General features: G+C 38.1%; 1 protein-coding gene across 1 annotated transcript; it reads left to right on the forward strand.

Annotated features, from left to right (window-relative positions):
- The first annotated feature begins 7,285 nt into the window (after positions 1 to 7,285).
- Positions 7,286 to 50,233, forward strand: LOC141572785 (uncharacterized). Its single transcript, XM_088792647.1, has 4 exons — positions 7,286 to 7,361; positions 36,354 to 36,644; positions 36,692 to 37,079; positions 49,523 to 50,233. The coding sequence occupies exons 1-4, from the start codon at positions 7,286 to 7,288 to the stop codon at positions 49,614 to 49,616; spliced, it is 849 nt and encodes a 282-aa protein (XP_088648773.1). The 3' UTR covers positions 49,617 to 50,233.
- The last annotated feature ends 21,856 nt before the right edge of the window (positions 50,234 to 72,089 follow it).

The following is a 72,089-nucleotide window of genomic DNA, read 5'->3' on the forward strand; positions in this document are numbered from 1 at the left end:
AGTGTTTGTTCAAGATGTTTTTTTATTTTTCTATTGGATTGTCTATTTTTTTAATATAGTCTTGTTGGTTTGTAAGTATTGTTTATAGATTTAGAGTACAAGTCTTCTGTCAGATTTTTCAAACTGTGGATTGCCATTTCACCCTGTTATTGGTGCCTTTGAATAAACAAAAGCTATTAATTTTTATATACTATTATAACTTATTTTCTTTTGGGTTTATGTTTTTGTGGCCTTTATAAGAAATATTGACTTAGTTCAACATAATGAAAATGTTATTCTATTTCTCCTACAAACCTAAAGTTATATTGTTTTAAACCGTTACTCAGATGTGTAATTAATCATATATATATGATTAATCCATATATATGATTAATCCATATATATATATATGTATATATATATATATATATATATATATATATATGATTAATCCATTCATTTACATATACATGAATGAATGGATTCCAATATGCTTTTCAAATAGATTATCTAATTTATCCAACGTGGTTTATTTTTAACAATAACAATGAACAGGTGAACAAACATATGCTTTGGATTGTGTGACTATATTTAATTCATAGATTAATTTGGAAAGGAAAAGTGACTTTTATATCACTGACTCTTTCGCCCTACGAACATGGTCTAAACTTCCATTTAGGACTTTATATACGTCAATTAAATTTTGTAGCTTTCAGTTCAGTGGTCTTGTATATCTATCTTTAAATTTACTCTTTAGTCACTTGCTCATTTTTGATGTTATAGTTAGTGATATTTTCTTAATTGCACCTTCTGTTTATTTTAGTGTAACATAGAAATTCAATTTTTTATATATTAATCTTATAGCCAACAAACTTGTTAAGTGCATATTAATTCTATGTTTCTGTAATTGTTTTATGTTTTTGGTTCACAAGTCATCTATGAATACTAACAGCTTTATTTTTTCCTTTACCTTCTAGATACTTTTGTTATTATTTTTTTCTTACCTTCTTTTAATGACTTGGCTGTCTATTAGACATTTTTAAATAATTTTCCTTCATTTCATAATACTTGGTAACCTAGAAGGGCAACTAATGAGAAAAATTTCACTATTTTCAAACCCAGTTATTCCTGTATTCTTTACATTTCCAGTAATTTTCTTGAAAACTGAGGTTTTACTTTTCTATTTATGTTTGTTTTATTTGTTTGTTTTATTTTTTAGGTCATCTCTCTCTGTCCATACCTCATTAGAAGAAGCTCAAAGACCCCAGTTGGCACTTTTGAAATCTGGCCTAGAATTTCCTTGTTTAGATCCAAGAGTGATTAGATAGATAACCTATTTTCCATGCTACTGCAGATGATAGTTTTGCTAAACATTCTGAACTATGAGAAGGAGCCTAGTGGCTCCTAGAAGCAAGGCCCTGCCTCTTTAGTTAAGAAAGGTTGAGCTTTCCTAACTTAACCAGCAGCTCAGCTTTCCTGCTTCCATACAGCCCTTTTCTTTCCCCTAAGGTAAAGCCCTTCTTAACTTCACTAAGGTTTGCACACTGAATCCACCTGGAGTTTGTGGGCTCAATCTGCAGAACACTGTGTGTGTCTAAGTTTGCAGAGCCCTGTGAGTGTCTGAATCACAAAGACTGAGCTTCCAGGCAGCCGCACACTGGTGCAGAGACGTCACCACTGCCTGCCAGATGGTTCTGCATGCTCAACCTCACGGATGCCTCCAAGAGTGGAGCAGTCCTTCATATGCATGAAGTGACCTGGAAACATGAAGCATGGATGAGGCTCTTCTCACTGATGCCACACTTTTCAAATTTAATGATTGAGGGGGAAAAAAAGAATAGCTGATTACGTTATCCTTTCTTTGCACTTTGATGATCAGAACTCATTTTTTATTAAAGCTCTCTCTAGAGCGCCAAGCCATGTACATGAACACAATTAAGTGGTAAGTCATCCTGTTTTTCAGTCTTACAACAGTCTCCTTGTTGGCAGCGTGTAACTTAACCACGCCATTTCCTAGTATTTGAGCCTTATAGGAGCAGGAATCAATCATGCAAGGTGCTGATCGTCGCAGTATGAGGCTGCCAGGAATTGGAATCCAGTTAAAGCAAAGAGTGTACAAGCTTCAAGGGGCACAGCAGACAGGATAAACTTTGAGTAGTGGGTGTGACTGGGAGAAATTTGTGAGTAATCTTTTATTTGTAGCCTATTTGCCAATTGCATTTTGAAGTTAGTCAGGTTTTTGTTGTTGTTGTTGTTGTTGTTGCTTTTGTACACAAGGTTTAAAGATTTGAATCATTGTATATTTGCACAGATAATTTAGTCTATCCTGTATACCAAAAACCACAACCACACTTCCTTTCAGATATGCCTTCCTAGATTATATGCATGCCAGGCTTCTGTAAGATTATATCTTCAATATTTCTAAAACCTAGTTGGATACATTTGTCCAGCTAAAGGAACATAGAAGACGCCACCTTAATATTTTCAGAGATATGAGCAAGAGTATGACAGCCACATTATTGATTGTGTCGTTGCCCTGATTCTTGGTCTTTACAGCAGTGACCTGGATTTTTTTTCTCTTTTTTAGCAGCTTAAAAAAAAATCACACAATTATTATGCTACGCTTTCTGGATGCCAGGAGTCTGGGCATGGCTTAGCTGGATCCTGTGCTTCAGAGTCTGTTACAAAGCTACAGTGTAGTTGTTTGCCAAGGCTGAGGTCTCATCTGAAAGCCTAACTGGGGACAAATCTGCTTCAAAACTTGTTGAGCTGTTGGCAGAATATAGTACCTTGAGTATTGTTGGACTAAGGAACTCAGTTCCCAGCTGACTACTGACTGGATACTTCCTTAAATCCCTTGTCTTTTTTAAAAAAAAAAATATGATTACAATGTATGGGGATGAGAGTGGCCAATAAAACTACACAGGTTTCCAGTGTACAATTCTGTAATACATCATCTAGATATTGCATTACGTGTTCACCATCCCGAGTCAGTTCTTCTATCACCATACATTTGATCCTCTTTACGTTCTTCTACATCCCCTTCTCCCCTTACCCCCTTACCCTCTGGTAACCACTAAACTGTTGTTCCTGTCTATGAGTTTTTGTTTCTTTTTAAATCCCTTGTCTTGTGGATTTCTGCAACATAGAAGCTCATCTCATCAAAGTAAATGAGCTTAGAGAGATTCTGCTAGCACAACAGGAGTCACAAGGTTACATAGGCTAATCATGGAAGCGACATCACCTTTACAATATTCTCTGCTTACAGGCATGTTACTAGACTACATTGGAGGGGGGGGGGGAATTATACAAGAACATAAATACCAGGAAATTGGGATAATTGAGGTGGAACATCCTAGAGTCTGCCTGACACAACCATTATGCACTTTTTATTTTAGTTGTGCAGTTCAATTAATGTTGTAAACTACTGATTTAAAAGTATGAAAAGAGAGTTGTTGGCATAAAAATTATTTTATGCTTTGTAAAAACATGATAAAGACAAGTTGCTAAAGACAAAGGTTTTGAATTATGTATGAGCCAGACAATTGAAAACACCAATAATAACCTATGATTACACCTGCAGATTTTTTCACAAGTGCCTAATTTCTTATTGTACTTTAAAGAAATGGGAATTAGAAATATAAATGATCCATTATGGCTATGACTTATGCAATAAAGATAATGTAGACATTCTATCAGCCATACTCGAAAAGGTTATGTAACTGCATCAAAAACATGGACAACACCAAATGATTTAAACAAATTGACATGTTGGGTAAAAATTATAGGATCTACATATTGAATGCTAACTAGGAGAGATTACCTACTGAGACAAATGCTCCCCATCGACTTAAAAGAGTTAAAGACATTTGTCAGAAGACAAAATTGGATTAAAGAACAACTTTAAGAAAATATCAGAGTTGAGTCTAAATGAATATATTATTTACTTACAAAAACATAATGGCATAAAATCAGAACAAGTAGCATCCATGTTCAGAAATCCAAATAAGAAATCACATGGATTTGTTTTGGGTCTTAAAGTCCATAACATTTAAATGTTCACAGTTTTTAAATATTTGGAAACAAAATTTTCATTTTATAACACTGTAATTCTCATATTTCCAGGTTCTATTTGTGTTTTATTCTGTTTGTAAACCAGAGATACTTTTCTGGGCTCATCTCTTCCTTGGTGAAATTGAGCAAATTCAGCAACGAACAGCTTACCTTTTCAATATTCTGCCTTGAAACTCCCTTGTATGATACTTTATGTTCCTAAAGTACACTTTCTCTCTTCACATTGTTGCAAATGTGTTGCTGTCTTTGTACCTCCTGTAACACTTTTCTTATTATCTATTGTTTTTCTCAGTGTAGTGCAATGTATGTTAGGTTTCCTTAGGGCATCACACAACTTTCAGTACTGATTTCTGTATTGGGCAATTATTATGATGATACTATTATCTAACAATCTACCTCAAAATTTAAAAACAACACTATTCTTATGCTCAACACTATTCTTATGCTTAGTCAGTTGACTAGAGTTCAGCTGATCTAGATCAGCCTCAGCTGCTTGCTGTTGCTGCAATTCACATCTACTCCCAGTGTGTTGGTTCAGAACTCCAGCGGAAAATACAATAGCTATGGAACATGTTCTTCTCATGGGGGGGTCATTAACTCACAAGAGAAGAAGCCCACAGATGCAAACACATTTCAATCCTCTGCCTGTGTCATAACTGCTGGTATTCCATTAGCTATGCCACGTCACCTGGCAAAGTCCAAACTCAGCTGGGGGAAAAAGGAAGTGCTTATTCTGCCAACCCTGTGGCCATAGCAATGGGGTGGACGTGTGAATATGTTACTGGTAGTAATAAAATAAAGACTAAATAATTAGTTTACCACTGTATTAGACCCAAACTGGGTCAATCAGAGTCCTTACCTTGGTAATGGAGACTAGGAAAACTGCCCTTGTCAATACAATCTATACATCTGTGGTGCAACCCATTCTACAGTAAGATTTGGACAAAGAGTTAATCTGAAGAAGGAGAAAAGATCAAGGCTGCTTTTGTCTCTTGGAAACACTTGCATCTTTATCATGCTATAATTTCTTTTCAATGTTAGACTGCCTCAAGTGATTCAGTATAACCTGAAACCAAATGTGCCAACTAATGTAGAGCGACAGGCATTACTAAGGCCAAAGTCTTGGATCAGATCCCTTAGAGACCATCATTCCAGCCCCAGGCTATCAGAATCCAGACTGCATGGTCTCTTTAGTCTCCTTTACTGCTAAAACTCTATGGAGGGAATCTCTGAGTGACCCCACTATTATGGGGAATTGGTGTCTTCCACACAGTAGCAAGTGAAGACCACCCAAGAGTGAATTAATAATTAAAGATGCCACCAGGTCATTATTAGAAAAACAATTCAAAGTGCACAGTCCACAGTCAACACAAGTGAGTAGTTAAGCATTCACTGAGTATATTCCTTCTGGGTCCAGTTCCAGCACACTGACTTCAGGGTTATTGAATTTTTCTTGTTTATATGTGTGAGAAAAAAGAAGAGTAAGCCATAGAATAAACAGGAAGCAAAACTAACTTACTTTATAGATTTAAACGGGCTTTCCACATAGCAATGACTGTATCTATAAAAACACTGCAGCCTGAGGTTGGGGCTGACTGAATCCTTTTATGATATAGATCTTGACTTGAAATCTTCTGCAGTTCTGTGCTAGGTGAGTTAGGGAGTCACTCACTGGGCATTCATCACATTACACCCAACAACTTAATGCAATATATACAGTGATGGTGGTTCTATTTCATCCTGGATTGGGCAGAGCACATTTTGCACTTTCTGAACACACTCAGCCCCTGTGCCAAAGCCATGATGTCAGTGCCAGCTTAAAGGTACTTACTAATGAATCTGAATCTGCCGTGTGTGTATATGAGTGTATGACGGGGAAAAGTGCCCATTTGGTCTTGGCATTGTAGTTTGGGGTATATGGTTACAGCTACTGCTGAACTTCCAACATAGGACATCTAGAAAAGTTGCAACTCTAAGTTGCTGTTCTTATATGTCCCTTTCTGGGTGTCCTAATGTCTGTCCTAGAACCTCTTCCTCAACTCAACGTGAGCATGATGATAACAACTACGTTCCCACTTACATACTTTCTAAGCCATCTGGTCTTCCTCTTGGAGACCTAATCACTCTCTGTGCACTCCCTCTTCACGTTTTAATACACTTTCCCCTAATAATGGAACATTATCTGAAACAGTCATGTTTCCCCCAAAAAATTCTAGCATTGCTTATTGGTACATGAGCCACTGGAATTTCTATTTATCTTTTCCTGTTTTTCATACCTTAGAATGAAACAGCTTCTGAATAATACGTGATTTTTACCTATCTATGATTTACCAGAGAATTTATTCACCCTTGTAATGTATTTCTCAACTTGGATTTAAATATCATAATTTTACCTACTACATGAGATAAAAGTCCTCTGAGAACCTCTTAAATTTCCCGAGATATATGCTGCGGTTGTTATCCTTAAGTAGTATTGTAAGCATTGTTTAACAATGCACTAACAGCCATGAGGGGGGAAGTATATTCTTTTCTCAACAGGTTTACAGTTTAAACCAGGAAAAACATGTCTGTGTGTGTGTGTGTGTATGTGTGTGTGTGTGTGTGTGTATGACCTGAGAAAAGCACAGAATGTAAATAGAAGGAATGACAGAATGTTGAGGAGAAGTGAAATGACATAGGGTTGTTTGATCTGTGTGGAGGGAAGTGTGTGTTTGCCCTTTGGAGCAGTGCTTTGGTGATTCAAGCAAGAACAACCTAGTAGGGAAAGGCTTTGTTTACTCATTTTAAAACAGGTAGTTGTTAATAGCTCTAGTTAATTATTCCCAGATGTGCACACCTTGCCATAAGTAGGCATATTTTTATTATAAGCTGTAATCCACACAGTTATTTATTCAGCAGAATCATGCAGGGGTCCACAATGCAGTGGGCGCTGAGCAGGCACTAGGTGTGAGATAATGAATGGAAGAGACAAGATCTAGGTCCTCCTGGAGCTTACAGTTCAATGAGGGGCATATTTATACATTGTCTACTGTAAATATGTTTTTAATTATGCCTACTTTGGAGGAAAAGTGCTGGGTGGGGACTTATAACAAAATAAATGACCCAGTCTGAGTGTGAAAATTCAGGAAGGTTTTCTTAAGAATGTGACAATTAAGCAATGCTCCCAAAAACTAAGTAGGAGAGAAAGAGGATAAAGAGAAGCAGTCAGTAAAATCCAAGAGAACTGTAGCATATGGAGATCCCTGAGGCCATGCAAAGGAGTGACACATTTGAAGAGGTCCATACTGGCCAGTGTGGCCAGAAAGCAGGTAAGATCAGCTAGAGGGGAGAGTGGAGAGACAGACAAGAGCCAGATCATTCAGTGTCCCGTTCATTATATTGGAATTTTTCAGTTTTGTCCCAAAAACGATGTGATCCATTAGATTTGTATTTTCTGGGATCTGGAAACTTTAGAGGTATACAAAATATAATGAGACTTAACTTGGAATCAAAGCATGACTAATTTTGGCTGATATGGATAAAATAATACTGTGAATATCTCTCCTTTTTAGATATTTCCCAAAAGCACCCTAAGAATTTTATCTGACACATGTATCTTTTAACATTTATCAGGAGAAACTGTCCTTGACTACCTAAACAGGCAGGATAGGGGAGAATCTGGTTCCAGAAGGGCTATTTCATGTTCTGTATGCCTGCTGTTATGTCATTACTTTCTCAAACCCACAGCTTTGAGAACTCATGGTTCAAAGAAGATAGTCAGGGAAATGTGACGAGACAGTGAATTGAGTGGGAATGTGTGAGAAACTAATGTTTTTATTAAAACCTAGAGGAGAGTTAAGTTGTTTTACCTGCTCCCACTTCAAGGACCCCCATAGTTGATATTTCCCATGTTATATATAAACAGGCCTATACATATTAACTTGACGTTAACCTGAGAATTCAAGAAACCCCTAGATGTTTCTAAAAACAGTGATTTGAGGATCATTTCCACTCAGAGAGCGTCAGGAATTCGGGAGAGAATTTTCCGTTGATTCCATTGATGGTCCTACTTTCCAAGGTTCATTTAGAGGAGCTCTTTTTCTCTTCAGCCCATCTTTGCCTGATGTAGTCTGGCTCTGCCCACATCCTTTGTTCCCTGGTGTGTGCTTTGTCAGTACGGCTCCCTACACTTCCATGCTGCCGTGCCCTCACCCCATCCACCTGCCAAATGCTTCCTTTTCTGTTTTTGTTTCCCATTGATTTCTTAAAAAAGGTGAAATTTTCTCAAGAATTGAGCCCAGAGGTATTATATCAAGAATAACTTTCTAACATTTAGTTCTATGATATGACAGAATGCATTCCCGGGGGCAAGAGACCAATCCCTAGAGTTATTTAAAAATCAACTGGACAAAGTCATGGAGGAGGTGCTGACAGGAATTCCCTAATTCCAGCCACAAGAGAATTAAAAAGACAAAAACATCATAAAAAGATTTTTTTTTCTCTTCAGCTCAGTTTTTCCCTAGGCTGAACTCTGTAATTTTTGCTGAAATCAGCAATAACAATAGACAGCGGGAGTCTCTGCTTTTCTGATGCCAAATTAACCAAGAGCTGGGACCAAAGAAGGACGGGAGTACTAAGGAAGATCAATAACTATAAAAAAGTGGCCTGATATGAACAAAATTCTGAACTTGGTTTCTAATTCTACTTCTCCTTCTGATTCTGTGATCAAAGGGGAAAAAATTGTGCGGGAACAGGTAGTATGTTCTGGTAATATCTTTGATAAACTTTTATGATGATATTTCACTTCCTAAAGTTTCTATGTATCAGTTTGGTCAACAAAAAAGTATAATTAGCTTTAAATTAGTATCTGTTTTGCCATTTAAAGGTTAAGACGATTTCTGTCCTATCCACTTACTACAAGTGCTACTACTACGACAGTGATGATGACAACAGCTGTGATTATGATTATGGTACATACCAGCCTTAAAGAACTTTCCAGAAAATTCCCCTAACCCAAAATATGTAAAATATGTGCATTGCCATTTTAGGACAACTATGTTCCTATTGTCATGGCTTTTCACTACATCATCAGAACAAAAATATATTCTTAAAATTCCCTGAACCTTTAACAAAAATCCCACTTTGGTTCCATAAGTCAGTAGCCCCACATAAATGCAATTCACAAATTACAAAGTACATTCATAATCATCTGCTCATTTAAACCTCAAGACATCCCTGTGTGGTGTGTATTATTATTAATTTTATTTGATACATGACAAAAAACAATGTTCAGAAAGAGAAGTGGTTTGCTCAGAGTAAAAGTAAGTCCAAACTCAAATCAAGCTTAGATTGAGAAGCTCTGCACTTTTCTCTTCTATATGCCTGCCCTTCTCAAGTATTTCGGGGACCTCATACTCTAAAAATATTCAGACGACTAATTGTATATACTAGTTACACTTTCCTCCCTCCACTTCCTCCTCTCTACATTCTGTCCCAATATCACACACAAAAATATATACAGTATTTTAAGGAATGACTCAGAAAAAAAATAGAGACTTACTTATTTGCAAGTATTTTTGTTTTTCATTCATAGGGAAACAATCATGTAAATTCCTTTGAACTGTATGCCTCTTGGTTAAAGTAATTAACCCTTTACCTCATCACTCCCCAAACTGGGTCTATTCGGTCTGCTAACTCTGCAGGATCCTCTGACCTCTAGTCTTCTTAACCAATTCCATCCACCTACCATGTCGGAGACTATAGCATGTTTCTCTGTGATTTGAGAAAAGAGTCTGAGTTCTCGTGAGACCACAAATAATTTTTGGTTAGTTTTAACAAGTAGGCAATGTGCATCTTCACTAAGTTGTTAGCAAGGGATACTTAAAACTAGTCAATGTATTTTATATATTAGGAGAGAGAGGGTAGATCATGAAAGGCCTTATTATTTATGATAGTACTGTATCCTAAAGGAAATGTAAAGCACCAGTATATATCAAACAACTAAGTAATTAAATTTGCATTATAGAAAGACCACTTATTGGATCTCTGGAGGATTGATTGGAAGAGTAGAGAAGCCGGAGTCAGGTACCTAACTCCAGAGGCTACTTAAATAGGCCAAATGAGAAGTAATGAGAGCAGAGAAAGCTAGAGAGGAAGCACTATTAAGGTGATTGAATCAATAATACCTAATGAATACTTGGCTGTGGGAAATGATAGTAAAATATAAGATCAGGGATATTTTAAAGTAATTTGTGGTAATCTTAACTGAGATAATTTAAGCTAGATGATTCAATAACTTATTAAATTTAAGGGTGAGCAAATTGTCTACCTCCTGTAATTTCTGGGAAATGTGCAAATGAGTATATGAGTGTGATTCACCAGGGAGCTGTCTTAGTTGGCGAGGTAAGTTGATGAGTCATTATTATAAACAAATTCTAAGGCATCGTCATATTAAAGGTTGTCCAGGGATACTGTGTTTAGTCAGAGGAAGAGGGCTAGGAATGAGAATTTAAAATATATAAAAATAAAAGATTGAGAAAGAAATAGAAAGTAGGAAGTGAAACAAAAAGGAACAATTAGAAAATCAGAAGAAGATCCAGATGGCCACAGAAGTCAAGGAAGGAGATCGCTTCTCGGCCCTTTGGCTAAGATCACGTGTAGAAGTCAAGGAAGGAGAGCATGTCAAAGATAAATGGCCAATGATTATCAAATCTACAAAGTTCCAGTATTATACAGATTTTACATTTTCTAGTGAATTCAGAGTAGGAGTGTCTATTGATGATGCCTGCAAGTGAAGATAAGGGAAACTGTTAATGTAGGTAATGATGGTGAAACTGATTGTAATGAACCATGGGGGAATGTGGAAGTGAGACAGAGAAATTGTGGAAGGTAAAAAAAGTTAAGGTTAAAAACTAGATTCATGAGGTGTTCAATTAATACTATTTTTATAATATTAGAGACTTGTGGAACTGTACTTGAGCCCTAAGTGTAGTTGAAAGAACAACAAAATTAAAAGAGAAGCTAAAACAAAATTAAAAGAGAAGCTAATGCCTTGTTGGAATAATTAGCTTTAGACAGAAGTGTAAATTTCTATGCCTTTGACATTGTAGACATAGATGGATTATAAGCAGGGACCGAAGAAGCAGGACATTCTGAATTGTTCCAAAAGCAGGATGTGAGGGAGTAAGTCTATGGCACAGAACGAGTAGAAAGGTTTAGAATAGATAATGAGCAGAATGAAGAGGGTTTATAAATGTGCTCTCCCACTGTTCGTTCTTTTGAATATTCTAATACCTGGCTTGAAATATTGAAGCATGGTGGTAGATAACCATTCAGATTTAAAAGGTAATTGTAACATCATGAGAATAAAACACCACAATCCTCTCAAATTAAAAAAAAAAACAACACTAAAACAAACGAACAAAGAAACATACCAGCTGTTCACTGACCCTAATTCCAAGTAACAGAACAACTGGTTATAAACCAGCCCCTCTTAATCAATGGCACCCCTACTTCAGTACCCACGCTTCAGATAGGGCAGGATGATGGTGAGGCAAGTGAGGCACCCACGTCAAACACAAAATTTAAGGAGGCACCAAGTAACTCAATAATCAAGATAATATTATAAAGCAATATCTTAAAAAATCAAAAGTAATGCAACAACAACAAAAAATGATGTACTGAACAAAATAAAATTTTAATGAAAGATAGGTGCCAGCCCTACAGCACATGACACCACTGTCTCCTTCTCTTCATCCTAATTTCCACCCTGCTTCTAAAAGTCAAGCCAATCTTTAAACCACCCATCCACAACGGTGCTTCTAAACGTCAGCCAATCCCTGAACCCAGGCTTCCTGAAAATACTATATAAAATTGGCCCACTGCTTTTTCCTAAATGACAGTCCTGCAACCAAAGTTGTCCTTTGCTTAGCAAGCAATAAATAGAGCTTTGTTTCAGATAGATTTGATTGCTGATCTTTTTTCTCAATCCAAGAATAATAGCAGGACATCTATATTTTCTGTGCTGGAGAAGGGTTCCTAACCAAATCTTACCATTAGTATACTCTGAGACTTTGCTGAAAATTGTCCTCTCCAGGTATCTTTTACTTGCATTATGCAGGCACTTAAGATATACATACATATATATATATATATATATATATATATATATATATATATATACACACACACACACACACATACATATGTATATATATGCATATATGTATATATGTATATATATATATGTATATACATGTATAAGTATATATGTATATATATGCATATATATATCTTAATATATATATTTTATTCTTTTGGATATTTTTATGGAGAGGGTTATTACAAGAACTCACAGAAATAAACTTGAGGTTGCTTTGGTCACTGCCTTTAACCATGAGGGATACAGCAAGCCTTGGAGAAAGCCCAAAGAAATAATCCTGCTTCTTTCATGACAGCCAAAGTACTGGTGACTTTCTTTCCTTTATCTTTTAATATCAAAGATAGGAAAATTTAATGTGAAGAATTTCCCTGATAATTCTCTCTCAAAAAAGTGTAAGTTAACCTTTGAGGACTTATCTCTAAATATGACACATACTCAGTTACTTTATTTTAAACAAAACAAAACTAACCAACATTTTGGGAATGATGCATTATTGTGAATTTATGTCAATCATTGTTGGGATGTTTTACTAGCTTGGGATGTTAGTAAAAAAGGAATTCATCAAGTGCCAATAATGCTCAATGTTGTGATCTTTATTGAGATTTTCTTTTAATCATTATATTAATTCTGTGAGGCAGATACTATTACTATTCCATTTCACAGATGAGAAAACTGAGAAGAGAATGGTGCAAGTTTGAACAGCTATGATATAGAAAAGCCAAGATTTCAACACAGCACATCTCTCTCTCTCTGGAACCCTTAGCACACATTCCTTAGCACCATAGTATCTTGATTATAAAGTTAATCACATCAAATCATATTTTTTTTAAATTAAATGAAACAGAGAGCAACAAATTTTAAACAAATTTAGTAGTTGGTCATAGCAATATGGCTCCACAATGGCAAATCATGAATGTTATTGTAAATAAGTCTTTTGATGATGGTACTACGAAAAAACACAGTAAATTATTACTGTGAATTTAATAAATTAGCGATCATGAATATACATCTCAAGGATGATTAAAAATATCACTTTAATATTATGTAAATAAGTACTTGTGGCTTAAGATGAAATCTTTAGTATTCATATTGTATACTGATGTAAAAAGTGATTTGTCTCAAACAACTTCACTTTAGAAAACTCCACTCTTTTTGTGTGTGCAGTATGTGACTTAAAAAGTCTCGAAGACTGAAGATGGCTGTGAAGAGTTTGAATGTCCACCTATACTTGCTATTCATTTGTTGTGGTCAGCTGGTTTATAGTAGCAGCTGCTTTGTTGTGCTGGTTCTTGTCTTAAAAGTCTTTATTATATATTTTCTCATTGTGAAATGAGAAAGTATTTGAACATATTTTTTTATACTTCCCACAAAGAAAATGTGCTTGTGTCACATTGCTACTCAGATAAGGAGCATCCTTCTTTAAGAAAGATTGAGGCAACATCATCTGAGAGACAATTGGCCTTGCTCTGCTCTGATGTGCATGTTTTGCCCTGACACCATCATCTGTGGCCATGTTAAAGGGCTTGGTTTCCCTTTGGATGCACTGAAACATGAGGCTGTGGGCAAGACAATCACCTGGGACTTCATGGACACCTCCGCAGTCTGATCGCAAATCCCCACATAGACTAAACACAGGTACTATCATCTATTCAATTCCTTTTCCATAGAGGATATAACAGAGTTTTTCATTTCTTTCACTCAACTATTAGCATTAGAAAATACCGTGGGAAGGGTGGTACTTAGAGTAATACCTGAATATGTTATATTTTCTACCCTAGAAAGCCTTAGAACAGACCAGTTCTATGAATGTGAGGTGCTTATCACAACAGTCAGCAACCCCACCATGATTTTTGCTTGCTCTAAATGTTGTCAGACCCTAGTCTCACACTCATGATGTATTCTACTCTTTATTGATGTGCTTCATGAATAAGGGAAAAGGGAAGCCAGCAATTGGATCATCCAGTATCCAATACTAATGATATTTCCCATATCCTCCAAAACTCCAGGCTCTAGCTACATGAATCTTACATCCCTGATAATCTTTCCCAGACTTAAGTAATGGAAGTCAGAAAACGCCACTCAGATCTACTTGTCTTTCTCTCATAGTCTCTGTATTCTGTAACTGACTGGTTAATAGGGGAATTGTGGAACAGCAGCAAGAGAACCAGTACTGTAAAGAGTCATCTTGAGGTCTAATCTTCCCTCTTGCTTTGTAACTTTGGGTAAGGTAATTCACCTCACAGATATTATTTTTCTCTTCTGTAAAAGGAAGAGGTTGAATCACAAAACCTCAAAGTTACCTTCAAGGTAAAAAATATCTAAGTCTATGATTACATAAATATTGGTAAATTTAATTTTTCTCACAAGTTTTGCTAAAGGAAGGTTGGCACCTTAAATATGGCTGGGACATCAGTGCTCTGACTATTTCAGTGTCACTACTACTGACATGACAGACAGCTGCTTAACATCCCTATTAATGTCTCATTGATTTATTTGTGTGCATAAAGTCAGCAAATCTCAGGCACCTGGGATTAAAAGAAGAGGATGACTTTATGTGTCAGAAAATCAAGGGATCAAATCTAGGCTGTGTCACAGATCGGGTACTTAAGTCCCTTCACCTAGCTATGCCTCAGTTTTCACATCCATAAAGTCAGGATAGTTATAACTACTCCCAAGGTTGTCATGAGGATTACATGAGGTAATATGCGTAAAGAATGGAGTACAGTGCCTGGACCACATTGAGTACCCATAACAACCTAATTTTCTTTGTACCCTTCCTTCATACTGAAATTGGCCAAGTCTACAATATCAATAACTTATCTAGTTCTCAAATAAAAGTCTTGTCAAAAATCTAGGCTGAACGAACATCTCTTCTTCCTGACTTCTCTGTCTCAGGATGCAGAGACATAAAATCATGGAAAAACACTAACAATGTCCCTTCCCCAACATGCATAGACAGTAAAATAAATGACTTTTAATGTTTTCCATGAAATACTATACATTAATTACCTTTGCTTTGGTGGATAATATTGTCCTCTCAACTCCTGTTTCTTTACCTGTGCACTGACTTTCTCGTTAAATAGACCTGAGGTTCAGTTTCCTTTGAATATGTTACTATTAAGAATAGTCATTAAATGTAGGGAATAGCATAAGGAATATAGTCAATAATATTATACTAACTATGGTGTCAGATGGGTGCTAGGTTTATTGAGGTGATAGATAGGAAGTGGTTGGGGGGATGGGTGAAAAAGGTGAAGGGATTAAGAAATACAAATTTGTAGTTATAAAATAGTCATGGGGATGTAAAGTAAAGCATAGTCAATAATGTGGCAATAACTATGGATAGTACCAGATGGATACTAGACTAGTCAGGGGGATCACTTTGTAAATTATATAAGTGTCTAAGAACTACGCTGTACACCTGAAATTAATATAAAATAATATTGAATGTCAACTATAATTGAAAAAATAAAAAGAGGGGAAAAGGTGAAGGGGAATAAGAGCTTCAAAGTTCCAGGTATAAAACTGATAAGTGTTGGAGCTGCAATGTACAGCATAGGAAACATAGTCAATAACACTGTGATAGCGTGGTATGGTGTCAGATGGTTGCTGGACTTATCGTGGTGATCACCTCTTTAGCGTAGGGAATATAATCAATAATATGGTAATAACTATGTATAGTGCCAGATGGGTACTGTGGAATAACTATGATGTACACCTGAAACTAATATAATATTTTATGCAAGCTATATTTTAATAAAAATATTTTTTAAAAAGGATATTCATTGAGTCATTTTTATTGCATCGGATGTTTCTTAGTTACCCATTATGTGGTAGCCTCTGTGCTAGATGATGGGAGTTTCATGGACCTTATTATGTTCTCTAGACCAGCAGGAGAGAACAATGAGTACCAATATATTGCACTGACATGTATTATACGTTTCTCCCACCCTATCCTCCTCCCAGCAGGAGTATTAATGGCAAGGGAAAAATGACCCAGCCACTTTAGTTGCAGGACATTGTACCTCTCCTCAAGCTTACCAAAGAAAGTCATTACCTGTTTCCATATTTTCTCCCTGTCCATAAAATATATCTGCAATAAATTCAGAATGGAAGCTGTAGAAATAAGTTGTATTTGCAAACATTTGGTTATTAAAGTTATCACAATCTTCAGGCAAATCTTGGGAGAACAATCAGTGATGCTAAGACAAAGATTCAGATAACTTTGTGTTTCTTGTTTTGTCTTGTTCTCCCTTGTTCTCATGTATCCCCTTGTATCTTGGTAGTTTGTTCTCTCCTCTCGCCTCCCAGCTGTGTCCATATGGGCACAGATGGTTATGAAGGCCACCAAAAGCCTAGGTAACCATCCTGATCAGCATTAACAGAAGGTGACCCAGTGCTGTCTTGACCATAGTTTGCAAATATTTTAAATTTGGGTTTTGGTTCTAAGTGTATCTCCATTCTTTTGCTTTAGAATATAGTGTTTGTTTGTTCCTGTATGAGCAGCTTGAGGTTGTGCATTAGGTTTTTCACAATACCTATATTCTTATTCTGTTGACAAGCAATTATATGATTTCTCTCAAAGAGTCTCTTTGGGAGATTATAATATTTCTGACATATGCATAATTTGCTAAAATTATTATTCATATTTTATTATTCATAATTTCCCTGATCCAATATTCTGTGAGACGGAGAGAATAGTCAACATTATCTTGTGGTATTGAGGAAGATCATTATTCAACCATTATTTATTAAATATCTACTAGCAAATTCATGATGGGTGATATGGATCGTATAGAATCAACGTTAAGCAAGGCATACTTTCTATTTTTAAGACACTTACATCTGATAGGGCCAGCAGGCATGTAGACAAAAAAAAAAAAAAAAAAATCACAAGAATGTGATTAATGAATGAAACTTATTACCACCATAATGAGTTGTCATTATTATTATTGAAGACATTTTATAGTCAGCTCTAACTAAAAGAGCCAGTAAAGGTCTAATGGGGGATTGCTTGAGCAAAGACTTGAAGGAAGAGAAAGAATGTACTAAGTGGACCTTAGGGAAAAGGGAGAAATGATTTTCCTGCAAAGTGAACAGCTTGTTCAGAGGTATGGCAGCATTAAGTAGTTTGTAGCATAATGTCTTTAATGGAACACTATGGTGGGGGTAATAAGACTTCTCGAGGGTCATGTGATTTTTAATGACATGGCTTAGGGTCAAGTTAAGTGCTTTTTCCATAGCATCTTTCTCCCTAGTTCTAAGTATCTGGGCTCTGCCTAATACACTGAACTTCCTGAAAGGAATGTTGCCCAACAGCTGGGTACTCAGAAAAAATAATCTTTGATATTCTTGATTTCAAGCCACATTTCCGTGGGTGAATTTCTTTCTACATAGTGGCAAAATGAAACAATTTTTATCAGAGTAATAACATTGTAAGAACAATCAAATGCAATTAAAATGAAAATGCACGATTTTAACCTGGGTTTCTGCTCTTAAATTGTATGTTTAAGTTAAATGACTTTTTGATAACCTGGAATCTATGAAGTTTGAATATGGTTAAGTTTAGCAATTCATCTTATCCCTACCCCCAAATTCAAAAGGAAGGAAACCAGCCCTCTTTTTAAAAATCAGATCACATGCCCACTAAGCTTGGGTTAAAGTAATGAAGGACAGGCAATTTATAAATAAGTATATTTAAGATATTACTCAGCCATAAGAAAAGAATAAATACTGCCATTTGCAACAGCATGGATGGATCTTGAGATTATCATGCTAAGCAAAGTAAGTCAGAAAAAGTCAAGAACAGTGTGATTTCACTCATATGTGGGATATAAAACTGAAAGCAACAAATGAAGAAGACAAACAAACACGCAAAGACTCATAGACACAGACAACAATTTACTGGTTACCAGAGGGTAAGGGAGTGGTGGTGAGATGGGGAGGTAGGAGAGGATAGAGGGAGTCAAATATATGGCGACAGAAGATTTGATTTTGGTTGGTGAAAACACAATGCAATACATAGATGATGTACACACTTGAAATCTATATAGTTTTACTAACCAATGTCACCACAATAAATTTAATAAAAAATGATAAAATAAAATATTATCACTGATGGGCCAAAACTGGACTTGTAAAAGAATGTGTAAACAACCTTTTTTTAACAAGGATTTCACAATTTAGTTTTTTTCTCACTTTTCTGAAACAGAGTAAATAGAATACTCTCTTTCCTGTTGTTCATGTTCCCGTTCCAGCTGCTTTGACAATTCACATAATTTTTTTATGAGGGACAACATCTGCTAGACTCGTGAATAGGGCCACAACAATTGTTCTGAAGGTTCATTTGAATATCTGATACTGGTTTTGTTTTTGATGTTTAAAGATTGTATGTTTACATGGAATGGTTTGGGAGGTAGCTAATGGAGCCCAGAGTCGTACAAGCACAAGTTTCATCATATCACTGACAGCAACAACCCTGGTTGGATCCCAGGTTTCCTTCTATCCATGGTAAATGCAGTGAGCATTCCTGGTGGTTGATGGCTTACTGTAATTGAGCAGCTATGTACACATTCTGTGCAGAACCAAATGAGAGACAACAGTAAGGCTTTTTGACAATGTACGCCATCAAACTGGGATCCAGTGTCTCCTTCCTGACTTCACACTCTTCATGTGTCTGTGGAAAACAAACAGAACTTTGCTCCCCAAACTGGAAGACTGATGGAATGACTGATACCTAATAAACTATTTTTTCCCAATGAAGAGGCCTGAGACTACAATATTGATAATACTGAAAACTAAAGTCATCTATTGAACTATGGGTCTACACTGTGTACATGCACTGAGGTGACCTTAACTATGGTAATTTAAGACTCATAAGCTTGCTGGCCAATGACATGTTCTGTGATGTGACCCAACAATCTCTGAGGGAGAAAAGGAAAGCCACTCCTAGAAATATTTCTCTGGATTTTTGATGTAAATAACAAAGTGAATTCATTGGAGTTCAAGTCATACATGGCCTATACGCTCTTATTCTAACTGAGCTTCGGACAAAATGACTGTCTGATAACAGAAACGACATAGGCATTAGGGATTGAATGTTAAGAATTGTATTCTTCTAACAGCTTCCTATAAAACAAATATCTACTATGATCTATTTTAACCTATTAAGATAAACACTGAAACCATATTTAAAAAGAGATGGAAGCCAATAATAATAATTTTTCTTAACATTGATACTACACCCACAATTACACAGAGCACCTCATGGATATCATCTTATTTAATTCTCATAACAACTCTAAACTCTTTTTCTTTTTCTTCTTCTTCTTTTTTTTAAAGAGACCACATTCTTTAGAGTAGTTTTAGGTTTAGAGCAAAATAGAGAGTACAGAGACTTCCTGTGTATCCTCTCCTCTCCCCCTCTTGACAGGGTCTTTTGAGAGTAGAAACTTGTAATTTTATTGAAGTCCAGCTTATCAATTACTTCTTTCATGAATCATGCTTTGGTATCATATCTAAAAATTCATCACCAAACCCAAACAACAACTTTTTAAGATAGTTTTTGCTGCCAATGATTTACAGAGGAGAAAACTTAGAAACTTACAGATCAATAATAATCTGCCCAAGAACTGGTAGAGTCAGAACTTGGACCCAGATGCACCTGACCACAAAGCCTCTGCTCTTAGTCACAGGCTAACCTACTTTCACAGAGGGTGTGTTCCATATAGTTTCAGTTTGTAATTTGAAGTTGTTTTATTTCAAATAAATCCAGCATTGTGTGGCATAGCAAGTCATTGGATTGACAATTTCATGGATGGGAAGTTTTCTCTTCATCTCCCAGCTGTTTGCTAAGATCCTGGGACACAGTTCACAGGCCTCTCCCCTCCTGTCTCAGCAACAATGAGGTCATTTCTGGATCTGAAATAATTCTGAGCTTCTTAATTAGAGAATTTCAAGACTGGAAGGAAGAAAAGCGCTTTTCTTTTCTTTTCTCTTTTTTTTTTTTTTTCCTTCTGACGTGGTCAGACTAAATTTGTATTGATGGTTTGGACTCCAGTATCCTAAGTCTCATCAGAAGATAGAAATCTGAAACTAAGGATTCTGAAACCACCAGGCTGATTTTAAATTCAAATAAGAAAACGCTTCTTAGACAAAAATGGGACATGTTGGTACAGCCATCAGGAGAAATGAAGACTGACAGTTTAATTTCTCTAAATACAGTAAGCAAAAGGATGTCAGCTTCATTGATCGGTGGGGTTGCCTGGGTTGAGTGTAATAGACTATGGTGGAAAAATATAATATTAAAATATGTCTTTATAAGATTTTACATGGGGAAACAGGAGGGACTCTTCTGGGTAAGTGTTTTGCAGGCTATATTTTGCTTCTTACCCTGGTCCCAATTTTTACAGCAGGCTAAAAAGGGTCGATTTATTTATTAATAGCTAAAACTCTAAAATGATGCTTTCTGTTTGTCAAAGTGGTCCTTGCATCTCCTGTACATCAGCCATTTAGGTACCTGTCACTCGTTGAGACAATCTTCCTTAAGGACTATATTACTGAAATGAATTTCTAGGCCCACGATGGGGCCACTCTCCTGCCTGGGTCATGTCAGCAAACAGAAACTTAGAGAACTTTCATGTCCTATAAATTCTTCACTCTGAGCCTCACGTATATAAAAGCTATTCAATGAAGCAATCGGCCCTGTTTCTTCAGTTTCTCTTTCTCTCTCTCCACCCTTACTCCTGTCTCTCCCACCCTGCTTCTCTCCTTTCTTCCTTTCTTTCATTCTCTTCCTCTTTATCAGTGTCTTAATTTGGACCATTAGTCTCTTCACAGAAAGACAAATTTTCTCTAATCACTCCAAATGAAGAAGCTGGAAGAGTTAGGGGAAAAAAAACGAACAAACAAACAAACAAACAAAGAAAACCTTCCAAAGGGATAAATTGCATGCCAGGTTATATGAGTAATGGTTAAGGTAATGTTTCAGAGGGGCTGTTTTCTGCCTGCGCTAAAGTGGGAGAAATTATAAAGAGTTGCTTCAACCCTTTATTCTGTAAATGGATGCCATTTATTCACTGTGTCTACTAATCTTGCTGTGGCTGAAAGCGGGACTTCACGATAACATCTGCAACCACAAATCTGAATCTGTAGCTAACTGAGTCAGAGACTTTTCTGAGGTGAAGGGATGTTTTAACAAGTCTGGACATCTCAGAAAATGGGGACACTCTTTGCCCTACTAATATCTTTCTCACAACACGGAATTCTTGCCTTTGTTTCTAACTTGGAAAGAAAAGGAGAGGAGATTAGTGGAAAGGAAGAGTTAAAATATGAAGGAATTATTTTCCTTCTTGTGTTAACCTTACCTTCTTTGAAGCCCGAATGTAGTAAATTCTAGTTATCTTCTTTTGTAACCTGAATCGACTTGATGGTGCTGTTTTGAGAAGTTCGGGGAATTATTTCTTTTTTAACAGATGAATTAGTTCCTAATGAAAATCTCTTCTGATTTGCATTGGAGTGGAGTGATCATGTTTGACTCGCGTCCCCTAATACCTACTATGCTGCTTAGTCTGTAGTAGTTTCCCAATAAATGTTTATTAAATTGCTAAATGAATGTATTGGCTACTTATTTAATGGTTTGTTAGCATTCTGTAGCTGGCTAACAAATTATCACAAACTAAGTTATTTCAACAATACTCATTTATTGTCTTACATTTTCTTTGGATTAGGAGTCTAGGTGCAGATTAGCTGGGTATTCTGCTCAAGGTATCTCCAGGCTGAAATCAAGATGTTGGCCCTGGATTCGATTCTCATCTGAGGCTCAGGATCCTTTTCCAAACTCACAGATTGCTGGCAAAATTCATTGTCTTATATTACTGAGACCCTGTTTTCTTGCTAGCTGTCCGTCATGGCTCGCTAGCTCTCAGCTTCTAGAAGCTGACCTCAATTGCTTGCCTCACGGCTCCATAGGCAGTTCACAAGAAGGCTATTTGCTTTCTTCCAGTCAGCAGGATTGCATGTCTCTGGCTTCTTAATTCCTCTCCAGTTGGCTACAAGGAGGTCTTATATAATATAAAATAATCATGGGAATGACTTTCCCATTGCTGTTTGCACAACCGAATCAACATAATCAAGAAAGTAACTGTCCCATTGGATTCACAGGTTCTGCCTCCAAAAGGGCTGGGAAACGGGGAGCCATCTAAGAAGTCTGCCAACCACAAGTGGAGGGAGCTATCCACCCTCTCTCATGACGAGGAATACTTATGTTTGCTTTATATATAAAATTCATATGTCTTATTTAAGACATGGCCAGGTTTGAATTAGGCATCATGCTAAGTCTATTTCCTATATATTTTAACAGCTCTCCTTGTTATTAGTATGGAAGGTAAAAATGATCACCTCACCCTAGAACAGGCAGGCTGAACTTACCCAAATATGCACAGAAATCTTTTCCATAAAGAGCTCTATGTTTATGCACAGTCAGTACTAATTATTATATATTAAAAAGTAGAAAAGGCAGTGTTTACCAAATGGTGAAGTAGATTAAACCATTCACAACCTCACTACACCTGTGAGTGGATCACAGAATTGGACACCTGAATAAAGCTAGGTCAGTATGAGTCTCTTTCTCCCAAAATTTGAATTATGTGAGTCTACATTGGAACTTGAACTTAAAGGACATGTATACTTTAGAGAGTCCAGGCCACGTCAGATTTATGATGTTCCACAGGAAAACACATGTGTAAGGAAAGAATAAAGATAAGGAACAAAGGGAGGAAAAGAGAAAGAAAGAGAAAGGAAGAAGCAGCTTAGATTCTTGAAGCCTCTCTGATCTTGGTTTAAATCCTTCATAAAATTCACAAATCCTTGGATTACAGAAGATATCCTTTTGTTTTTCTAATTCTTTCCTCTTACTTGTTTAATCAGATTTGACTAGTCAGTTAGTTTGAACAAAAGAGGATTTCCCAAACAGAGGCACTAATCTTTATGGTTCCAACCATACTTAGAATAGGAATTCTGAGAACAGAATTAGGCTAGAAGAGTCAAGGTAGGACTTAAGTTGGTCCTGAAATAATGAGGGATATTTGAGAGGCAGAGGAGGACAAGTGGCATTGCAATTGGTGTGAACAGTGTGACCAAAGGCAAAGAGACAGTGACGTACATGTTGTGTGTGGAGACCAAGGCACCAACCTGGTTTACGTAGAGGCTTCATATCTTATGTTTGTGACACATTCAGGCCCAGATAGCAGAAATGCTCCTTTTGTGGATGATCAGAAGGATCTTTTCTTATTAACTTCAAACTGTCAGGTTTGCAACAATGAGAGTCCTCATTTCTAACTGATAGTCTCCCATGCATTTAATCGAACTTGTTTTGTAAAATGTTATAACAAAAATGAGGAAATCTTGTATGGTCAAAAATCACACGTACTTTGGAGGGCAGTTAGACCACAGCTCAACACTAGACCCCATCCCTTGCCAGCTGTATAATTCTGAGCAAGTAACTCAGTCTCTCTGCGTTTCAAGTTTCTCATCTATAAACTACAGAAATAATGCCTAATTCACACGGCTAATATGAGAATGAGATAAAACTATTCACATACAATGATGACAGAGTCACTTAAGATTCATGATGGATGTGGTTTCCTTCCCTACTCCATCTATTGTATCTGCAGTATTGCCACGTCAGCAGTAAGCCAAGATGATGATGAGTTATTGTCATAACTAATGGAGACAAACTATGATCCAAGAGCTTTGCTAAATGCCTTATCTCATTTAATTCTCACAACAACCTCAAGAAAAGAAAAAAAAAATACAGTACAGGGTTATCTCTATAAAGATTTCCTATTGTGCTTACCTCTGGAATTACTTCCAGCTTGCTATCGATTCTGGATAAGTGAGTGTGTCTCTGAACTCTGAAATGGAGTTCGATTCTGTCATGAAAACAAATGCTGTCCCTCAAACCTAGGCTGGCTTAATGAAAATCAAGCATCACTTTCAGAACGTGTGTTTATTCTCAGGGGAAGTGTTCTGTGTATGTGGGGAGCAGGGGCCGGAGGCAGGGGCGTTCATAAAGCATGACTGACAATGCTTGTACTCCAGAATCTGAGAAGAAAGAAAGGGTTGGGCTCCAGGTATAGCTTTACCCCAATTAGATTATTTCTGTGACTCTTGGGCAGGTCACTTGGCCTTTCTGACTTAGACTTTCTTCATTTCTCATAGATAATGAATTTCATGATATGCAACATAATGAAGTTCAATGTTGTTAAATCATGGTTCAGTGTCCAGGCCCCATCTCAGACCAATTAAATCAGGCTTTCTAGAGGGTGAATCCCAGAGAGTTGTTTTTAAAAAGTGTGCAAGTGATTTAAATGTGCAACCAGGTATGAGATCACTGAAATAGATGATTTTTAATACCCAGCCCCTTTCTAAGATTCTAGGTCCCAAATACCAGTTACCAGAAAGAATGAGTAGGGACACTATTGTTGGAACTGAAAGGGGTTAATGAAAATGGTGTGTTCCAAATAAAAGTCATAGTAGCCTAGTTAGGTTGGGGAACTATTTGTAGCACTGAGTCCAACTTAGTGAAAATAATTTTGAGATAAAAGATGATATTGATAATAAATTTAAAGGTGGTTCAGGTGACAGATGAGTTTAAGTCATCTATTCAATAAATGTTTTTGACCATCTACTATGTGCAAACCCCTATTGGGCCTCCCAGTAAGAATAGAGATAAATTAGACATGGATCCTACCCATGAAGCATTTGACATTTGTTGGTGATTTGTTATGAGCTTAAGAGAGGTGCTAACATTTCTTTATGTGGGTGTCTGAAAGTGCTTCATGGAGAGAGAAAGATTTGAGTTGAACCTATAAGAATAGATGGAGACATGCGCCTACTACGTGGAACACAGGGTTGGGGAGATGGTTAGAAGCATCTAACTATACTTTTCACTTTTTACTTAGGAGTACGGAATTTTGCAGGTCGCCTAATGCTGTTTTATAACGCTGTTATTAATTAAGCTGTCCGGCCCCATTCCTATGCCCTTTGCCTCTTTTCTATCTTCGAGAGTGAGCTGAGGCTTCCTCCTCCAGGCAACCTGACTGTAATACCGTGTTTCCCCGAAAATAAGACCTAGCGGGACAATCAGCTCTAATGCGTTTTTTGGAGCACAACTTAATATATAACATTACATAACATAATACTGGGTCTTATATTAATTTTTGCTCCAAAAGACACATTAGAGTTGATTGTCTGGGTAGGTCTTGTTTTCGGGGAAACACAGTAGCTGCTCTGGTCTGTGTCTACCATAAGTCGCTGTGCCTACCTCCACCATGATATTTACAAAGTAACATCCTAACCAGGTTTTTTGTGTGTGGTTTTTTTTTTGGTGTTGTTGTTTAGTTTTGTTTTATTATCTAACCAGGTTTTGATGTCTTCAAAGTAGGAACCTTGTTCCAAACTTTCATTTACAAGGTTGTGCCTGCCTATTATATGATCTGGTTTAAACTAGGCCATAAATCACTGTCAGAATGAACTGTAAAACTTAAGTGATTGTTTTTAATATAAGTTGTAACGATCCAATCCCTAGTTGATTTTTCAAAAATTATTATTTTTTTTTTGGGGGGGGTTACACTTAAAATAAAACCCACCACCAAATTTTAAGTTCTTTGCAGGTAGAATTTGTTGTGTTCTTGCCTTAGCCTACAAAGACCGATGTGATTTGTCTTCTGAACGTTTTTCTACTATTGTCTCACACCCTTCTTCCTGTTTTTCCTCTGTACCATCCACACTGTTCTCCTTTCTTCTCTAAGATGTGAAGCTTGTTTCCTTCTTCGGATCCTTGTACTTGCTTGAAGAGTGTTCTGAAACACTCTTCTCTGTCACATAGCTTGCTCTACCTCTTGTTCTTTATTATTATTATTATTATTTATGAATGCTTTCCAGTGTGACTGACAAATAGACTTTGCATATATTTAGGTTGCACAATGTGACTTTTTAAAGATGCACAATGTGATAATATAATATGCATATACATTGTGAAATGATTACCATAATCGTTAGTTAACATATTCACCACCTCACAGTTACTACTACTTTTGTGTGTGGGAAGAACACCTAAGATCTAATCTCTTAGCAAATTTTGAGTCTACAGTACAGTATTATTAACTATAACCATCATGCTGTGTATTATATCCCCAGAACTTACTCATCTTCTAACTGAAACTTTGTACCCTTGACCAACAACTTGTCATTTCCCCCTCATTGCAGCCCCTGGCAACCATCATTCTACTCTCTTGTTGTTCTGAATTTGGAGTTTTTAAATTTCACACATACATATAAGCTACGTCATACAACACTTGCCTTTCTTTTTTCTGGCTTATTTCACTTAGCATTGTTCCTATCTAAGCTTAAATGACATCTCCTCATAGAAGCCTTCCCTGGCCACCACGCCTCCTTTCACCTATCCAAGCCTTTTCTTTGATCAAATGTATTACAAGTTTAATCACCAGTTTACTCATTTACTCTTTGACACCTCCTGACTAGAATGTAAGCTATGTGACAGCAGAAATATTATCTTTTTTATTTACTCATGTATCCCTAGTCCTAGAATGGGGCATGACATATAGTTGAGTCTTGATATTTATTCTATTCTAATACTTGAAAATAACTGCATGGGAAAGAATAATTTGCCTAATTTGCCAACTTATCTGGTTTGGAAAGGGCAACAAATGAAGGCTGGGCTATGAAGTTTGACTCATAACAATAATGCCCAATTATAAATGCCAAATATCTACATTTGTCACAGGTTCTTGTTTTTGTTGGCAAAAGTAATAGTCTAACATAAAAAGCGGCAGGGATTCCTAGAAAGATAGGTGCAAATGGGCCCATTTTCCAAAAGGCTGTATTTCACAAAAAAGGCCAGTCTTGCTTTCAACTCCTTATTTTGTTCTTGATGGGAGAAATGAAGTCATAGTGGCCATGCATTTAGCTGCCCAAATCCCACATGCAAAATCAAACTGGGTGACATTTAAACAATGGTGATATTTACACCGTACACTCAGAATCTTTCTTCAAAAGGAGGAAATGTATTTGTAACTTAAGTAGTAAGTATAATCTTTACTTGGCATTAAATCAGTACAGAAATTAAGAACAATGCTACCAAAAAAGTAGGTCTTAGAATATATCTTCCATTTTGATTACTATTGTTAGTTCATTATTATTTCCATTGCAACATTTTTTCTTCTTCAGTAGCCAAAAGCCCTAAGGTCCCTGGAGTAGAAGGCATAGCAAGATGTAGAAAAGATATGGTTTTTGCTTTGTTTTTATGTCACTGATAGCAATCTCTTACTTGATAAACTTCAGCCCTGTTATATGCTAAATACAGCCTTTGATTTATTTCAATTAAATATGACACAGACAGGAATACAAATAAGAAAGTTTTAAATTATATTAACTAGCCAGCTGCATTGGGAAACCCTAATTTACCTCCTTCCCCTGGAGAACTGAATTCAGGAACAGTTGAAAAAAAAAAAAAGACTTTAGACATAAATTTAAGTTCAACCATTTCAATGAATGACTAAGAGGTACATTTTTTTTTCCCTAGTAAGGATAGAAGGCAAAGGACTTGATTGTTCCTAAATATGCAGGCTAGTCGTGATATGGTAACAAGGGCTCGAGCCCAAGAATCAGGCTGAATTTTACTCCTGGTTGTGCCCCTAAAACATATGAGCTGGGCCAAGTCATTTAGCCTTTCTTTCTAAGCAATGATGTTCTCATCCCTGAATGACAGCTTTGTATTAAGTGATCTCAAATCCTTTCTGGATTGAAAATTCAAGGACAAGCTACATGCCTACACCAGAAATCCTCAATATCTTTGAAACACATTATACCACTCATCTTGACTTCCACAAATTTGAAAGAAATAAAGAGACCCATACCCCCAATTTTATTATACCTCAATGTTACTTCCCATACCTCCAAGTTTAACTTTGCAGTTGAACAAATGGAGGTTTAATTAAGCTCAAAGACATATGCTTGCTAAGCAAATAATAGCTCTTTTCTAGGATCCTGCTCACTTTTCTTCTAAATTATGGGTGTGGTAAGTACATTGGTCTTTAGGAAGCACTCCTAGCAGAAAATCTTTGAGGAAGACCCTTAGGAGTGATCTAAACCAAACTATGCCTCTGTAGTTAAATCTCTTCTATTATATTTACTTACTGACAGATGGCTCTTCTACCTATTTCCTCCCAATCCTTAGGATGAGGTGTTCCTTGCTTACTGACCCAGCCTTTTACCGTCTGTGGCCATCTCTGTTCTATAGGTTGGTGCAAAAGTAATTATGGTTTTTGCAAGTTTTTAACCTTTTAAACTGCAATTACTTTTGCACCAAACTATTTAAAATGTGAAAAGTGTTTAAAAATGTGAAAGATGATATATAGAATTCAAAGAGATGACAGTAGTCATATCCAGTCAGACTGGGCAATATACCAAATCTTCCTTTAGTGATGATGTATATCTAATGTCTTTTTAGGTAAAAATCATAGAATGATGAAGTATTATAGAAAATATAGACCTCAAAGCAATGCACTTGGGAAGAATATAGTCACTTGTCTTTTTACAAGTGTAGACCAAAAGTTAATAGGAATTATTCCCACATGGAAAATGATGGAGGTATTAGATGACCCTTGAAAGCCATGTAGAGCAGTTTTACATTGCAATGATTATCACTACTATTGATGGTTTCCATATCACTCATCCCTTTACTTTAGGGTTACTAATGATTCTCTATTACTAGAGTAAGAGGACAGCTGGATTGTCATTAGTTGAAGTAAAGCAATGTCAAATTGGAACATCTGCACATTTTCATTTTGGCCCTTGTAAGGAAAGGAAGAGACAATTAAATAAATATGTATATTTATGGAAAATGAGGTAATCAATAAATTGAGGGTCCTATTGCCTCAGGTATTTTGTGTGCTTTGATTTTTTTATGGCAGGTTGGCTAGTCCAGAATCACTATCTCCATCGGGTCAGAAGTAGAACTACTCCATGTTTTCTTGTCACACTGTCTTTGTCCACACTCCTTCCTAAACAGCTAATTACTAAATGGCTTTACACAATATACTGGGGGTGCCAAAAAAATGTATACACATTTTTAGAGATGTTATCTATGCTCAAGCAGCAGTTCGCCATAATCAGACGTGTCTGGATGCTGATGGTAACCACTTTGAGCGCCTCTTGTAATTGCAGAAGTCAAACTTGTATTTGTACTCATCTTTTATCAGTATATATTATAACAATTTTAATACAGTTTTTTTCCTTTCTTAAAATGTGTATACATGTTTTTGGCACCCTCTGTATGTTGAATGCTGACTGTTAATTTATGTGCTATTATTTGAGGCCACTACATAATGGATTTCTATTTTCTAATACCCAAATTTGTAGAACGGCTGAGAAATTTCTACTTTATTTTATCATATTTTCTTCTGGGGAGGATGAATAATCAAGGAATCTTTATAATACAGAACTCCTTCTATCACTGGGAGGGTTTTTGCTTGGTCCTAATGTATGAGTGAAAGAATTAATGGTATGTTATACTTTAAAACATGTAATAGGAGATCCAAGGTGGCAGAGTAGATAAACACTGTGCTTTCTTCTTTCTGTGAAAACATTGAAATTACAACTACATTATAGAACAATCAACCTGGAGAACCATCTGAAGTCTAGCCGAACAGAAGTCCTATAACTGAAAATATAGAGAGAAGCCATGTCGAGACTGGTAGGAGGGGCAGAGAAAGGGCCTCACACCTGCATGTAGCAGTTGAGAATCAGGAGGGATATCACAGCAGCACAAGTTCCCCCTGGAAAAACAAGGGACCCCAGCCCCCTACACCAGGCTCCCCAGCCCAGAGTATTGGTGCTGGGAAGAGGGGCCCCCAAAACATCTGGCTGTGAAAAACAGTGGGGATTCCAACCATCTGGGAGGGACAGAGGCTGAGGGAAACCCAGATGTCCTCTTAAACGACTCACACACAGACTCACTCGCTCACAGGCACTCACCTTGCGCTCCAGCAGTGGGACAGTGATTCAGAGGGCCTTGGAGACACACAAGGGGCAGACTGAGGTGTGTGGCTGCAGGGGAAGGACTGGAGGATGGTCAGCATTTTCCTGGTGAAGGGTCCTTCTCCCATGCAGCTGGCAGGTGGCTGCCATCTGTCCTATGTTGAGCCTGCCCCCACAGGCCAAAACTGAGCCTGATTAGCCTGTTAAGCTCCATGGCTCTGCCCTGCTGACTCAGCTGAGACCATGCCTCATCTAACTTATGTACTGCCGGAGACACTTTCTCCTTGAGCAGCCAACCCCTCCTGTATTACACTCTTTTTTAGAAAACTATTGGAGTCCATGGGCCCCAGGAGGGCATCAACTGGCCTCAGGGTGCTCTGAGACTTTTGCTGAGTCATTTCAGGCTCAGCACTGGCACCAAACCAGAGTCTACATTAACCTGTTGACCACAACTCTTCCCACTCTAGTGACTCCCTGGGTCCCTGCTTGGCCCAACTTGCACAAAATATTAAATGTGATGAAAAGCAAGGACTTACAACCAAGACTAGTCTACCCAGCAAAGCTATCATTTAAATTCAAAGGACAGATAAAGAGCTTCCTAGATAAGAAACAGCTAAAGGAGTTCATCACCACCAAACCAGTATTACAGGGAATGTTAGAGGGGCTTCTTTAAGACAGAAACAAATAAAAATCAAAATTATGAATAATAAAGTGGCAATAGCGACACATCTATCAACAATTACTTTCAATGTAAATGGATTAAATGCTCCAACCAAAAGAGATAGGAGGGCTGAATGGATAAGAATACAACACCCTTACGTATGCTGCCTATAAAACACTCACTTCAGATTGAAAGACACACACAGTCAGAAATTAAAAGAATGAAAAAGATACTTCATGAAAATGAAAAAAGAAAAAAGAAAAAAAAGCTGGGGTAGCAAAACTTATACCAGACAAAATAGACTTTAAAACAAGAGCTATAAGAAGAGACAATGAAGGACCCAGTAATCCCACTTCAGTGTATTTATCTAAAGAAACCCCAAATGCTACTTCAAGGGGACGTGTGCATCCATATGTTCATTGCAGTGTTATTTACAATGTCCAGGATATGAAGATAATCTGGGTGTCCACTGATGGAAGAATGGATAAAGAGGAGATAGTACATATATACAATGGGATATTGCTTGGCCATGGAAGGGAATGGGTTTTTGCCATCTGCAGTGGCATGAATGGACCTGGAGGGTATTGTGCTGAGTGGAGTATGTCAGACAGAGAAAAACAGATGCAGTGTAATTTCACTTCTATGTGAAATCTAAAGAACAAAATATACAACAAACAAACAGAAACAAACTCACAGGTACACAAAACATTTTGATGGTTGTCAGATGGGAGGGGGATTGGGGTGTGGGTGAAAGAAAGTGAAGGGATAAAAAAGTACAAGTCGGTAGTGACAAAATAGTCATGGGGATGTAAAGTAAAGCATAGGGAATATCGTCAATGACGTGATAATAACTATGTGTAGTGCTAAATGAGTACTAGACTAGTCAGGGAGCTCTCTCTTAAATTATAAAAATGTCTAGCCACTATGTTGTACACCTGAAATTAATATAAAATAATATTAAATGGCAACTGAATTTAAATTGATATTTAAAAGGGGGTAAAGGCGAAGGGAAATAAGAGGTCCAAGTCCAGGTATAAAAGGGAAAAGGGGGCCAAATATATGGTGATGGAAGGAGAACTGACTCTTTATGGTGAATACATACAATGTGATATATATAGATAGATAGATGATGTATTACAGAATTGTACACTTGATCTATGTAACTTTACTAAAAATTGTAACCCCAATAAACTTTAATTAAAAAGAAAACAAAAACAGATAAGTCATGGGGGTGTAATGAACAGCATGGGGAATATAGTCAATAATATTATGATAGTACAGCATGGTGTCAGATGGTTGCTGGACTTGTCATGGTTATCACTTCTTTAGGTATATAAATGTTGAATAACTATGGTGTACCCATGAAACCAGTATAATATTGAATGTTAGCTATATTTTTTAATTTAAAAAAAGTCTTAAATAAAAGCATACCTGCTAAAGAGAACCACACAGTAAACCAACCCTCTACTAGGAAATGCGAGTAGCTACGGCAAGAACTTGAAATCCAAACAAGTCCACTTGGCAAAACTTAAAGACACAGAGTGTCTGCTATTGTTATTCTTGCTGTGACCAGACCCTCTTCATTGCTCTCTTGGCTAATGCAGAAGCATGTGCTACACAACATGAAATAAACATTAAAAGTGCAACAAAGATTATGAATGTCATTATTAAGCTATTGACTTTTAAAGTATTTTTCTTTCCATTATTAAAAAAAGAAACTGGCAATTATGAGCCATAAAAAATAAATAAAACCTCTAAGATTTTTATTTTGATGCTTTAAAACATTATTCAGCTACATAGTAACCCATATACTTATATTTAAAGCCATGGAATAATTACAGTGTTAGGCCTAAGGTAGATGAGATCTAGTTTATTCACTCTGCAATTTGGTAAACTATGGAAACTCAAATTGAGGCTTTTAAAGATAACGCTATTGCAAAAAGTAAAGTTCTGCATCTGGACATTTTTATTTTCAGTTTGAAAGATGTGATTTCCCACACATCTTTTAGAGGAGAAACATAAATCCAGGCGGTGACATTTCCCAACAGCCACATTCTGTCTTTGGCTGTATCATTTCTTACAAACGATACTGCTACTGCTGCTCTTTACAGAGTGCAGCTAACTCTTCAAAGTATGAGTACATATTTACTAAATGAATAAATATTTTCTCAGTCAGATTTCACAGAGTTTGAAATAATTATCCCCAACCATGTTAATGTCTCAGAAGAAGTGCTAGCTACATCAATGACATAAAGGCGGACAAGTCAGGAGATTTTCCTTTGTTGATTCCTGAAACTGTTTTCTACTTTTACCTTTTATTTATCTGTCTTTTAAAACTATGTATCTGTCTTACTCCTTTTGTCTAGTTGTCTGCAAACAGTATCCTTCCCTTTGTTTTATTTCCTCACATTAATATTTACTACATTCAGTTTTAGGTGACCAATTAATATTTACAGAAGAGGGAGAAATTTATTTATGAAGTTTTCTTACTAAAGGTAAGGTACAATACTGAGAAATGAAGATAGAGTATTGAAAAATAAAAATAACTTGTTTAATGTGGTGATTTCTCACTCTAAATAGTAATATTTGGAGTAATTCTTTTCCTTTGATAACTTCACTGATAATAAAAATACTGCTGTTTGGTTTTTGAACCTCTCTTATTTAAAATAAAATGAATCGGTATCTCTGTGGGTTTTTTTGGTTTGTGTTTTTAAAAATAAATATCTGTGCCTATTATATGTAAGAAAATAACAACATCTGGTTAAGGTTAAGAATGGGGTGAGGAAGAGGGAGCAGATATACCTGATAACCTTTAAAATTCCCTTTCACCATTGAATGTTTTTGTCAATGTTCATACAACACTGAATATCTTCTAAAATTACCATCATATCCTGCATTTCCAGAGTATTTTAAACTTTTCAAATATTCCAGTATTAATAGTTTTGAGTCTGGACATGCTCTGTATGAAAGGTGGGCAGTTGTAAGTACAAGACAATGAAATTTAGAGGAGTAACAACTTGCCAGAGGCCGCATTACAAGTAAGTGGACAGAAACAGTAATTCACATTTCATTCAGACATTAATACCCCGAGACAATTCTGCAGAGCTGCATCCCATCGATATTAAAAATCACCCAGACCAGCCATTCATTACACAGTCCTGTGGATTGTACAATATGTTTCAGATAACAGAACGAATGTGTGGCAGGCTTAAGACTTCAAAAAAGAACTGGAATGAAAGGCAGAAAAATTTTTATTCATTATGCTGAATTGCCATTGCAAAATTACTCCATATCATTACAAAAGATTCTAAAAATTAAACTCACAGCTGATGTATCCTTGAAAATCTGGCACCTGTCCATGCATAGACTTGTTATTAGCTCAGATCTGGCTCATTAGACATCCTGCATTTGAAGCAAATTCACCTAAGATGCAACATGTATGAAATCAGTGTATTGATTAAGAGTGACACATAACATAATCAAAACACAATTTTATTTTTATCTCTCACTGTTCCTTTAAAATGTTTAGGAGAAGATTTTTCTCTGGCCCTGAGTGAAAATTGCCCAGGTTCATGACATTTATGTTCACTTTTTGGTAACAGAAAATCCTAATTCAAGTCACAAAACAATATCAAATCAGAAATTAGAATGTCCAATCCAAGTTTAATCAAAAGATTAAACCTAATTCACATTGAATTCCCCTCCCCCAGTTGTGACCTACTTTGATTCAAAACCTACAGTGCGATGAGAAAGAGGCTTCATTTCTCTTCCACTGCAATGGCCACTATTCAATTTATACAGATATATTCTGTTAGAATAGCATGGTCCCCAAATCTACTGAATTTCCATTCAATTAACCTCAGGCATGTTTGAATAAGCTCTTAGATAATAGATAGAAAGAACTAATAACTTCTTCTCATATGCCCTGTCACTATTCCTTAAGAGAAACATTTGGAAAGATGTTCACTTCTCTTGCTGACCTTCCTTCAGCTGACGATGCCAAATAAATTATAATGAACAATTTGGGCTCTCCAACTCATTCCTTCTATTTATGCCTTTCATTCAGAGTTAGCTTTGTGAATTGGATACATCTTGTTGTTTTTAACCTGAACTAGTATTTTAGAGATCTCTCAGGATTGATTGAGGATGGTTCATCTCAAGAGTAATGTATGAAATGACAAAACTCAGATAAATACGTTAGGTCATTTCAAGAATATTTTGGTCTAATAATGCATTTTAAGACTTCACCATGAAAGAGATATTGTGGAAAATCTAATCAGGTTGAACTTCCTGGATGTGTAAAGTTTTTCGATAAATGTGGAGATGTCTGCCATTGTTTCGTTGAATATTTTACCTCCTCCTTTCTCTGATTCCTCTCCTTCTGGTTCTCCCATTACATACATGTTGGAGAGTTTAATAAGGCTTTTCTAAGGCTCTGTTAATTTTTCTTCCTTCTTTTTCTCTCTGTTCTTTGGATTGCATAATCTCCACAGATTCATCTAGTTCTCGAATGCTTTCTTCCCACAGTTGAAATCTACAATTGAGCCCTCCAGTGAATTTTTATTTTAATTGTATGTACTTGTCAACCCCAGAATTTCCATTGGGTTATTTTTTATATCAGACACTGACCTCAGGAACTTGGATTAGTCTATCACCAGCGAAGCTATCAATCTCCTCCCAGTTGTGTTTGACCATAACTTTCACTATTTTTCGGAGTACCCTTCGGCTTCAATTTCTTTATATTCCATTGCAAATAAAATCAGTTTTGGGGGATGGGGATGGGATTGGAGCTCTCTGTTCTAAAGTCTGCCTCTCCTCCTTAGTGCATGGGTAGTAGCAAAGTGCTCTTTCAAATGAGATTATGCAAGGAGACTGGCTTTAGACAGAATGAGTGTTCTAAAAGGTCAGGAAAGGGGATCAAAGCCCTGTGACTGATGGAGGAAGCCCTAACACATAGGATCATCACCATTGGAGAGAAAGAGAGATCTTAGATATGTCTATAGATCTCTATATACAGACAACTAGATCTATACGCAGATATCTAGATCTAGATACAAATATCTAGATCGATCGATAGATGATAGATAGATAGATAGATAGATAGATGATAGATAGATAGATAGATAGATAGATAGATAGATAGATAGATAGAGTCTATCTGTATCTGCCACACACCAGCCCACGCGGTCTCCTCTACTATCCTTTGGCATCTCTCTCAGGCTAGTACACACTGCCTGTGCTGTGGGTTAGATCAAGGTGCCAATTCACAGAGACTAAGAGGGGAAAAGTAGGAATCCCTCAATCCTTCTCCCAAGGACAGCCACGAGAGTCCTGGCGGCAGAGGAAATCTGGTCTCCTGGTGGGGAGGTCAGAAGTAGAACAAAGCCAGAGGCAGAGAGCAGGAGAGGAAGATCCTTGGCTGTTGCACTCCTATCACAGCCGGAGCCGTGCAAAGGAGAGAGCGGTGCAAGGAACCTGAGCACAGGCGGCTCGCGGCTCCTCCAGCGGCTACGTTCCGGGTCCCTGAGACTCCAGCTCCAGCCCGCGTGGCGGCGCCTGGGTCTGTGGCAGCGGCCGCCTTCTGCCCGACGCTGCCTCTGCCCGCCCCATCTCGGCCCAACTTGAATGGAGTTGGGGTCCTGAGCGCCTGTCCTCCACATCGGGCCAGCAGAGAGCCCCGCGCCCCCACCTCTAGCCCGGGACTCCCTCTGCGCTCCCGCGATGGGAAAAGTTGGCGCTGGCGGCGGTTCCCCAGCCCGGCTGAGCGCGCTCCTCAGATTCTCGGTCCTCCACAACACACACCCCCGCCCCCCCCGCCCCCCCCCCCCCCCCGCACCTGCAGCGGCGGCTCCTGCGGGGGCCTGTGGTCCCAGGGCCCGACCCTGACCCCGGGGACCCCTCACCAGAAGCTGCGAGGACCGGCTCCTGCTACTCCCTTCCCTTTACAGAGCGCCGCCAGCACTGCGCGCTGCCAGAGGTGAGCAGCAGTGGAGCAGTGGAAGCCCCGGGGGCTTTGGGCAGCGGAAGCCTAGAATTCCCGAGCAAGAGTAAGAAAACGCCACAGGCTGCTGGGATGGAGGAGCTGAGGGTGACAAACAGCATGTTAGCTGTGACAAGGACTTCCACTTACGACAACCGCTCCATTGGTCTGACCACAGCAGCACTGTGAGTAGAGAAGTGGTGATGGGGCGGGGTCAAAGAGGTGAGGGATGAGGGGTGTCCGATGTTCCAGTGGGCTGGAGGGTCAGAGGGAGAAGGGTGTCTAAGGCTTCTGACTTGGGAGGTGTGTAAAATGAAGCCGCTGCTCACCTTTCCCAGGAATCATGTCACCTCCAAGAGGTGCCTGCATTACTCTGGGACCTCCATCTTCTTCTCCAACCCCCAACCCCGAAAGAATCTTCCAATTGAACATGTAAATCCTACTTCCTGGCACCATGGTTGGTAGAGTGGAAAACCAGGCAGAGTAGGATGTTATCAAGTATCTGGAATGTGGGGGTGAGAGGGTTAACTTTTAAGGCAGTCTGGCATTCCTGGAGTGATTTCCCATTTCCTTGCTACAAAGTGTATGGGTGGTTCTAGTAAGTCTAAGAGGACATATTTATAGGGTTCTGGTTTGTATGTTGTTCATATGCAAGTTTACTGAAACAGCATTATCACTAAAATCATTCATCTCATTTAAATTTGAATTTTTAAAACTTTTTTATGTCTTCAAGTAGTTAACTCACAATTTCCAGCTTTAAAGAGAAGTTTCAAACACTTCAAATAGGTAGGTACTAGGAAACGAAGGACTTTGGACTAAAAATATATACTGTTATCCAAGCTGCGAATTATCCCTTGAAACATTTTGGACAAAATGAGAAAAGAGAAAAATACATCTTTGGCAAACCAGATACTCATTCATTTAAGAAGTGACTGAAAAGTATTGCCAGGTTGAGGAGGGTGGACGCATGCATGTGTGTGTGCAGGAACATGTGTGTACATGCACTCTGTATGCACACACATGTCCTTATGCTTACAAGCTAAATAGGGAGAGTGTGGGTCAAAGTTTGGATGGATGGCATGTAGTAGGTCTACTAAGGCTACTTATTGTAGTAAGTAATAAGGGTGGTGACTGTCAATATTTGTGCACACAAAGTTTCCTAACTAGAGAGCTTTGTCTCATCTAAAGTCTCCTATTTCTTAGTGCCAACCACACACACACACACAGTACTTTTTCACTATACATGTACGTGTCAAAAAAGAGCTAATCAATTTCACTTAGCTAAATTTATCTGTTTGAGCATCATAGAGAAGGTAAAGTTTAAAGTTATTTTTGTGAACTGGAGTGTGGGGAATCAGAAGAAACTTCTAGATGGAGGTAACTTGATGAAATGAAAAGCAGAGTGGAGATTTGAGTTCTAGTTCTATTTAGTTTCATATGCCTTTGGCAAGTTGATATAATAATCTTAGTCTGAATTTCTTCATCTGCAAATGGGATCAATGGCAATCGGGATTAACTGCAGAATCACATATCTTGATACCCATAAAAGGGCACTGTTGTTGCAGCATCCTATACACCTGTACGTGTGTGTGTGTGTGTGTGTGTGTCACTGCCATTCCCAACATTTTTCTTTCTCTCAGATCCTTAAAGGGAACAGTTCATCAACCCCAGATCTGAAGACAAAATTAGAAACTCATGATTTGCCACTTTGATTTCCTCCCCCAGAAAGCAGTGGGGCACAGGGGTTACACATCCTTTGGACGTATCTGATCTTTAGTAAAGCCATGGCTAAGAAAGGCTCATGATTATAATAACACCTGAATTTAGAGGTATGAATTTATGGTAATTCTAGGCTGCCCATCTAACTTTTCGAGACTTCTGAATGGTTTCCAGGCCTCCTTCCCCTCTCCTTCCTTCCTCCTTCCTGAATCTTTTGCTGATGCTCTTGGGCAGCATTTGAAGATGTAATTTTTGCCTTGCATGTGATTAGGCCTTTCCCTGGTGTGTGTGTGTGTGTGTGTGTGTGTGTGTGTGTGTGTGAGAGAGAGAGAGAGAGAGAGAGAGAGAGAGAGAGAGAGAGAGAGAGAGTTCAAAGGAATTCCCCAAATTTGTGAGCCATTATTTAGATTCAGGTACTGATATTTGCCGCCTTGTTATACAGGACAGCCTTTCTTGATGGGAAACTTTGCAAGATCTGGACCAAATGAGGAATCCTCTGGCATGAAGGATGCAGAATACGGATACTGTGTTAGGAGCACCACTCATTTTATACATGATCTAATTTTATATGATGATATTTAGTGTCTTGTCGTGTGTGTGTGTGTGTGTGTGTGTGTATTATTCTTTCTTTCATTGAATTCCAAAATGCTAACCCGAATTAACTCATTAATCCTTATGAACTTCTCATTAGGTAGATGGTAAGTATTTACGTCTGTTCCTTTTTTTTTTTTGCTGAATATTTAATTAAATATTAAATGTTAAATGTTTGGATTCTCACCTCCAGACTCTTTCTTACTGACAATGTGGCTCATAGACAGTCATCTGGAGTGTACAAGTGTATTACTTAGCTTTTGTCATTATGACAGAGTCAGTGCTGCATTTATCAAACTGCGTGATTGCATGTTTGACATGCATGTGTTCTCCTTCAGCTATTTTTAGACCTGAGATATATCAACACAATCTTGATAATTAAATTTGGCCAACTTTTTTTAAAAAAAACGCATTATATTTATCATTTTAAAAAAATTTTACAGTACCCTTGTCAGGGTCAGATTTTCACTCTCATTACACAAAACAGGAAACTGAGGTTCAGAAAGGATAAGTGACTTGCCCAAGCTGCCAAGCTGTTTTGGATGATGAGGCAGAGCACTATTTGTAACCTGCTTTGATCTGACTCCAAAATCTACACTTGCCTTGTAGATTTTAACATAGAACTTAGAAATCAGAACCTTTTAAGATATTTTGGTAAAATTATTCATCTTGGATGGATATCAGAGGAGGGTGGGAGGTGGCAAATCCTGGTTATGGAAACCCCATCTCCTTGTGAAAAAGAAATGTTTTGAACATGTGCCCGTCATAGTTCATTCTTTAGCTCTAACGGTAATTGCTCTGTTCTCCTATTCTCTCCACATTCTCATATTCTCCTCTCCTCTCACTCTGGTGATTCACTCAGCACAAGGTCATCTGCAGATTTCAAGATCTGGTCTTAGTTAATATCTTTCTGAGCTAACAAAATCTGATTATATTTCAGCATTGGCTATGAAACCAGCATTGGTCATCACTGTACAGGCTTTTTTGTTTTTTTACCTCATTTTTTAAGTTTTACTAGAATTGCCTTTCTTTAGAAAACCTTTTCTGCTCAAGGCTCTGATCCTAATCAAGAATGCAAATGCCGCATGGCAGGGAAGACCAAATACTGTAGTGGAAAAAAGCATCAGATGTGGAGGCAGATGGGCCTGCGTTTGCAACTCAGATCTCCTTACTAGCGGTGCTAAAAGCAGGGAGACTCTGCTTTCTGTTTTCTGACGGCACATAGTAAGGAGCTGCTCTGAAGCCCCAGCCAGGTCTGACCTATTGTATTAGTGTCTTCAACTTCAGAGTGTTGAACAATTTGTACTTGTAAGTAAAGTTCCAGGAAGTAAGGATGATTCATTGATCTATGCTATTGACTTGGAAGTGAGGAAATCTCATAGTTCACATGATTAGGTCTTTCCCTATTATTCATGTACACACATGTTTACAGAAATCCCTGAAATTTGAAAGCCACTATTTAAATCAGGTACTGGTATTAATAGTAAGATACAGAGGGTTGCTAGAGGGGCGGGGGGGTGGGGATAAGGGGAAGGTGAGAGGTTTTGGGAACGTACAGAGGGATAGTGGATGGGGGGAGGGGGGTTCACACAGTGTGAGGGATATAAATGATAAACGTCTAAGTTTTGCTTTGTCTTGTGCACCTGAAACTAATAAAAAAAAAAAATAGCAAAAAAAAAAATAGTAAGATACAATGGCACATTAATTTGTTTCATATCCTCTCTGTGTTGGCAAACATGCAATCTTTGGGTACAAAATGCATAATCTGAGAACAGAAATTAAACCTTTTTTTGAAATCTGCTGGTACCTTTTAGAAAATATAATTAAATATAGACTTTGGGAATGAGTCACATCTGTTTTAAAAAGGTGCAAATAAAATAGAATTGAGTGTAAAACCATAGAATTCAATGCAAAAATATATGGACTGTTGTCATTTATTTATTGTATTAATAATTGCTAACATTTAAGGAGTCCTAAGGAGTAATAATTGCTAACATTTAAGGAGGGACAACACAAATAACCTTATATAAGTTATCATATTCCCTTTAATTCTACAGATGTTTGCTAAGCACCTAATATGTTCCAGGCACCTTCTAAGGGGTGTGTGTGAAGTAGTGTGAAAAATTATGAACATTCACATGAGGCAATAGAAGATGCATGTCATCCAGATGGCAAAATTGCTACAGAAGTAAAGGTGAGATGGGAACCTTCCAGCTGGGATGGTTAGAAAGGCTTGCGTTAACCTAAAAAAACAAGAACCCTATTTAAGAGGCAAAGTGTGTATTTGGGATCAAAGAACTGCAATTCGGGAGCACAGATTCAGTGAATAGTGTCCCGGTTACAGGGTGAAAATAAGGGGTTTTTATGAGGAAAGAAAAGTAATAATTACGTGAAAAAAAGAAAAAGGTTTTTGTTGGTGCTGACAATCTGAGCTGCTCTTGGCTATACATGATTGATTACTCATTGCATCTTCATATAGAAGGTCCGTAATCATCAATCATTGTGATCAGGGTGCTCCCTTTCTTGCTGACTTTATAAACAATTGTTTGTAAAACAATTGTGGTTTAGCCCAGTCCAAAGGTTTAAGAAACAAGACGGGCAATGCAGTTCCTCTGGAAAGACTGTACTGGCTCCATCCTAAAATGGTTCCCCTTAGGCCAACTTTCACAATGGCAAGCGTGATGCTTAAATTAGACCACAGATATTAGAACAGACTTTAAAAGGGGAGTTTTGAGATGATCATAAGTACATGGTAGGTGAAAGAACTGTAAGAGCAAGTGTGGAGAGACAAGAGATTAAAATTCCCTCATCTGTGACATCTGTTTTGGATGATTATGGGTATATTGCCTGCCTGATGAGAAACTGAAAATCTATGTAGGAAAACAAAATCTGTGACATCCCTTAAAGATATAATTGTACACTTAAATCTCCATAGTCGCTCATTTAAATCTCATCTTAGATGTTGTTCCTTCTTTCTATACTGACTTATTTCTCATACAGTTTTCAAAAAAAGAACTCTTATTTAGTGAACTCTGCCAGAGACATCCTCGGACAGGCTGCCCAGCCACTTTGCTTTATGTCTGTAAGTTTTTATGCCCATTATGTGGCCTGACTCTATGCTGTGCCTTTCATCTAGAAATTGTGAATGATGCACCTATGTCTCTAGAGGGAAAACTGGCCAAACAACATCCCTGCAGTGGCCAAAGGTGAGAGCCCGGAAGAGGTGTGGCCATTGTGAGCTGGAACCTCAGAATGTAATGGCCACCCTGCAGCACAGTTCCACTCAGACCAGTTGGATGCAATACTCAAACACTTGGCAAGAAACAAAGGTGAAACCTTCCTGTACAGGTTTATAATAAAAGAACAGAGCTTATTTCAAAACTTAGGTGGGGATGAAAGAGCGTGGATGCTCTTGTGGGAAACCCTGCTTTTACATGTACATAAAAGGTTTTAAGTCTCTGTTTCTGCTGAGATCTACTGAATGCTTTCTGTACTGCTTGAGATCAATAATGTACCTTTTAGATTTTCAAAATGTTTCCCTTTTGAAGAATTTTGTCACATTACTTCAGTTTTATTCTCATCATATTCCTAAGAGATAAGGACAGATATCATTATCACCTACATTTGTTTAGTGGGAAATGAAACTAACTGGTGGTTTAGTAGTGTGATTGGAAGGCAGTTATTAGAAGAAAGGCTACAAGAAAAAAAATGTGAAAAAATCTGGAAAGGTAGGGCTCAAATTTTACCATTGACTATGATAATTTTTTCATTTAAATCGTATTTTCTGATGTTTCTTATATCAATATATACTACTTGTATTACTTTTTTAAAACTTATTTAAAGTTAACAAACATATTATGAATTAAACTTCATTCTATTTAACTCTAGGCACTTAAATTTAACTTAAAAATTTCTCTAATTACTAATGTTAGTAGATAGATTTGATGACAAAGGTGGTAAGATCACTGTCTTTTTTCTTTTGAATGTGTAATAGCAGATGCTTCCGGGCCTTTTCATCACTCTTTTTTTGTTTTTGTTTTTGTTTAATTAAAGAAGAGACAGATATGGAGATGCTTGCACCAACAAGACTACATACTATATACTATATACTCTCATATATACTATATACTATACATTCTGGTGACCTACCTATAATTCCAACAAAGAGAACATACATATGTCAATTTAAATCTCAGCCATTAGCATGATCTTGCTATTCATCTCTCTCTCTCTCTCTCTCTCATCTAGCAATCATTTATATCTCTCTATCATCTCTCTCTCTCTCTCTATCATTTATATCTATTCATTTACGCACACAACTACATACACATGCACACTCTTGGTCATATGTGTACATACATAATGAGTCAAGCACTCATAGTCTACGTGTAACTCCTCCCTCATGATGGTGAGTCAGTAGATGGTCTTGCATGGCCATGGAAAAGAAGTTTACTGATTGAATGGCTTAGATGGAAGTCATCATAGGACAAAGGGGGAGAGAGGAGACAGACAGAGACTGAAATACAGAGAGATTGAGAAAGAGAAAGACAAAAGGAGTACAACACAAAGAAAGGTGAAGGAGAAGCAAGAGAGGAGGAGGGAACAAAAGAGAGAAAACAAGGGAGAGAGAGAGGCTACCTCAGAAACATGGAGACCCAGAGATCCAAAAAGAGAATCATAGGGACAGTGAGAAACCAAGGAAAGCCAGTGACAATGGAGAATTTGTAATTCTTCAATGTTTTGAAAAGTTCCAGAGTAGAAATTGATCTTACATTCATAGAACCTTTCCTACTGATGTTTTTTGTTTGTTTGTTTGTTTGTTTAATCTTTGGTATAAGTTCTGAATGTTGTATTCTCAGATATCACACCATACTCTTAAAGGACCTATGAAATGTGTGCCAGATTGCCGGGCACAGGGGTCAGCAGTAGCCCCCACAGTTCCCTTTCTAAGGCATGTGCATGAGGCTCCTGACTTTACAAAGAGAGGGTATTTCAAACTTTTTTTTTTTCTTTTTGGCTCAGAAAGGGTTTTACTTTTGATACAGTATTCACCCTAGTGGTTCGATTTCTAGGTCAGTCCATGAAAGCCCAGGGTCCTTGTATTAGAGCTTATGATGTAACTCTCCAGTAGGTTAGATAACTTTCCTGGCTCATCTGGGCATCCAACTAGAACTGGCCATTTCATTTCTGGTGAGAATTGTACTTTAGAGTTCATGTGCTGAGGAGTAGATATGATGACACCAAAGACATGGGCACATTTGCTTATTTTTTATTTTTATTTTTTTTTTAGGAATTTTTCCCTCTTTGAAGAAACTAGCACAGGTCACCTATCCTATATTTTTTATGTCTTTACAAGGTACATTTTGGTTAGCTGAGGCTGCATAAAGGATTTACTCAACTAACAATACATTTTATCAGAAACTTTTAACAGTTGTTAATTGGGGATGTGAGGCTGTGGTCTAGTATAGGGGTGGGCAAATCTTGTTCCATGAGACAAATTTGATTTGCTACCTGTTTTTGTAAATAAAGTCTTATTAGAATGCAGCCACATTTATTTGTTTTTACTTAACATCTAAAGCTGTTTTGTGATGAACAGCAAAGTTGACTAGTTATAAGAGAAACCATATTTCCTGCAAGGAGTAAAATATTTCCTATCTGGCCCTTTACACGATGGAAGGAGAAATGACTCTGGGTGGTGAACACACAATGGGATTGATAGATGATGTAATACAGAACTGTACACCTGAAATCTATGTAATTTTACTAACAATTGTCACCCCAATAAATTTAAAAAATAAATTAAAATAAATAAATTAATTAATTAATTTTAAAAAAAAAGAAAAAAGAAAAGTTTGCTGACCCCTGGCTTAGATCATGGGGTGGAAAATTTTAACCACCTTTTTAATTTATTTTTCAAAATCCATTTACTAGTCTCAGGTATACAAAACAAATAGTGATTAGACATTTATATACCTCACTAAGTGATAACCCCAATAAATCGATTACCCATCTGACACTGTACATAGTTATTACAATATTATTGACCATATTCCCTATTCTGTACTTTATATACCTGTGACTATTTTTTTAATTAAAGTTGACATTCAATACTATTTTATATTAGTTTCAGGTGTATAGTGTAGTGGTTAGATATGTATATAATTTATGAAGTGATCCCCCCATAAGTCTAGTACCCACCTGACACCATACATAGTTTTTACAATATTATTGACTATATTCCCCGTACTATACTTTACATGCCTGTGACTCTTTTGTAATCACCAATTTGTACATCTTAATTCCTTCACCTTTCTTACCCAGCTCCCAAACCACCTCCCATCTAGTAACCATCAATTAGTTCTCTGTATCTATTATGAGTCTGTTTCTGTTTTGTTTGTTCCTTTATTTTGTTCTTTAGATTCAACCTGTAAGTGAGATCATACTCGTATGGTATTTGTCTATCTCAGTGTGACTTATTTCACTTAGCATAATACCCTCTGGAGGGTGTTAACCATATTTTTATATTTGTCTATACTGCCGTTTTGAATTTTTTTGCCATTTGTGTAGGTATTCCTTCTGTAACAAAACTATTAAAACATTTTAAATGATTGTGCTACACGCTAAGATGCAGCCTTTGCCCTTGAGGTTGCATATACTGATGAGGATGGACGGCTGTACAAACAGAAACATTGCAATTTAGAGTGATAAGTGTACAACAGGTATAATAAACATTTATGCAAAGTACTATGAAGACAAAGATGGGTGGGGAACTGTTAACCCTCCTGGGAGACAGAAGGAATGATTTGAGAATGGTATTTGAGCTGGCCTGTATACCGGGCCAGGACTATTATGAGAATTAGGTCCACATTAGTGATTCTTAATACATTTAACAAGATGTGACCAGTCATTCTTCTTTTTCAGTCTCTCCCATCTCTGTGTCATTTGGGACTCAGTCTAACAGTCTTTAAATATCATGTTTGATTTCCTTTTTCCTTTTGAGAATCCCATCTCTGACTAGACTAAAGAATCTGAAATCCCAAACCAATAAAGTCCTGCCTTAAATCTTAAGCATTTGCTCTCCTATATCATCCCAGTAAAATTTCATTAGTATAGTTGTGACAGAGCTTCTCCTTGACATTTGCTATGTTGCTGCTTCCACACAAGATGGAAATGAGTGATTCTGTCATTTTCTTGAATCAGTGTGGCTGACGGGGTGTATTATGACAAGTCAGTTTTCGTTTTCTTTTAGTCCAATATTGTTACCCTAGGAAGTGTGAGGATATGGGATAGAAGGAATGACATCATCATGCTCTATGGTCAACTTGGTATATATGTATAAATGTGAGGGGCTGTGTACCAAAGTTAGGTCAGTGCATGTCTCATGGATTTAAGCTTAACAGCTTTTTCAGAGCTATTCTGAAAGAAGAAAGTTACCTCTTATAAGACTTTTTTTAAACTACTTTTTTCTCCAAAGACTCCTGTACATCTTTTCGTCCCACTATGCTATTTTTATTTTTTAAAAGTAAGTACACATTAAAAAGTGCCCATACCATCACTGCACTGCTTGTTGGATTTTCATAAATGTAGAGGATTCATCCTGATTGTCAATGATTTGACCAATTCCTCACCGTAATGACTTTTAGTGCTCCACTCCCACTGGAAGTTATGAATGTGGCTAATGGAATAACCTAATTAAGAAACCAGCTTAACCAACTCTATAGAAAGCACAACTTTTGATTGAATTGGTGGGTTTCTAGTAATAATAGTCAACTACTAAATGTACTCAGGCTATTTAGGTAATGGCAGGGACTTTCTCTTGCTGAGACATTGTAACGGAATCTCAGGAGATATTATTTTCTATTTCGGAATGTATGGTGAGGTTTTTCCGAGAGCTGGCACCTCTGTATCCCCAGGGTCTCTGTCCAGTGAATCCCTTGCCATTTTAGCGTGAGTAGTTGGCTTCAGGTTCAAGTCTAATTCTTCTGAAAACAGACCGCTGTTTTATACTGTCTTGGTGTTACAGAATTCCTTGGGCCGCTGACTTTCAGAGCATCACTGAAAGCATCTCCGTGAAGCTGGCAATTCATTGAGTGCCAAGGGCTAGTTAAGTTCCTTCCTGCCACATCAGCTGCTTGTATGATACATATTCATTCATTCTATCTCTATCTCTATCTCTATATCCAAAGGCTCTTTTTGATTAAAATACGAATCTGCTCTCTTTTTATTGGAAAGGCTTGCCTCCATCAGTTTTACCTGGCCTGTGGGTTTTGGGTTCCTCATAGTCAATAAGAAGGTAGCATGGAGACCAAACCTTAGAGAAGCCAACCTGCTTCCTTGAGAAGGACATTACCTTTGTGAAAAGTGATTGCAGACATCAATAAAATTATACGAGGGAGAGTAAAACACCTCATTAATGTAGAGTCAAGTTTATCCCATTTATGAGCTTCATTTAATTAGTTGTTAAAGGCTAAGACATTTAGAGGAAAATTTTAACAGCATTCTACTAAGGTCACAGTGGCTAAGATTAAAGTTTAAATGGTTTTATCTATTGCGTTGTTTCAAGAACTCTCTCTTCATTTCAGGAGGTAAACTGAGGTGTGAGGTGGCGAGGCCTGGACTCAGAGTCAGGAGACTTGCTTTCTATTCCCCCTCTGCTGTTAGCTGACTGTGCGACCTCCACTATGGCACTTACCTCCCATAAATAAGGAGATAAACATACCATTGCCCAAATTGGTTGTGAGGAATCCATAAGCTATGAGAGCGGCCTGACTCACTGTAGGTGTCCAGTGAAACTTTGGTTCAATATCTATGTCAGTCTTTTCTAAGAGAGTTTGTTCAGGAAGTTTCTGTGAGTCAAGCAGTTTCATGAGATACATGATTTGTGAGCCCTGGTCCAGGACATTCTATTTAGGCTGTGGGAAGATCATCAGACCTGATGGAGACGATTGGGGTTTTAGTTCTGATTTGTCCTTCATTAATTAGTTACGTGACTTTGAGGCAAGTCACCTGAACTATAAGCATTATACTGTACTCTAGTGCAGCAGGGGTTCTGAGTGAGACTGCTTGAACTTGAATTTCAGCTCTATTGCTTACTAAATGGTAACCTTCGGGAGGTTACTGAAACTTCTGTGTAGGTTTTCTTATCTATAAAATAAGCATAATGATAACAGTTACCTCATAAGATCTTCAAAAGGCTGACTTGAATCACCGCATGGAAAATACTCTAGCACAGTGCCTGGTACATGATATGTGCTCAATAAATGTTAATTGGAAAGCTTTTTATTTCTTCCTACACCTCAGTTGAGTGAAATCACCAGTCATGGAAATTGGAATACTGATTACCCTTTTCGTACAACTATTAATGCCACAATAGTTCTCTGAAGAAAAAGAAAACCTGTCTCATGCTCCCAGTTTTATTTCACCTGCATATTTTTTTCTCTCTTTTCTTTCCTTTCCCCTAATTTCTCTTTGTGGCAGAGCTGCAGTGACAACTACAGATTGGGGCCAAACTGCCAGAAACCAAGGATGGGAAAGACCACCCCTCCTCCCAGTTCTCTACTGTGCCGTGGTTTTCTTTGGCAGGAATGTCTCACATATTTTCTCGGGAACCACACAGCTGGGAGTACAGCAGTTTTCCTGGAACCCGAGGCAGAAGGTTTCTGCTCCCCTTATGGCAGGCTCACGTTCTCACTCAGGGAATCAAGCATTTCTTCATCCAAGCGGAGGTGCCTGGCCTGTCCCTTCCTGTTTCAGCAGCTCACACACACACCCCTCAGACCCAGTCAAGACAAGGTGGGCTGCTGCGTGGAGCAGCTTCCTGAGTCCCTGAGGGAGCTCGAACTGCCTCTCAGAGAACAAAGCTTCGGATTGGACTGTTGGTTGGACTATGTGACTCTTTTCCCTGTGGATGAAACAAGAAGGTGTTCCCTGCAGAGGGTAATCCAGTCACAAAGGCCAAAAGTTGAGGGGAAGTTGCCATTTTCCTTCCAGTTTACCACTCAAGGGTCTGTCAGCCTGAATCCTAGTTAGAGTTACGGGTATCCTGGCTTTGTACCTACAGCCTGTTGTTTGAGTGCATCTACCAGAGCTCACAGCTTTCACTGGTTTGGAGTTAGTGGTTCTGTCACTCTAGCTGTCTGACTTTGGGCATTCAGTTAATGTCTCTGAGCCTCAAATTTCTCATCTGTATGATGGGAATAGTCATGCTTGTGCTGCCTGCTTGGTCAAATAAAATCCCAACTCTGAATCTGAAACCTTGGGGTCCCAGAACTGGGTAGGAAGCTTACATGTCATCTAATGCAGCCTTTCCTTGTTGCAGGAGGCCATCCCTCACCAACACGCTGAACAAAGGATCCTCCGGTTTGAGACTGAGCTCTGACTGGCTGGGAAACCACCCTCAGGGGCTCCGATAATATCAGCAAGTTCTTCCTTGTGCTGGGCTGAAATCTGAACCCTTCAGTAACTTCCACCTGCTGGTTTCTTTTTCAATGCTGGATCCACCACTACACTGAACCCCAGAGGTGTTCTGGATATTGAAGACTACTATAAAATATATATATATATAATCACAAGTTTCTTAACAGCAATCAAGTCATCTTCTCAGCCCCTTTGCCTGCTCTGCCTTTAGGGTTCTGATCTGGATTGACTGCATGGAACAGGTCTTGGCGCCAGGGGTTCCTGAACATGCTCAGGGCTCATTGTGGCATCGGTTATGAAACCATCCCTGATGGTCCCTGGAGGCAGGTGTGATTATTACTAACAGCAGCTCTCCCCACACATAGTGAGTATGCACAGATCTTAGAGCCATAATTGGAAAAGCATGTTTCTTAACATGCTTGACGTTATTTTGTTTAACTTGGAAATAATTTTGCCCCTTATCGCCTTGAATGACTTTTAATTCTGAACAGAAATAGAGATGCATCAAATTTTAGAAGAAAAAAAAAAGGCCTAGAACAAAAATCTAAAGACTGTAACCCATCCATCTGTAAAAAAAAAAAATAGATAAATAAAATTATATTTGTATACCTTATACCTTGGTTGTGTTTCCACATATATGATTATGTGTTTATGTGTAATTGTTGAAATTATGCAACACATGGTTCTGCAGTTCAGCATTTTGTTCTCTTACTGAACATTTTATTGTCTTTGCCATGCCATTACCAGTTATTTATAAGTCTTATAATGGTTGCAATATGATATTCTGTTGAATGAATACACTATAATTTTCTTAACGAACCTCCGTTGTAATCCCTGATATGTAGCTAGTTTTCAGGAGCTTCAGAACTATTCTCTTTGAGAAATGGAAAGATGGGAGAAGGCCACACTTCCAGATTCCCACAGCAGGAAATGCTTTTACAAGTGTTAGGGTAGTTTTTTCACCCCTTTCTTCCTTTGCTAAGTGGGCAGAGTTAACAGGACATATAGGTCATCCTATTGTATCTCCAAAGCTGAAAAGAGCAAGAGGATATGTGTGTGTGTGCGCGCGCGCGCGCCTGCACTTCACAGATTCATATTTAAAATAGTGTATACTGGTGACTGCTGTGATCAACAAGAGGTTTGGGTTTGTTTCATTTACTGTTGCAAACTGGGTTCTCCAAGAGCTTGAGCTGCCTCTTTCCTCTCATATCAAGGATTTTCCTTGATCAGGGAAATTCAAATATCAGGAAATTGCTGTCCTTCAGTGTCAGGAAGAAAACGTTTAGTGTACTTGAATCCAGAGTTAGAAATTTAAATTTCTCATTAATGTAATTTGGGGCTCCCTTGCTTAGTACAGAATGACTCTGACAGCATGAAGTCTCCACTATCATATGGGGTACTTGTTAAGTGGGCGGTATCCCCATTTTCTGCAGACTTACAGAACTAATTGCCAAAATAGGGGACGAGGAACCTATATTTTTCACAAATTAATTTTGTCAAGTAAATTTAACAAATGGATCATGACCCATACGCAATAAGATATTTCTCGTCCGACAGCTTAACCTGAATATAATTGCTTTCCCTGTCCCCACACCAATATTCCCAAGGAGTCTTAGTGTCTTAGGTATTAGACTGTACTTAAAGACCTGTTTCAACTTTGTTAATTATGCAAATCACACAGTTGGAGAGGAGTAGCTTCATAAATCTGTAGCAAGGCTGATGGAAGGAATTTTGCCAATACAGAAGTGACCATTTTTAAAAGAAGCATCCCACATCTCCCCAAAGGCGTTGCCACAAATAGAGAACCAGCTGCATTCCTCCATCATGGGCCAATACCCCCCTTGTGAAATGGATAAAACCTCTGTTGTCAGCTATGGGGACTGACTGATTTGAGGCAGTAGCATATGGTTGACTGTTACATCAAAATAAAACCAAACAGAAACTTCTGGTTGCTTAGCCACAGTAGAATTCTCAAAAGCCAATATGAAAGGTTAAGCACAGACACAACGTCATTCCATATGTGCTTCATCTCCAGCCCAGGAAAACAGTAGCCTTATCAGGCCTGGCACACTTCCAACACACTATCCAGAATTCTGTGATGTCTCAGGTTTCTGTTTGTGCAGACGAGAAACTGCTACTCGTGTTATCTCACATGCCTGTTAGGAAGGATGAAAAGTCACCCACCAAGATGACCCCTCGGTCCCAGTGGTGAGGGTGCCCATATCTGGTGGGCAGGTTCTCATGGTGGTGGGCTCTGGTACAAAGGAGTGGCAGTTCTTCCCTAGCCCCTGGTATCATTTCAATAATCAGCAAAACCAGATCTTTACACCACTAACTATGGTCCTAACACAGACAAAAATAATAAATACGAATTATCTTATGAAAAAGCAGGGAAGGGAGAAGTTATGGGAGTGGAAGTAGGATTGGAAGAGATGTATGATTAGCCTTCTCTACTCTTCACACTTTAAAACATTCACAAGCATGGTCATCCTGAGTCTGAAAGTTGTGAACTGCTTGAAAATAACAATAGCTTCCCTTTTCTTTGTCGGGTCAGCTGCAAGAGGCATTCATGTTTTCTGTGGCCTAAATACTGTGAGTTTGTTGGATTCTGTGGGTAGGAGTTGTAGATACCCGGCTTCCAGCAGAGAAGGATCCACAGCAAAGTGATGGCATCCCTCCACTAAAGTGTTGTCCCCTGCAAAAAATGTGGGACCTCGGGGCCATTTCCCATTGCACACATTTCCTGGAGTATTAGGGAAATCTGAAGCAGATTTCTCATGCACGTACTCAGTTCTACCACAGAAGAGGAGGGAAGCAGAAGTGGCCACTCTGAGGAATTAGCTCTGAGCATGCTGGGTCCATGAAACCCTTCACAAAAGCAGCTGGTCACTCCCAGAGTCGAGGTGTCAGTCAAACCCAGAGGGTAATAGGTCTTGAAAACCCTTTCAGTAAAGGGTAAAAGTACTGCAGAGATGGCAGGCTCACTCGGTGCCCTGGAGCAGGACCTGAGGGAACAGGTACCCATTCTAAGAGCAGAGCCATAGGTCACAACCAGCACAGGGCAGACCAAATGGGCCCAAACAGGAGGACATGTGCCAGAGGAACACAAATTCCAGAGGCAGAGCAACGTAAGTGTTCATAAGTCTCATAAAAAACAAATGACTGTCAGAAGTCAAAAGGGCAGGCCTGGCAAGCAGGGTGCGGCTGGGAATAGAGGCTCTTTCAACCTCAGTAGCCGTGTTTCATCCCAGGAGTCTTTGTTCTTCATAAGGCAGTACCTCATAAGGTACTGTTTGGACTTCAGGGCCCGTTTGGGTCTTATGTGCGGTATTAAATAAAACATCCATGAGGGTTGAGGGCCAGTGGGGACCTCTTATCTCCCCTCTCGTAAAGGAAGCTCAGCTTGCAATTCTCCTGCTGGAAGTCCCAGGGATGCAACAGAGTGAAGACTCCTGTCTCCTGGGAGTTTCAGTGCTTAGCTTCTTTATGTTTGTGACCACAGCGACCAGTGGCCCTCACAATCAGGAGCCTCTCAGTAAAGTTCTGCTCAGTGGATGCTGGGTCTGTTCCTCTGCCCCCTTGAGAATAGTTTGGAAAGGAACTTAAAGATCCGGGGCATCAGAATTCTCTCCGAAGAGAGATCAGACCCACCTTCAAAGAGCATTGACACATTGCTATATTAAAATCTTTCTATCTATCTATCTATCTATCTATCTATCTATCTATCTATCTATCTATCTGGCTATAGATATCTCTCTGTCTCTCTCTCTCTGTCTCTGTCTCTCTCTGTCTCTCTCTGTCTCTCTCTCTGTCTCTCTCTCTCTCTCTCTCTCTCTCTCTCTCTCTATATATATATATATATATATATATATATATGTGTGTGTGTGTGTGTGTGTGTGTGTGTGTGTGTGTGTGTGTATACTCTTCTGTTTCCTGTTCTTCCCTTCTTCCCCAATACTTAAAAATTTTTTTTCAATTACAGTTGACATTTAATATTATATTAGTTTCAGATGTAAACATAGTGCATGGACCTTTATATAATTTATGAAGTGATCCCCCCATAAGTCCAGAACCTGACACCGTATATAGTTATCACAATATTATTGACGATATTCCCTATTCCCTATGCTGTACTTCCCATTATTGGGGGGGGGGGGTTAGACTGTAAATATGGAAACATAACTAAAACACTTTTACATATTGTCTGGTAAACTTTTCACTCCTTATTCTTTTCTCTTGTAACTGCTGAGTATGATCCAAGAATAAAACTCATTCCACAGATTGCATGCCCACTAGAAGCTGAACGTTTGGAGCAGCCCCTTGGAAGCCATGTCACCCCGGCCAGTGACAGTAAAACTGTCAGTGCTTCAGTGTGATTGCGTTATGGTGATAGTGCATCACTCATAATCACTTCAGAACATTGTACGTCAGATCCATGAATACAAGAGAGAAGCTGTGCTTCCTATCAGCCCCTCTCTTTGCCCACAGTTCTCTCCTGCCTGGTCAGATAAGCTGGTTTCAAGGGCTGTTGGCTGTCATGGTGGAGAGCTTGCTACTGATGGGGCCTCCATGGGAGAAGTTTTACACAGAGAACAGCTTCCTGTCCTGACCCAGCTTGAGGACAACTCTGGTGTCTCCTCTATCTGCCTGGCTTAATTGATTGTAAACCTGCTTTCTGTTTAAAAAACCTTCTTACAAGTATTTTTCTTGTCATCACACATTTTTCTGACTAAGAAAAAAAGCGAAGGATACTTAATATATTAAACATCAAGCAATATGTAATAAATTACAAAATCTGAAATTACAGTCAGCCATTGTTAAGCCACTAGCTATAGACAACAACCATCAACTAGTATATATGCTTCCAGTTTTCTTTTCGTGCTTTCAGGAACATATGGGATGATTGTGGACATATTTGTACAATAAAGCTTACACACACACACACACACACACACACAGAAATCAGTTCATATAATGTATAGTATGCAGCTTGCCTTTTTTCCCTGATAATAGATTTCAGTCATTTTTTCCATCCATCCATAGAGATTGACCTCATCGTTTTTATTTTAAGAGTAGATTTAATTTTTAGAGCAGTTTTACGGTCTCAGGAAAATTAAGCAGAAAGAACAGAGTACCCCCATAACCACTCTCCTTCTTACACACACAGCCTTCCCAGATTCAACATCCCACAACAGTGAGGTCCATTTGTTACAATCCATCAACCAACATTACCATAACATGCGATTAGCAACCAAAGCCAGTGGTTTACATCAGGGGTCACTCATCATGATTTTAATAACTGTATAATGACATACATTCACCATTACAGCATCATATAGAGTGGTTTCCCTGCCTGAAAGATCCCGTGTCCCACCTATTCATCCCTTCCTCCCCAGAACTCCTGGCAACCACTGATCTTTTATTGCCTTCTTAATTTTGGCTTAATAGCTCATTTCTTTTTTTTTTAAGTTCATTTCTTTTTAATGCTGAATAACATTCTATTGTCAGGATGTACCACAGTTTATTCATCCACTCACCTACTGAAGGGCATCTGGATTGCTTCAAGTTTTGACCATTATGAACAAAGCTGCTATAAACATTCATGTGCCGATTTATAGGCGGACCTAAATTTTCATTTGCATAATTAACAAGGAAAGAATGTGATTGCTGAATCATATGAAATGAATATGCTCAGTTTTATTAAAAAACAAAAAATAATAAAAAAAAGAACAAAAACCAGAAACAAAAATGAAAACAAACAAACAAAAAAAACTGCCAACTGTCATTCAAAGTGGATCAAGCTCTTCATGGATCACTTCTTGGGTGTAGTGCCTAAAAAGTTGCTGTATAATTCATTCATTTATATTTTCTTCTACATTATCTGCTAGGAAATTTATAATTTTGTGTTTACATTTATGTCTCCTGATCCATTTTGAGATTATTTTTGTGAAAAGTGTAAAGTCCATGTTTAGATTAATCGCTTTGCATGTGGATGTCCATTTGTTCCAATTCCACTTCTTAAAAAGACCACCCTTTGTCCACTGAATTATCTTTCTCTTTTGTCAAAGATCAGTTGATCATATTTATATGGGTCTATTTCTGGACCCTCTATTCTTTTCCATGATTTATCTCCCTCTATTATTTTCCATTGATTTATCTGTCTCTTCTTTTGCCAATATCACTCTGCCTTGATTACAATCCTTTAGCGTACGTTTTAAAGTCAAGTAGTGTCAGTCCTCTAACTTTGTTCTTCTCCTTGTATTGGCTATCTTGGGTCTCTTGCCTCTCCAGATAAACTTTAGAGTGAATTTGTTGATAGCCACAAAATAACTTACTGGGTTTTGATTGGGATTGCATTGAATCTATAGATCACGTTGCGAAAAACTGGCATCTTAGCACTATTGAGTCTTCCTAACGATAAACATGGACTATCAGTTTATCTAGTTCTTTGATTTCTTCAGAGTTTTGTAGTTTTCTTCATATAGCTTTTGTACGTATTTTGTTGGATTTACACCAAAGTATTTCATCTTTTTGATGCTCATGTTACCCCATTGTTTTTAATGGCTGCAAAATATTCTATTATATGGATATATTTTTAAACCCTCATTAAGTCTTACGTGCATCTTTAATTTGGATGATTTAAAAAAAAGTGGACAAACAAAAGCACACCTTTGCCCACCACCGTAGCAAAGATGATGATGTATTCCTCGGTCTAGCTGTAAGCCCAGAAAATGGAAGAAACCAATCTGTATTTATCACCCAGGACCACAATTGTCAAATATGTCAGCATAAATAGCAGCAAACTAGATTGTACAAGTAGGATAATCCTATTAAAAAATACATACAAAAAATAAATAAATAAATAACCTCAGCCAGATCAGTAGGTGGATGGATTAATAGATTTCTTTTTTTTTTTTCCTTGTGTTTCCAAGGACCACTGATTCAAAATAGTAGACTAGACTCTTAGCACTCTGCTAGTGCTCAGATTCTATTTCTAACTAAGCCACCTTGGTGCCAGCCATCTGCCTAAATATCTAGGTTCGCTCACTCTCAAATGGCACAAGCCCATGTTCCTCCCATTTAGCAGGGCACTCTCCTTTTAGATGGATTTCTCTGAAGTGATCACCAGTCTAGATTACCACTGCCCATCTTACTTTTCAATGCAATTTCTCTGTCTCTGAATGTCTGTGTTGCTCGCCACCCCACTGGGCATGTTGTGATCTCTTTCCCTTCTCAGGGTAATCATGAGCTACACTGCCTACCCCTTTGCAGCCCTGGACTCAGCAGCACCCAGGCAAAGGAGAGTGTGGATGAATCGGTACAACCTCTTTCCAAGAGAATTTGGTATGGAAGTTGGGGTTACCTGTGTCACCTTCATTAACAACAACAAAATAAAGGGTGACACTGCTGGGATTAAGGTCATTTGAGCCCACTGGGAACACTGTAAGCATTGCTATCAAGATCTCTAGAAAGTTTATGTGTCAAAACAGAGTAAGAATGAACATTTATGAGCATTTTATATGTGCCAGGCTCTCTTCTAGGGCTACACATTTGTCATTTCACTTAACAGAACTATGATGCAGATGATATGATAGTTCTATTTTACGTATGTGGAAATTGAGGTTTAGAGAAACTAAGTGACTCCTAGAAGGTCACATAGTTACTGAATGGTACAGCAAGCATTTAACCTCAGGCAGTGTATCTATCTCTCTCTCTCTCTCTCTCTCTCTCTCTCTCTCTGCTTCCCTCCACTCAAAGCCATCATCATGTGGGCATTAGTCATTTTCAGATTCAAACAGACTCCAGGTGGGCTGGATGTGTTGGAGAAATTCTGGGGAGCAGAGGGGGAAAAGGGCAGCTATGGTTCTATTACGAAGGGAAGTGCATTTGTAGCCACAAGTGGTCAAATTCAGGACCCTGTTAAGGTTTTCTCAGGTGTCAAGGAATAGCAGAGTTTCAGGCATCCTGTGTCAAGTGTTCAAAGGCAGGGAGGGGATTAATTCCCACAGTCAAGTCATTGGCCAGCTCTGGATGAAATGTCTCCTGGATATAAAGGCAAAGACAGGTCCACACACCCTACCGCCCTCTTAGATTCCACCCTCTGCCCTGTGGCATATGGAATTAGAAGACATGTGTATCTGAGCCAGATCTGAGCCTAATTAGAAGAAATTTTCCCTCATTGCTAGTATATGAAACAATGTTCATTAATTAAAAGGGAATTCTCACAGTGACTATAAAAATTAAAATAAGGGCATCAAGATTAGTATATCCTAAAGCAGAAACATAGCATTTTTATTTCTATTCATGTACTTCAATATCAAAAGTATATTATTTGCAACCATACCCAGTCTGGGGGATTTTAAGATGCTTCTATTTGCCTCTGTAAGTAAACTGCACTTAGCTTTGAATCCGTGAGCTGTGAGGTCATCTGATAATTTTCTCTGTCTTTCGGCAATGTCAGGAAGTGAAAACTAATTGTTTTGTCAAACACCTGCCTTATTCCCTTGATACAATGAAAATATACAAAAGAAAAATGAATTCTTTACCTTAGAAAAATTAAAATGTATTAGGGTACATGTATAGTCACCAACTCATGCCTCATAAACTGCTCTTGTGTGAAAGCCACAGAAATAAACTCTATTTATCATTGTTTAAAATAAAATGGGTAAATAAATAAATATTATCAAAAGGTGAGAGAGAGATTTATTGGAAAACTATCCTTAGCCCTGGGGATACGGCAGCAGGGACCATAATTAAGATTCTACCAAAGCAACAATATGGGTAATGCACCTCTAAGCTTCAAATATTTCCTTAATTTTCGTATCATTTGATCAAGATTCAAAGTCCTGAAAAAGAGAATTCAATTGGCCAAGACGGGGTCACCAACCCACATTTGGGCTTTTCCTGGAGGTGGAGGAGGAACAATATCGCCTCCTTGTCTCTCATTGGGGGAGGGGGCCAGAGGAAAATTGGACTTACCTTTCGCCGAGAATTCACCAAATAGGAGAGGGAGATGTTGCAGAACAGAGGTTGAGAAGCACTGAGTGCTAACCAGCTAGAAACAACCAAGTTTTTTTCTTTTAGAAACAAACATAAAGACTATATGTTATGTACATTATAGAAGTTTGTGTGTGTCTATCATACCTTATAGAACATATAGGTTTCGGAAAAGCTGTATTTACAATGTTTCTTATTTAAGTTGTAAGAGGGTACCATTTATTTGCAATAATTTGGGTGCTACATCTTTTCACAGCTAGTAATGAAAAACAAAGCCTGAAGTTGATTTTGTTTAAAAATAGAATTGTTCCATCATGGCTTTCTTCAAGGGAAAGAACCTGAATATGTTACTGAGCTCCCTTGGGGAAGGGAATTCTGAATTCTGCCAGTAGGAAGAGCCTCTCTTGCTCTCTTGAATAGATCTTAACAAAAATTCAACCACAGATCCCATTACTTTAACCAGAAAATTATCCTTCAGAAAATAAATGTTCTGGAATCCCTTTCTCTTTTCTTTTTTCTTGTGTGTGTGCGTGCGCATATATGTATGTAATTTTTCTTTGCAATGATGCATGCTATTTCAACTCTGACTAGAATGATTGATTTTTATCTTCTCTTCCAAGGAATCATTTTTGTTAGTTGAATGCCTGCTAGGGGTATCTACATTTTCTCTAAAGTCTAGTTCTGGAGGTGAGGCTTTCCTTGAGCACTACCAGCCCAGGGTACTTTTTCCCTTTTCCAGAAATCCCCTGGGGCACAGAAATCTCATGCTGGATATCTCTGTTCTCTTGGCCTTTCCTACATGTGGGTGATGTATTTCCTCCTAGTCTACCCTTCTGGCAATTCTACAGGGTTTCTAATAAGACATAATATGGCATGATACTCAAGGAAATTGATATTGTTATTTCCTATTTATGCATGTGGATTACAAGCATAAGAAAAATGTTTCCCTCCCTTTATCCCCCTCAAGAAACATCAGTAGTTTGTAACTATGATTTTTGTGGGCACCTCTGAGAATCTGTCCACATGGGTTGGCCATCCTAGATGCTAACCAAAGCCCAAAGCCTCCAGCTTGCTTGGCAGTCACAGAACCAACAAACTTAGGGGCTTCTAAACCCATGGAACCCAAGCTTGGGGATTTCAAGGTCCAGTCAATTTGTTTTAAATGATAAAATTTAGGGCTGAATTTGCTAAGTTAGCATATTAAAATGAAAACAAAACAAAAAATAAACCAAACACCAAAATCAAATTTCCAGCAGTTAACAATGGATTAAAAAAAAGAAAGAATATTTTTATCACCAAAAAGATGAAAGCACATAATGTCAAATGAAAGGACAAATGGTTTATTTTGAATAAATTTAGCTTTATGAAAAACATACTTCATTTTCTTACTTTTTTTTTATATTTAAAACATGCATCATTGAACCCTTCAAGATTACACTCTGCAATAAGGATAAATCTTACAAACTTAATGGTGAGTGAAAGAAGCCAGACACAAAATAGTTCATGCTGAATAATTCCATTTATAGAAATGATATGAACAGGTGAAGCTAATCTCTGCTGGTAGGAGACAGGGCAGCAAGTTATCTTCAAGGGATCAATGGGGAGTTTCTGGAAGGGAGTGAGGGAGGGCACAATTTCTAGGATCCAGGTGATGTTAAACACATCAGTTCATTTTCTGAAAATTCAGCAAGCTGTACACTATTTTATGTGTACTTTGCAGTGTATTAAGCTTAAATTAAAATAAATAAAAAATAAAGCCCTGTATGGACCTACAGACATTTGGAAACCACTGATCTGGTTTGGTTTCCCATTTGACAGATAAAGAAACTGAGGGCCTGAGAAGGAAACTATATTGTTCAGTCATGACACAAATGAGTGATCCAATTGGGAACCAAGTCCAGGCTTCCTTAGGTTATTCCAGGGCCCTTGCCATGCTGCAGACTCCTTCATCCTGAGATAATCAATGTGTTTGAGGCATCTCTATCAGGAAGGGCCCAACTTACATTAAGATGCTTCTTCAGATGTCAGGAACTTGCTAGACATTCTATCTATGCTTATTGAGGGAGACCCAGGCTGGATATTATTTCCACCTGTCCTTATCCAAGGAGCTGAGCACTTCACGATAGATAGCTGCCTCCTTTATATTTGTATGTCTTTTGGCCATTTAATTGTCTCTTTAACAAGAAAAAAAATTGATTTCCCCTTTTTCCAAGACAAACTCCTTTCCTTGAATACTTGAAGTTCTCCAACCATTCTTGTCTGATTTTCTCTTCTCACATTTGTATCACTTATTTCTTTTTTCCCCCTGTGCCTACTGATATGCTCAATATTCCTGTGTCTTAGAAATAAACAAAGTGAGTAAAAACAAAGCAAAACAAAGTAGCCTTTTTCTTGTTCCCTGATAGTGAATTTTTAGATATGTAGTGGGTAACCACAATGTGTTCACATGCCAGCCCAGCCCACAGGCAGACAGGCCTAGCCTCCCTTTCTCGTTAATTCTTACGTATTCAATTTTCTTGAAGAAGACAAGTAATCATTCATTTGTCCTTCTTCTCATCTCCAGTCTTCCCCTCAGTCCATGGCTGTCTAGCTTCCACTCTCACAGGTCTGCAGACACCATTTGTTTGAAGGATGTTCATTATTGCTCCTTTGTACGCATTGCTGCAGCCAGTGTCATCACCCATTCCACCTTCTTCATGCCTGGTTTCAATGACCTCACTGGGGACGTTGTTTCTGTTGCTCTGTCCATGTCAATACCCTTCCTTCTCTAAATGCCCGCTTACTACCACTCTTTAAACTTCAACTTAGATGCTATCTTCCCTTTGCCTGCATATATCCTCTACCCTTAACATGGAAGGATTCTCTCTCTCTCTCTCTCTCTCTCTCTCTCTCTCTCTCTCTCTCTCTCTCTCTCTCTCACACTCCCTTGAGATATTGTTCAACTCTTCCCAATAGATGCACCACTTTTGACATTATTTCCTGTCCAAGTTGTTTCTTCCACAAGAACAACTGCCAGTGATTAGTCTCCTTGTCTCCGTGTCCTCTGACCTTTAGTCATGCAATGTGCATCACTAAGTCCAGGGTGGAGAAGGGTGGGTTGATTTCATTAACCCCACTGTGGGCAGAAATTGAACCAGGCTCTGTGGAGTCTCCTGCAAAAACCAAGAAGGGCTCTTTGCCTGCCTTGCAGGAACATTATGCTGAATTGAGGAGAAAGAGCACACGCACGTGGAAATGACATAGGAACATTCTCGGAGCAGCACGTCAAAGGTGCAGGTTAATGAAGCGCCCATGGAGTCAATGAGTGCTGAGCAGGTGCAGAGTCGGGAGAGCTCTTGAGCATTGTGGAATAATGAGTGGAGGCTCAGCAGAGAAGGGGAGTTTTCCAGAAGGAACAGAAGGAAGGGGAGGGGGGCAAAATTATTGGCAGAAAAGATAGGAACAGTTATCCTGGTGGAGAGGAGTGACAGGGCAGGGTGCAGCCATACCTATTTCCTCAACTGCCTGAAGGCCAAGGCTGGCTCTATAATGGAGAAGTTTAGGTCCAAATCAAGTTATCTTCAGTCCCCAATTTGGAACTTGGAGGAAATAAATCTTCATGTTTAGTAGTAAGAACATGCATTTTGGAATCAAACATGCTGTGTTACATCTTCTGTGTCACTTATCAGGTGTATGATCCTGGGTCTATCATGTTACCTCTCTAGCCTCAGCTCGGATTCAGATCATGGGGTCTTGCAGTAGACTAAATTCTACCTCTCCTAAGTGCTGTCTGTGTGAACTTGGAAAAGTCTTTTAACCTCTCTGAGCCTCTTCACCTTATGGAATGGCCATGAGGGTAATGGAAAACGTGTATATCAGAGTCTGCCATATCATTAAAGTTCAATGCATTTTAGATGGTTGCATGTATCAACATTATTCATTACATTCTGAGAATCAATATCCTCTCCTATAAAATGGAAAAACTAATAATTACTTGCTAAGGATGTATGACTTTCGTGAGCCAGGATCCAAAGAGCTAGGTATACAGTGGGCACTCAATAAATGACAGATTGATGCTAGTTCAAGACAATATATGCCTGACACTAACCAGAAGGATGCATCACTGCTGTGTAATTACACCATTTAACTGATTGTATACTTTTGTGTTTAACTTACATCTCTACGCTCCAATGAAATCCTAAGAGTTCAGAGTTTTGTCTGTCTTATCTACCATTGGATGCAGGCTACTAAACCTAGTTTCTAACACAAAGTCAGTGTGAATGAATACATACACAAACAGGAGGGACTAGGTGAAAAAAAAAAAAGATTTAGTGATAATTATGGGACATAAACAGCTGGTAGATGGTAGATTTCTATGGACTAATGAATTGTGTAAATTATTTCCAGAGGTGTTGCAATGACGCTACTTGCATTAAATATGCTGAGTATTAGTAATTAAACTGTAGATTCTAACTTTCTCCAGTCTCTGTTCTTCTGTTTTATTTACACCTTATTTGCAGCAAATCCATGCCCTTGCTCCCATATTCTCTAACCTTATCCATTGATTTTTTTCCAATTTTCTCTTATGGATTTTATTATTTACTGTACAAATTGAAAGATTTGTGGGCAGAAAATCACCTTGGTTTTAAGAAAGTGCTTACTATTAGAATCTAAGGTATGGTGTATATTCAGACAATTATTATGATTATTAGAAGACTTTAATTAGATTCGGGGGGGGCAGACATTTTCTTGGGCCAAATTCCACAGAGAAAAAGAGATAGAGAGAAAAAAAAAGATGATGACTGAAAGATGGAAAGGGGCAGAGATTTAGTCATGGCAACTTAATCATCTTAGACTTCACTTTATCAACTTGCGATCCTGAAAATGGCTAACAATTTCATTTCCAAATAGTTATTAAGCACTTACTACATGCATGTTGCAAAGTACTATACACAGTAGGGTGGAGATTAGAGAGAAGAATATGGCACAGCCTCAGCTCTCAAGGATCTTCTATCTTAGTTGTGGAGGGAGATATAAATTCATATAATTTGAGTTATATGTGGAGCACCTTGATTTTAGACCAGAGGAGACAGGCCAGGATGTTGAAGGGGGTTGGAAACAAGTTATCTGAGAAATGATGAAAAGACCTAACAAGTATTGTCTTGGAGAGATTAAGTAGGAACAGGCCAGATGCTTCAGGGACTAAATGGCAGTTATATGGAAGAGTATCAGATTTATGTCACGTGGCTCCAAGGGGCAGTTAAGATTGTTTACTATCTTATTCCTTCATTTATTCATTAAATAAATACTTACAGAACATCAACTAAATGTCAGGCATTGGCCTAAGTGCCACAGAAGAAAAAAATGCACACAAAATCTCTGTCCTAATGGATATGACTACCCTAAAGGAAGATACAGTAGAGACCAGCTTCAGGAGACAGACCTCTTCACAATCAGAGATTTCCATCGATGGGACTACTATCATGTGGAGTTTGGGCCAAACGTCTCTCACAGAGCTTTCTGATTGTTAACACACAGAAAGCGTTTGGCACATTCATTTACTGATCTGTTCAGCAAGTGTTACTATTCACTATAACCCAAGGGCCATGCTAAGTGTTGGAAATACAAATGGATAAATAAGACAGACAAGGTTTTTGTCTTCATGGAGACATTCTAGATGGAAGGAGAGACACAACAAACGTTTACACAAATAAACACAAGAGCTTCAGGTGATGCATATGTAAAAATTATAAAGCATAATTTATAACCGTGATAAGGAGAGTCTGAATGGGATGTTTAAATTGGATAAGCAGCTTGCAGTTGAGTTCCCCCTCTAGTTGTCCTCAGGTGAAGAGAACTGCCTCACACAAGACTATGTTCCCTTCTGGAGAGGCAGGGGGGAGTCCATATGCAATGACTCATCAAGTAAACATATGAAGACCTGGGCACCTCATCCGAATAAGGGACAACTGCACAGGGACTTCTTAGCGCCAAAACTCCTCCTGGGTCTGAGACTTTCATCGCATTTTCACTTCTCCTTTTGCCCAACCCTTCTTTCTTTACTCCTGCTTAGAATATGATCCTAAGAATGCTCCCCAGTAAATTTCCTGCACACAAATCTCTGTTGTAGAGTCAGCTTCCCATAGTCTGCTTTCACATGACCTATGACAGATATAATTGATAAGGAGTTGATCATGCAAAATACATTATATCTATTCAGACATTAAAATAAAATAATGAAATTGGTGATAATACTGTACCATTATTGATAAAGGCAATCCAGCAAGATAGAATTTTTTTCTGATTTCTGAATAAACATGACCTCAGCCAGATGCTATTTCATGGATATACCCTCCTGACCAGGACTCCTCCTCGTACCTTAACATTCCCTTCAGCTGGGCTAAGCTTCAGATCAGTTTCTTTCTGATCATAGATCCCTGAACTCCATTTTCTTAGAGCATTTACTTTTGAAAACTTAGAATTTCAAATGCTTTCTCTGTGTCTTTAAGATGTAAATCTTCTCTCAGTATTGCCAGTCGTATAACCAGGAATATCTTTCTCAAGGACAGGAGCTATACCTTTGAGATACAATAAGAAAGATAGCAGCCTTAGCTCCCAATCTCTGTGGGAGGGGAGGAGCCTAACTTTGATGAGCACCATTTAGCAAACATAGATGGCCTAATCACATTGACCAAACTGTTCCCTAATGCCCTCCAATAGCTTCCCACTAGCTCACCTGGCGCTTAAAAGCACTCCTGCTTTTCATTTCAGCAGAGAGTTGAGTTTATTCTCTCTCCTCTATTGTAATAGTCTTGAATAAAGTCTTCCTTGCTTGTGTAACTCCATCTGGTACATTTTTTCTTTGACATCCCGTTTATTAGTCATTTTGGCAAGCAGGGAGGCTGGCAGGGGAAAAGTGGCTGGGGTTAGCAGAGCCTGGTTCTGCCAGCAGTAATAAAAGAATTATTCTTTTGAATTCTTCCTGGTCAGGACCAAACGAGACTGTACGAGTCCCTTTAGTTAGACTTCTATAAGGACAGCAATAGCCTATCTGCTGATATGAAACCCCATATGATAATGAGTTGGCAATGAGAGCCAGGCATGGGAATCAGACCTAGATTCTGGCATGGTGCGAATGAGCAATTGAGATTCCAGGCCTCAAGATTAGCAAGCTCCAAAACTGATACCAAGCTTCCAAAAGTATGATGAACTTGGCTATTTCTAATGGCTCTTCCTGCTCCGATGATTTCATATCAACTTCTCTAAGCATCAACATAGGCTTCAGAAGCCTCATTTGTTATGGTTATACAACGGTCTATTGAGCTGATACACTGAAATTTACCTTACAAATTCCTACTAGAACTTGAATTACCTATGTTTTGCTATTTTTGTTTGTTTTAAATTTTTTCATTAGGATAAATTGCTAATACTGGGGTTATTGAATCAGGCGTATATCAGTTTTATGGCTCTTGTCTCCTGTTCAGATCGCCCTTCTGAAAGACGGAAAAAATTTCACTTTGCTGTGAGCATTGGCTGAGTAGACCAGTAACCAACAATCTTTTCTATTTTTTTTAATAATTTAAATTTGTTGTTTTTGTTACTTAATGGAAACTGGTAATTATTTTAATATAATTTGCATGCATGATATTCCTATCTAGTCTATTTGCTCCTTCCAGGTAGTGTGACAAAGACTCTTAAGATATGTTTCAGATATCTGTCCCTGGGCCCACTCCTCTCATGCCATCTTCTCAGTGGCTAGGTTTAAAGGATTCTTTCTGTAGCTATTCAATTACTGTGCTATGGAAAATGGTAAAGGAGAGATTACAGTGGGACAAGTACCAAGCCAAGCCTGGAGATGGTTTCTAAAGCAGAGCTCCTTCCTGGGCTGTGAGAAAAGGACCCGTCAGGCGTACGGAGATGTGCATTGAGCCTGCTTCCTATATTCCTCCCCTTATAACTCAACAAACTATGAAACATATTAAAATCAACTTAGGGATCCCTTCAGTATGAGGTAGACAGACAGGAAGATGAAACAGTACTATGCCTGACAGTTTACAGGCTGACTATACGTATACGAGGTATAGGGTCATTATATTTAAATATATATATTGAGTTCAACTTTTTGCAAAACGAGGATAGGCTATTTCTAGACAAAATACAAGAAATGTATGCATAGGAGATAAATCAAGCTCATGTGAATTTCCCACTTCTCCCACATTCCTAGGATCTAATACACCAAGAGTTTTGTTTTCTTTCTGTGTATTTTAATAATAGAATATTTCATATTTATCCAGAAAAGTATGATGAACTCTTATGTACCTTAATTCATCCTCAACATTTATTAAGTTATTTATATTTTATTTATACTCTTTACTCATTCCCACCCCCACCCCCAACACAGAGGATGTAGACTGTGGATTGTAGACCATTTTGTATTCATTACCAAGACAATATGGCATTAGCCTGAAGGAGGGGTGTGTGTGTGTGTGTGTGTGTGTGTGTGTGTGTGTGTGTGTACAGTACTATTATTAATTTCATATTATGGATGTAAGAACTGGTCTGGTAAAACGAAGTCACTTGCTCATAGTCATGGAGTTAGTAAGTGGCCAGCCCATGATTTGAAGGGAGACCTATCAGAAAACTGTTTCATACCCTTTAACCAATAGATATATAGTTTCCTCAAAAGAGTTAAATTTCCCTCTTTCATAAAATAGGTTTGTTGTTTGTTTTCCACGCAAGAGGAAGCAAGATGAGTCCTCACTTTTTTGCTCTTTGCTGAAGTAGAAAAGTGAGATGCCCAAGAGCCTGGCAGTAATTTTACTAAAAGGATTTTGTGACCAATAGTGATAGGTCGGCTCAGGACATCCATCTGGGATGATGGGGAATAAAAACAGGGAAGGAGAAAAGTTTATTTCGGCTCCAATCAGAGTAAGAGCAAATGGATCAATGTTTATCAAATTAAACTTGTCTAGAATAGCACTTATTTCCTATGTCCCATAGGCATTACAAACTGAAATAGGAAATGAAAAGCTATTAAAATAAATGGTCCAATAGTGTTCTTTAAACAACTATCAGCACTTTGACTAAAAGGAAACCCATTACCGCCCCCTTTCTTTTGTATCCCCTAAGTTCAAACTCATGTATCTTTCTTGGTAGGTCAGCACTAAATTTGGGTAATGATTAGTAAGCGTCAGACACAACCACTTAAGTTAAAAAATAAAATAAAGGGCTTTCAATATATGTAAGTATTATGCTTGCAGGTTGTCTGTTGCTAGACCTAGAAGTATGTTGAACAGTGGAAAAAATATATATATATGGGTCGAGTATTACATTTTCATTTAATGTGCTGGATAGAAATGATTGAGATTTCAAGAATTCTTCTTTCCTATTTCCTCATGAACTTAAAAGATTTTCCTGTGTTCTAAATCTTTTTTCTGCCCTCATGCTCTAAGAAGTGTCTCGGGGGGGAAGCACAGGAAAAGAAGACAATAGGGATGATGGGCTCCGTTTCCAGTATTATTTCTCATTGGTACCTAAAGTTGTGATTGCTATGCAGTTGTATAGGGTTGGGGGCTTTTAAAGCAGGTTTTAAGGAGGTTTTACAGTACAGGTTACTGTAGCAGGTGTTGAAAAAAATATATGAATACATTCAATTGTATGGATATACCATAGTTTCTTTATCCATTCATCTGTTGATGGATGTCTAGGTTGTTTTCATATCTTGGCTATTGCAATAATGCTGCAATGACCATGAGAGTGTTAATGTCTTTTCAAGGCACTGATTTCAATTATTTTGAATAAATACCCAGAAGTCGGATTGATGGATCATATGGTAGTTCTCTGTTTAATTCTTGAGAAACCTTCATACTGTTTCCCACAACAGCTCCACCATTTTGTATTCCCACCAATGGTGTGTAAGAGTTCCAGTTTTTCCACATCCTCACCAGCACTCGGTCTCCCTCTCTCTCTCTCTCTCTCTCTCTCTCACTTTCTTTTAAATAATAGCCATCCTAACAAGTGTGAGGTAATCTCTCATTGTGGTTTTGATTTACATTTCCCAGAAGTAAGGAGTTACTGATTATAGCAGGTATAAAGTTTAACTTACACAAATGAATAAGTTCTAGAAATCTGCTGTAGAACATTTTCCTTATAGTCAACCATGCTGTATTGTACCCATAAACATTTGTCAAGAGTGTCGGTCTCACGTTCAATGTTCTGACCACAATAAAAAAATGTAAATGAAGATATCCAGGTGATTTTGTGATTCCTTTTGTATATCTGGGTTATGTATCTCTAGTGGTTCCTTTAAAGTGTTCCAGGCCTTAACCCCATGTTTCACAACTTTTATAAGCAATGCAAACAGTCTGTAGGAAGAGGTAAGCTGTATGTCCCCTCTAAGTTCTTTTCTCCTGTGCTGACTTTTGCTGTGGTAGAAAGTGTTGATTTTAATGCCTGGTCAGGGAGGTGGAAAAGTGCTGAACATGTGCAAAGTAAAAAGTCAGTAAATTAAATACGTGTGTAAAGAGGACCAGCAGCTTTGAAAGACTCTGGCTTCAGTTTTCAAAGTTGTGCATGTATTTTCTGCAAAGTTCCCAAATAAAAGTCCCCTTCCATTCTTTCTCATTTTTACCTCCCCAAGGATGCTTAAAATAGACTTTTCCCTCAAATACTTTGTCTGATTTACTCCCCAGGGAGGCTCATTCACAGAGACAGGGGTTTATTCAAGAGGTGACTGGTGTGTGTAGAATATTTGATGACATCCAAGCTTTTGTTTTTGGCTGAGCTGCTAGCAGCCTGGGGAGAAGTTCAGTGGAAGTGGCTGTGACTGGAAAGAAGGCAGGGACTTCTGCTGCCCGTTAGAGATGCTAATTGGGAGGAAAAGGTCCTGCTGTCTCAGGGCCTTGGAATGAGTCCGCCGACACATCGCCTTTATTAATATGTATTAGTTCACATGTGTACTTTCATATCCTATTGAATGTAGTTCTCATCAGGAAGCTGTACCCCTATATATTCTTTTAAGAATGTGGTAAGCTTAGGAGTAAACATATTGACTGCTAAGTGCGAACCATTTACCCAAATGTGATCACAATGTAATGTAGAAACAGATAGAATAGAGTCAGGACTTGGGGAGGCTGTTTACAAAATTAAAAACAAAATATTTCCCCCAAACGTTCACCTAACTAACTTGGAGACTCCCATGTTGTGACTTTGTTCTAAATAACATTGTATTGATCATTCTCTTATTATTCTCTATCTTTTTATTTTTTTGTAAAATTTGTAATAAATTTGAATGAGCTGAAACAGTAAAATTCCCCCACTTACAAAATAACAATAATAATAATTACAAAATAATAATAATAATAATAATAATAATATAATGATAATATCCAAATAGGTCGATCTGAGAAGATATATCCAAAATATATCTATGTGAATATGCTGATTAATTTAATTCAATAAAAATAAATAATAAACATATGTATTAGTCATTTTATTATATGGTATGCATTGCATTTCTTCGCAACAACCCTAAGAGCTATGTTCACTAATATCCCTCATTTTATAGTTTAAGAAAAAACCTGAGTAGGAAAAAGAAAATACCTATTCAAGTTATGAAATTTTGCATATTTGTTTCCTTCAAATGTCTTTCAACCCCTTTTTGTAAAAGTTACCGCACATGAGTGCAACAAAATAAAGCCCTTCTCACATCCTAAAAAAAATAAAATAAATAAAAAAACAAAAACCCCAAGACTTATAGAATGTAAACTATTGTCAAAGCTGGAACCTAAGTCTAAGGTGCCTGATATTAAAGCTTGTGCTTTTATTATTCACTGTTTAGGTTTTGTTTGATGTCCTAAATGTTGCTGGCTATCACTGTACTGCGTGTTGAACATATTCTCATTTAGTGAGATTATATTTAATTACTTCTGTTTCAATATAATTACATTTCAATATAATTAGTAGTTTCTTTCTAGACATGGTGGAGGCCACAAAGATGAATACATTCCCATGGAATTTACAGTCTGTTAGAGTAAGTGTCTCTGAAGCAAGGCAGATTATAAATGCTATAGAAGAGGAGGGAATTCCTTCCAGAGAGTGGAAGGGAACCTGTGAACTGGACTATAAGGAGCGAGAAGGCTTTGGAGAAAAGTGGAAAGGAAACAGTACAGTTGGAATACTAAGCTACAATTCTCCACTGAGAAGGCCGGTTTGATCCATAAAATTTTAATTTAAAAATATCCTTGGGCCACTCTAATTCTTCTAAAGGTTAATTAATAGATGCATGGGGTGTTACAGTAAGGATTAAGAGAAATGGTGCTGGAGGATTGGTGAGGATTATGTGAATAGTATTATGCAAATTTTCTGCTCTGTCTTTTTCCCATGAAACAGCTAAATCTGATGGTAGTGACATTACCAAATTCCAAATGATGTTTCTAAGTACATTGTTGAAATCCTCAATTTAGTTGTTTTTTAATCTGAAAAAAAGTCATAGTTGACAACCTTATGAGGTGCATACAGATGAAAATAACTTGTGTAGATTGTGATTTAAAATGTGCTTTGACCCTGGGTTAGGCCCAGTGGAATAAGTTAGTTACTCTAAGCAGAGAAGGAATTGGAATTTCTCTTGAAGAAGGATCTTCTAGCATCTTGTGCCTTCCATGAGAAAAAGCTAACATTTGCCAGAAATAAATGAAGCTGTTTTTGTCGTGCTTTTTTCACACAACCATACCACAGAGAAGTTAAAGTGTAAACTGCCTCATAAATTTGATTGAATTTTGAATCTCACTTTATAGTAATTGCTTGCTTGGGACACGTCCAAAACGTTGGTTTGAAGCTGCCAATAAAGCCACCAGTTGATCATTACTGTGCGGTGCCCAGATTATTTTTATTTTTCAAATCTTCTCCACAGTATTCCTCACTTAGCTTCACTGTTTCAATGAATCTGGGCTGACAAGGGGGCCCTATGTGAAAGCAGGTGGACCACCCACCCCAACATGCTGACTGCAAGCCCCAGGAATGAAGTCATTAAGGGTGTGGACGCTGCACCTCGATGATTTGGATTAGGATTCGCAACTCCACCTCCTACTGGGGAAGAGTCAGAGCGTTATTTCTATTTGAGGAAATTAAGAGCATGGATGGACTTTGAAGTCAGTCGGAGAGAACTTTGTTCAAATCTGGGCCCTACGACTTTATAGCAGGGCATCCTTAGATGGGTCCCTCAACCTGCCTGAGGCAAAGTGTGGGAGGGCCAGGGGAGCTTTGTGGGAGAGATAAATGTGGAAGACCTGGAATATGGTGGGGGTTCCAAGAAGACATTGATACTCCGAGACTGCATTTGACAACATAAGATTAGAAGGATCCACAGACTGATGTGGACATTCTGGTGGGTAGAATTAAGCAGGAAAGCTGGTCACTTCCAGATTAGAATTCTGTCAGATGCTCTGCAGGATTTCCTCTTCTGATGAATGTTCACTGGATCTCTCCCAGGCACT

Source organism: Rhinolophus sinicus, chromosome 15 (assembly GCF_057876585.1).
Source record: "Rhinolophus sinicus isolate RSI-liver-muscle chromosome 15, RSI-T2T, whole genome shotgun sequence".
Classification (NCBI taxonomy): domain Eukaryota; kingdom Metazoa; phylum Chordata; class Mammalia; order Chiroptera; family Rhinolophidae; genus Rhinolophus; species Rhinolophus sinicus.

What these genes read in the sequence shown, in the direction of transcription:
- LOC141572785 (XM_088792647.1), top strand. Translation starts at nt 7,286, where the DNA reads ATGGAGATCCCTGAGGCCATGCAAAGGAGTGACACATTTGAAGAGGTC. An exon ending in CCAGTGTGGCCAGAAAGCAG is followed by an intron (nt 7,362 to 36,353) that starts GTAAGATCAGCT and finishes CTCCTATCACAG; the next exon opens with CCGGAGCCGTGCAAAGGAGA. An exon ending in GCGCTCCCGCGATGGGAAAA is followed by an intron (nt 36,645 to 36,691) that starts GTTGGCGCTGGC and finishes CGCGCTCCTCAG; the next exon opens with ATTCTCGGTCCTCCACAACA.